The sequence below is a fragment of the Mus caroli genome, unplaced genomic scaffold (genome assembly GCF_978045245.1).
Source record: "Mus caroli unplaced genomic scaffold, Mus_caroli_1 scaffold_8, whole genome shotgun sequence".
Lineage (NCBI taxonomy): Eukaryota > Metazoa > Chordata > Mammalia > Rodentia > Muridae > Mus > Mus caroli.
The window spans coordinates 106,464,779-106,536,867 of record NW_028227263.1 but is presented as its reverse complement, the minus strand read 5'-3'; the positions used below and the strand labels follow the sequence as shown (position 1 = coordinate 106,536,867).

Below are 72,089 nucleotides of genomic sequence, written 5' to 3'. Positions count from 1 at the left end.
TCTCCAGCCAGTGGCCTAGTCCCAAGGCACACTCTCAACTTCACAGCTACTGGTCATGAAGAAAACTTCCCTTAAGGAAACCTTTCAGGCAGTGTACTGGCCATACTGTCCTATGGCCTATCAACAACCCGACCTTATGTTCTTCCAGAATGGAGGTCACAGGCCAGCTGCATAAAATCAGATCCAGCTGTGAATATGTGGTCTTCACTTTTATTTTCAACTATTTAAGTCTATAAGAACTGCCCACCTTCTGTGTTCTGAGGGCAGGGCCATGATCATTCCACAATTCCACAGACTGGTCATGCCTTGGGAAAGGCCTGCCGACAGAGGGGGTGTGCTCTTCCAAGGTCTGCAGAGGAGCAGGTTCCGCTGGGAATGCTTCTTGCCCTCCTCTACTGCCCCATGTCAGTTGTGAGTGTGAAGCTTTGCCATCTCCTGCTTCTTGACATTAGCACTTGGAAGCCAGCCAGATGCTGCTGCTGCTGCTGCTGCTGCTGAAGGCAATTGGGGTTGGGACCAACATCTAAACAAGACTTGAGACGAGTCCAGTCTTATGGCCTCCTAGACAGAACACAGTACCAGGTAGAACATGGTACCAGAGGGAGACCAGGAACCAGACTTCTTTATATATTCTAGGGCAAAAGGTGCTGGGGAGAGCCAGGCATGGCTATCTATGAATGAGAAATTCTTTGTCTTGATCCTGGGCCCTGGTACTCCAGGCCCAAATTTGTGGCTCTTTACAAAGACGATTTGTCACCCTAAGAATACTTTAAAGAAGAATGATGTCATATATGTATGTATGCATGTTTGGGCATATATTGAAGAAAACCAATGGAAGCTTGTGAATATATTCACATTAAGATTTTTTTTTAAATATTATCTATGCCCAGGGAGATGGATCATTAAGTAAAGTGCTTGCAAGCAAACCAGAGAATCTGAGTTCAAATCCTAGAATCAGCACAGAGGAAGACGCGAACTAACTCCAAAACCTTGTTCTCTGACTTCCATACATGTATGTACATGCACACATGCACACATATACACAAATAAATTTAATCAAACATCTGTTAAATCTTGAGCAAAATATATTACCTAGATCATAGAGAAACTATCCCTAATGAAAATGGATACTCAGGAGGTTTGAAGAAGGAAGGGCACTTGTTCAAGTCCAGTCTGCACTACAGAGTAAGTTCAAGGCCATCACACCCAGCTGGGTTTCAGTTCAAAAAGTGCCATCAAAGATGTCCAGCCTAGTAGCACAGATGATTGTCCCCAGGTGGTGCAAGACGATAGGGAAAGGGGATGTGTGTGGTTTCATGAGAAGTCTACTCCAGCACAGTACTATGAGGTGACGCAGCTCAGTAATGCTCTTGTAGAGTGACAAGGTGACAGTTTAAAGGCTGTTTATGTTGCCACAGCTAGACAGGTAGGCACAAATCACCAACACTTGATTTTCAATAATTTTTTTCCATTTCAGGGAATGAAAATCTATCTTGAGGCTGTTCTGTTTGAATGGCCACTAAATGAGGCATTAAGCAACATCACAACGGCTGGGAAGCAGGATGGAGGGAGTCCCCCATAGCCTCTGGATCACTTGTTTTAGAAGTTGATGGGAGCTTAAGGCTGTGCTTCATTCTGCTTCAGGGACCTTGGCCAGTCTCAAGTTCCTCAATTCTAACTTTACTCAAGTCACCACACCCCAACACCAAATAAGGCAAGGTTTAGGAGGCATGTGTCTCCTCAGCCCAGGCTGGAAGAGGCAGAGCTGAGCTGCAGTGGGAGGGAGACCAGGCATTACAGCCCCAGGGAATCCTAACTATCTCTACTTGAGGCTCATTTTTAAAGGAAATGACAGATGGTCGAAATATGACAGAGTTACCACAAATAGGTACTCATAGTTCTCGGCAGGCTCACTCTCCAGCTTGCCTGACCAGTAGCCCCTCATGGTCTCCCTCCACCTTAACCCTCCTTTGGGTGACTCAATACACCAAAACCAAGTGGGCTCAACCAACAAGCACGAATTTAATTGGGGTTAAAATGTCTTTAACAGAAACTGGTTAAGGCTCTTCTTGGTCTGTAGAGAACCAGCTTTTCTTTGAATAGAAACATGGAAGAGAGATGTCTTTCATAAGGGCACTAATCCTATCCTTGGTGTCCCTCCACTGCAACCTAATCACATCTTAAAGGCTCCACCTCCTATTACCATCACCCGGGACTGGGATCTTGGCATGCAAATTTGGAAGACACATACAACTAACAGTGTTGTTTAAGAGGGACCAAAGATGAATCAGAGATCATTTTAGAATCCTTCTGTGAGCTGTAAGCTCTTGGACCCTGGTGTTCTCAGTCTTACAAATGACTCCCAGTCTGTTGCAGGGCACCCTAAAAGTAGCAAAAGTAGATGGACTCCCTAAAATTGTCACCTGCATCCCTCATCCATGTGCTACAACACCTCATGCCAAGTGCTACCCACACAGATCAGTCTGAGCAGCTGCCCTCCTGCATTCGCAGTGTATTTACCACAGACTGCTCTCCAAGGAAAGGCCTTGGAGCTTCCGAGGCACACTCCCGCCATGAAGTATTATATCTTCATACGTGTAAAATAGCAAGTCTGTGGGATCACAGACTGAAATCATGAGGCAAAATAAACCTTGGGCCACCTGTTATGGTGTACACCTTTAACCCCAGCACTTGAGTGACAGAGGCAGGAGGATCTCTCTTACTTTAAGGTCAGACTGGCATACGTAATAAATTTTAGGCCAGCAAAGGCTATATAATGAGACTTTGTATCAAAAAAGTATAAAATAAATAAATCTTTTTTTTTTGATTTTTAATATTTTTATTACATATTTTCCTCAATTACATTTCCAATGCTATCCCAAAAGCCCCCCATAGCGCCCCCCACTTCCCTACCCACCCATTCCCATTCTTTTGGCCCTGGCATTCCCCTATATTGGGGCATATAAAGTTTGCAAGTCCAATGGGCCTCTCTTTCCATTGATGGCCGACTAGGCCATCTTTCGATACATATGCAGCTAGAGACAAGAGCTCCGGGGTTGTGGTTAGTACATCATGTTGTTCCAACAATAGGGTTGCAGATCCCTTTAGCTCCTTGGGTACTTTCTCTAGCTTCTCCATTGGGAGCCCTGTGATACATCCAATAGCTGACTGTGAACATCCACTCCTGTGTTTGCTAGGCCCCGGCATCGTCTCACAAGAGACAGCTATATTTGGGTCCTTTCAGCAAAATCTTGCTAGTGTATGCAATGGTGTCAGCGTTTGGAAGCTGATTATGGGATGGATCCCTGGATACGGCAGTCTCTAAATGGTCCATCCTTTCATCACAGCTACGAACTTTGTCTCTGTAACTCCTTCCCTGGGTGTTTTGTTCCCAATTCTAAGAAGGTGCACAGTGTCCACACTTTGGTCTTCATTCTTCTTGAATTTCATGCGTTTAGCAAATTGTATCTTATATCTTGGGTATCCTAAGTTTTGGGAAAATAAATAAATCTTGATAAATTGATTAGTATATCTGATTATTTCATCACACTGATGAAATACTGACTTGTGTCAATAGAATTTTGACAGATTGAGTCCAATTTGCCTGAGAGACAGACATTCCAAGAGATGAGGTCAGTTTAGGCCAGGGCTTCCAGATGAAAAACCCATCTGCATCCACTACTGATGTGGAGACAGGGGCTGGCCTTTGTTTGATGAAAAGCCCAATGTTTAGTTCTGCATGACATGACTAGGTCTCAGAAACTTGATTGGGACAGGCAAGGGAATGAATAAAGGACAAACACACAGACACTCGTACAGAACAGCTGGGATTGGGTGGGCTGCATTCTCTCTGATGGAAGGCTAGGAAACAACACAGAACTTCAGCACATTGTGTAATGCACAAAAGGAGGGGTTACCTAGCCCAGTAGGAAGTCTCCCTAGGGGAGCAATCTCAGGGTGCAGTAATCTCCATCCTCCCATCAGAGGGGAGGATACTGGAGCTGTTAAGGTTTGTACACACTGGTTAATCCTTCTCTAACACTTCACTTCTCACACACCTTCAATATTCACACTCAAACCATAGGAAGGTTTTGCCACCCCTCTGAATGATTCCTGTGTCAGGCATTTGCTAGTGGACTTGCATGAGGTTCTTAACATGACCCTGCCCATGTCAAATAATACACATCCACTCAGGACTTCACCCTCTCTTTACACATTCACACAGGCTTTCTTCCACTCTCAGTGGAAGCCTGTGTTGGCTTAGATTTTTCAAAACCTACTTTTATTATGGTTCTTTAATGCTTCAGTCTCCTTTCTAGCCCACCACCCACCAGAGGTAGGGGGATAAGAAACGTTAAAGGGAAACAGGGATTGTGGACCTGTTTAGAAATAGTTCTTTGGGGGAGATTCCAATCTTCACTGTCAGCAGTCCAGTCCACTAGCAAAACACCAAACACAAATCAGCAGTGGCAGTCTAGTCCACTTGGCAAACGCCAAACATGAACAAGTATCAGTGGTTAGATTAGAAGAAACCATAAGGCTCTGCTGATCAGCAAGAAGGAACCAGAATACCACCAGAAGTTCTTTGGTGAGGTTCTCTCTATAAGGTCATGGCAAGCAAAGATCAGCAAAGAAAGCAAGTCTATAGCATCATCAGTAAAACCAGTGACAGAGAAGCCCAAGGAAGACTACCAAAGAGTTGCAAGGCAAACCAATACAAGAGCATTGTCCACTGTCTGTTGGGTTATTCTTAAACTCTTTTCAAACATCATACACCTCTGAAGTGTCCACTCCAGCAAAACATCACATGTCCTTTCACCAGGCAACTTCCAGAAAAACACCAAGTGTCTGTTCTCAAGAAGACATCCTGTCACATGTCTGCTTCAGCAAAACATTCTCTTTCATAAGAGAGTTTCTAGAAAAACATCTGGCACAACTGACTTTCCAATGAAACCAGAAATTACTACTTCAGGTCTGTCCGGCAAGAACTGCCAACAGTGGGTCTATCTACAGCCCTGATGGTACCTATTCTCTCCTCTCTGGTTCACCAGTCCTCCCTGACACAGCAGTGACACTTGCTATCTTCAAGTGCTCTGTTGGGTTTCAGCTCAATCACATCTGGGCCAGCTTTCCAGAAACCTGCCCCAGCTCACAGAGCCAGAGTACAATTAGCCAGGCTGAGCATGAAAGCCAGTAACAAGCTCTCAGCATGCAAAGCAGGTGCTCTTGGAATACTTCAGAGCATCTCTTCATCCTCCCTCCTGGACTTCTCTGATGTCCCACCCCTACCCAGGTCTCCTGATACTGCATGCCCTTCTGCCAGCATGAAAGCCAGCTACTGCTTGCTCACAGGCCTCTCTCAGCTTTAATACCTCTGCCTCCAGAAAGGAGGCAAACTGATGGCCCCGTGCATCACTTTTTTTTTTTTTTTTTTTTAATTTTATTTTGTTTGTTTTTATTCTATTTTTGTCATACAGAGGATAGAACCCAGTGCTTCACTTATACTAGGTAAGTATTTGGCCATGAGATATACCCCCATTCCAAAGTACCTGATTCATTTCTTTTTTTTTTTTTTTTTTTTTTTTTCTTTATTTTATTTTATTTTTTTAATATTTTTATTACATAATTTCCTCAATTACATTTCCAATACTATCCCAAAAGTCCCCCATAGCGCCCCCCACTTCCCTACCCACCCATTCCCATTCTTTTGGCCCTGGCATTCCCCTATGTTGGGGCATATAAAGTTTGCAAGTCCAATGGGCCTCTCTTTCCATTGATGGCCGACTAGGCCATCTTTCGATACATATGCAGCTAGAGATCACTTTTATGATGTGTGTGAAAGAGCCATAATTAATTTCCCAAATGCACAGAGGACTCAGGGGATAGACTGGGTGATATTCACAGATTGCTCGATCAAGTGGCAGCTTTAGGCAAATGAAATCTGAGTAGCATTTGCTTTTGCTAAGTACTGCCTGGTGCACATTGGTTCCGATGATGGCATCTCTAAAGCAATTTCAGAAGCAGATTTGAGAGGTAACATTTTTAATCTTTAGCAAAAACCCAAGTTGTGAGGGAGATTGTAATATCAGTGTGTGTGTGTGTGTGTGTGTGTGTGTGTGTTCAGTTCCCTAGAGTTAGAGCAAAATGTGGCTAAAAATAAGACAACAGTATGGTTCACTGTGTAAACATCTTCAGTATCTTTAGTACAACTGCTCAACTGCATGTGTAGTCCCTGTCTCAAAGGGACAAAAAAGGGCAACATTCCTAAAGACCATGGCCAGCAGGACCTAAGACCAGTGTCCTATACTCCTAAGTCCTTTGCTGGAGGCAAATCTTAGAAAACAAACACTCTGAGAGTAGTGGTTATGTTCACACAAAACACAGGAATTGAGTTCAGTGTTCAGTAGAAAGGTATGAAAACAGAAATCCAGAAAACACACTGAAGATAAGAAATGGTGTTGACGGGGTAACAATACTGCTATGAATAATGACCATGTGGTACAGGTATAGTAGGTATCACAGCTAGCTTCTTCTGTTGATTTGACACAAAATAGAGCCACTTGGGAAGAGGAGATGCCAGTTGAATGTCCCAATCAGATGGCCTGTGGCTACTGCTGTGAGATATTATCTTAGTTTCTACTTAATGTGTGTAGACTTAGCCCACGGTGGGAAACACCATTCCTAAGCAAATAGGCTTGGGCTGCATAAGAAAGCTAGCTGAGCAATCCAGAGGGAGGAAAACAGTAAGCAGCACTCCACCATGGCTTCTATATCAAGTTCCTGCCCTTCTGGAGCTCCTATTCTCCCTTGAGTTCCTGCCTTGACTTCACTTGGCAATAGACACTAAGGTATAAGATGAAATAAACACTTTCCTCCCCTGTTTTTTTGGTCATGGTGCTCATCATAGAAATAGAAAGCAAGTCAGAACGAGGTGCAAGGAAGACAGATATTGAGCCAACAGAGGGCAGAATAGCAAGAGAGGGGAATGTGAGTTTTAGGGAGCCCTGACACTGGCCTGTCCATCTCTCTCACTGGGTATTTGTGCTCATCCAATAATAATACATGTCTTTCCAAAAGCAGAGTCTCATCACAGGTGCTTGATAGGCTTGTGCAGAGAGCAAAATAGCAAAAAGGAGCCTGTATTTAACATAGCCAAGGGAAGCCATCAACTGACAATGAACTGGAGCTGTTGGGTCAATACCCAGCTTTTTGAACCTCCATCCATTCTGGTATGTACTAGAGTAAGTTCCTCCTAGGGATGCCCCGACCAGGATGCCCACAGCAGTAACCTGCAATCTTATTGACTTCCTTCCCATTACTGTCTCCCTTCTCTTCCCTCTCCCTGCTTACTGACCTCAACTCTGAAGCCAATGCCCTGAAGAGAAAGTTTCTTCTCTGGGTCTTCTAACAATATAGTATTCCCTGGCCTGTCTTGAGTCATTGCTGTTGCAGGGATCAGAGCTGTAAAATATTACTTGACCAGGTCTGGACCACATGTCTACACTCTGGACCCAAACAGAAATGCCAGACACAAGCCAGCTGAAGGAAAGGAAGGGATTCCCAAAGGAATCAATGTTATTGCTAGGAGAGAAAGAGATGTTGACCAAATCAAGAAAATGGCAGCTGCAACAGGAGGGTAGGCACGGATTAGCAACACAAGGTACAGATAGCATTCATGAAAGCACAATGTTGAGGAGCCTGAACACAGCTGGAGGGCACAGGGTGTCTGAAGAAGGCATCAAGGAGTAGGGCAACCTGTACAAGTTATATGTGAGCTGAGATATAAGGTCATGGAAATTTCAGCCCAGTACCCTAAAGTACACCTGGTCCTTCCCTGGAAAGCTAAGCGTCTTCCCAATCTAACTAAAACCTCCTTCCTGGCTTAGAAGTCTGTGACAATCAGCATTCCCAAGAGTTCATGTCTTAAATGTCTGGTCCCTAGGAAAGTGTTTTTGGCTGGTAGTGAAGCCCTCTAAGTGGAAAGATCTCATGGCAGGTATTTAGGTGATTGGAGTCATGTTCTCAAAAGGGATTCACAGATCTCAGCTCACTACCTTTTAACACCCATTCATGAGATAGGCATTTAGATCCACTATATGTTCCCACTATTAATGGTAGCCCAGACATAGGCTTTTTTTTTTCTGAGATATTTTCTTCATTTACAATTCAAATGCTATCCCCTTTCCTAGTTTCCTCTCTGAAAGTCCCCTATACCCTCCCCCTACCCTGCTCCTCAACCCACCCACTCCTGCTTCCTGGCCCAGGCATTCCCTTGTACTGAGGCATATAATCTTTGCAAGACCAAAGGCCTTTCCTCCCATTGACGGCCAACTAAGCCATCCTCTGCTACATATGCAACTAGAGACACAAGCTCTGGGGGGTACTGGTTAGTTCATATTGTTGTTCCTCCTATAGGGTTGCAGACCCCTTTAGCTCCTTAGGTACTTTCTCTAACTCCTTCATTGGGGGCCCTGTGTTCCATCCAATAGATGACTGTGAGCATCCACTTCTGTATTTGCCAGGCACTGGCATAACCTCACAAGAGACAGCTATATCAGGGTCCTGTCAGCAAAATCTTGCTGGTATATGCAATAGTGTCTGGGTTTGCTGGTTGTTTATGGGATGGATCCCCGGGTGAGGCAGTCTCTGGATGGTCCTTCCTTCTGTCTCAGCTCCGAACTTTCCAGACGTGGGCTTAACGACAAAATGGCTAATCAGTAAAGGACTGAGGTCCCCAAAACTGTTAACTAAGGTACAACTTACCTTGTTCTAAGTTCAGTCTCAGATATTTGTAACAGTAATGGCAAGCAACACAAACCCAAATGTCTGGCTCTAGTGCCTAGGTATTCTAGGAATGAGGAGCTTTGTGAGGTGTGGGCTCCCTGGAACCTAATGATATAATGCAAGCCAATGTCTTTCCTTAGGTGTTCCATGGCATCAAGCATAGGACTGCATACGGGCCCTCCAAAAAGCAACTGTAACATTACTAAGACCTGCTACGTCTCAGAAGTTCCAGAGAGCCTTCTTAGAGTTAGAACCTCTATAGAATGTTCACCTCTGTGACAAACATGAGCAAGAGACAGTGGTATTGCCCTGTGAACTGCTAAGTGTGGCAATCACCTTTAGGTGGAAATTTCCACATTAATTTACTTTTGGAGTATTCTTTCCTTTATGTTTGGCTAAAACTTGATGATGCCAGCAATGTAGCTGTGCATGCTCATAGGCATTCTACCTGCCACTTTAATCTTCAGAACATGCTCTATGACCTTTAGCAAAGCTTGGCCCATACTGTGTGGGAACTAAAAGGGGCCAGGGGAAAGAGGTGAAGGGTGGATAGCCCACATAGAAGCAATCTTCCTAAAATAGGACCTTATACTGAGCATATACAGAAAGATGTTCACTCCTAATGTATTTTCTCTCACATGACTAGCCATAGGCTTCTAGAATTTAACCCACATGCACCCCTTGTTCAGAAGGACATGGTCTAGAAATACCTCCTATGTCCCCCTTGCTTGTTACAGATAATAGATGTTTCTACATGCCTTCATGTTTTGCGTGTTCATGTATATCTGCTTTTTGCATTTGGTTATAGTTTGATATAAAAAAAAAGCCCATGGGAAGGCCTAAGGAGATGAATTTGTCTTGAAGAGAATTTCTGGTTCTTCCAGGTTCCCAGTACTCACAACAGGTACTCTCCAATTGCCTGTAACTCTAATATCCAAGAGATCTCATTCCTTTTTCTGATTGACAAACACACACACACACACACACACACACACACACACATGAATTGGATACTTAAGGGTTCTTTGTAAAGTTGGTTGGATGGTGTTTTGCTGGAGCGAACATGTGAAGGAACATTTAGTTGAAGCAGACACAGGTGAAAGGATGTTCTCCTGAAGCAAGCATGTGAAAGACATGTGATGAAGGATTCTTCACCAACAACATGTATGGATTAGTTCACCTTACATTTCCTAGTTGAGCTACATTTGTCCAGACTCCATAGAGAGAAAAGCACCGAAAAACTTTTGGTGGTGTGCTGCAGTTTCTTGCCATTTTCATGGACTTGGGCTGATTTGAAGAGTGATTTGAAGCTGAGACATATGCAGGTGCTGAGCCAAGATATGATGTTTGGAGAGTATAAGCAGGACTCAATGGACAGCAACAGAGGCTGAAGTAGACTTGCTTATAGAGCTAGCAGTACAATGCTTGTGGGTCTCACATCTTCACTGATCTTTGCTTCACTGAGAAAGGCACAGCCAAGAACTCCTGGCATATTTCCTTGTCTGTCCTGCTGACTTGTGCCAAGGCTGAGGCCTGGCTGGCTTGGCTGTCTCTGCTCGGTTGTGTCACCATTGTTGCTAACCCAGCTCTACCAAACTGGACTGCTGGTCTATCTGTGAAGTGTTTGCAAGTGGATCCAGCTGTCACTGTTAACCTGTGAACAGAACTGTGGATTTCCAGACAACACAGACGGAAATTGCTCCAAAGACCCTTTGTTCAGGTCCACTTTCCTTGTATCCTTTCTTTCCCACTACCTCTGGTGAGTGGTTGGGCTAAAAGGGGGGTTAAAGCATTTAAGAACCATCATTTAAAATAAGGTTTGGAAAAAATTAAGGTTTAACACACACACACACACACACACACACACACACACACACACACACACACAAAGCAGTACATTAAAGAAGAAGATATATGGGGAAATGAGGTTAAATCCACTTGAGCTGGTTTCTCATAAAGGCATCTTTGGAACTTCCCTGAAGGATGGTTGTTACCTCTCAGGAATAAATACTCCATGGGTTGTTCCCCAAATTTCTACAATCCAGGAACCCCCTTCTTATGATAAATTTCAGAATCAGTATTTGAGGAACCCAAGCTGGAAAACATTGTGTCAAGGCCAGTTCTTATTTCCTGGGAGAACCAGCCTTAGCAAGCCCCCCAGACACTCCAGAAAAGGCCTGCTTGGGCAGGTCACCCTGTGTTTCACCTACCACCTTATGTCAACACAACAGGAATACTAAGCTAAGCTAATACAGTTTGTAGCCCAAGTTCAATGCAGCTTTAAAAAGCCACTCCATCTGCACAGACACAGCAGAGCTCTTGGTGGGTATATTGAGTGGGGTCCCTAGACTCTCCAAGATATAGTACACAGTGAAGGGTCTGCAGCAAACATTTTCTATCATTAGATAGGACATCTCATTACCAAAACTGCAGCAGAATCTTAATTGTCTCCTTTCTCTTCCCACTCTAATAAATGATTGTTTTAGGGTAATTTTGTTTGTTTGTTTGTTTGTTTGCTATTCATTCTTTTCAGTTTTTGGTGAGATACAGTACTGTCTTATAGCCCATCTCTTCTCTGAGTAGATATTTCCTTGTGTGGTCATTCCTCTAGAGGCAAGCTGGGTTTGCATTATCTACAATGCCTACATTTCTCACAGAATAAGTGGTGGTGATATATGACTACTTGCCTGGTGTCACCATAAACAACCATGAAATGTTGCCTGACACACTCTGGGGACACTGCTAAGCTAGCTGTGTCACCATGCCATGGTGCTTTAGTGGGTGTTAGTGTGAGTGGTCATGTGTTTGCACACACAGATGCCTCTTCATTGCAGCAGTGCACAGATCCTCTCAACATAGGCTGCATTTCTCACCCAGGCCTCCAGGGCTACAGTTCATGACTAGACAATACTCTGTCCTCTTGGGAACAGGCAAAAGAGCCTGTTTGGTCCCTTCTGAACTCAAAAGTAGACTTACTTTGGCTTGCAAATAAGCAGAGACCTCACCAGCCTGCAACTGTGTTCAGAGAGCATGTTACCTGTCTCTAGGAAGAGAAATACCCCACTGGTTGTTCCTCAAATTTCTACAACCCAGGAACCCCTTTCTTAGAATAAGTCTCAGAACCAGTATCCAATGAACCCCACTTTGGAAAATGTGCTCATTGCACTCACATTTACAAGACACTCATCCCCACATAGCATTTTGTTTATACCAATCATGGGTATAGTGGACAAGACAGGACTGTTATTTTTGAGATGTGCACTAGCAACCTAGACTCAGTGCTATGTAGGGGCTTTGCTCAAGGACACAAGTCTGAGCAGTAGTAAGAGAGCAGAACTTCTATTTCCACAAATACCTTTATATACTCCCAGCTCTTTGGGAGGCTAAGAAAGTTCATGGCTTCAAAACAAGCCTCAATTATGGAGTAAGTTCAAGCCCAGCATGAATAACTTTTTTTAAAAAAATCAAGTCTTAAAATAAAGTAAAAGGATGGGAGAACACGGGAAGTAACCCAGTAGTAGAGCATCTGCTTAGCACGAACAAGGCCCATGGTTCTATCTCAGCATGGAAAAAAAAAAGTCAAGCTGGAAACTGGTCAGTGGAAGATGCTTATACCAAGGAGGATCTGGGGTTTAAACTTAGACACACTATATTCCACTATCCTGGATTGTCCTCTCCCTTTCCCTAGAGGGGACAGATATCCCTGCCATGTTCAGCCAGATGCATCCTGACAAGGTGTTTGCAGAAGAAACAGAGGATAGGGTCCAAGTTCTGAAAGTATCTGGGAATTACTGATAGGGACAGAAGTAGGTTCTCTCTTTCTTTCTGTGCCTTAATAAAAGGCATTAGTGGAGTGCTGGTCTGAGAGGAGGCCAAGAGCATACCAAGTCCCAGATCACTTGGAGCTTAGGCCTATAGGCACTTGAATAGTCTCTGACTATTTCAATCCATAGCCAATGGGCATGATTTTGGACAGGCACCACTCACTGCATAGCCTTCTACTCCTGGTATGGACCTAAGGCCCAAGTTTTCCTGTGAGCCAGGAGCCCAAAACCAGCCTCAGTAGGGTTTGTAAAACATCATGGCCACATGCTGCCTTCCTATTTCATTGGCCCTCTGCCTTAGCACAGACTCAGGGCATGTGGCACAATCAGACATGCTTCATCTTCTGTGCCCACCTGATCCCACATGCCTGGGCCATTCCTCTCAACAGCCCATCTAGACTATTCCTGTGCATCTCTCAAATCCTTCTGGGCATAATATGTTGCATTTTTAAATAGTGTTGGAAATGTTAAAGGCAATGGGAATTTTTGAAGTTAGATTGAATGCATCCTGCATTATGAGATGGCTGTGAATCTTTGTAGACAGGGGATAGAAGGTTATGGCTTTAAAATTAACACAGGAAATGTTTAATGTAGAGATAGCATTTGAATAAAGAATCCACCTGAGTTATGAGGACAGAAACTCATGAGCCAGGACTTCAGGAAAGGCTCCTCAGAAGAGGTAGTAATTAAGATGAAACTAAAGGAAGACATGGAGCCCACTGAGCAAAATGCAGGGCAGCAGGCAGCAAATGGAAGTGCCCAGCAGGGATGAGAGCTAAGTAGACATGTTCAGACTCTGAAGTATTCTGGAGTGGATGGACTGACAGAACTGTAACAAGAGGTCCTTGACCCCTGGCAACAGCTTCAGATCTAAGAAGAGGCTACCCAGAACCACTTTGTGATGCTTTTCCTGTTATCTTGATAGTTGAGTTCCTGTCCATATACTTGTCATGACTTTAAACAAACCTCTCTCCTCAAGAGTGCTTACTTTGGGGTGGAACAAGAGCCCTGCTGTGCTCCATCACAGAAGTGGTTAGAGACATCTAGATCAAGGGATGGTTCTGGACAGTCCATTACCTCTGAATTACCGCAGGGGTTCTCACCAGGGCCAGACATTTAGGAGTGAGCACTGGCTCAAAAGACTCTTTGTATTAATCTTTTGTCTTAATCTTTGTTTTTTGAGACAGGGTTTCGTGTATCCAAGGCTGGCCTTAAAGTCCATATATAACTGAGAATGACCTTGAACTCCAGTTCCTCCTGTCTCTACATAGTTCATGTAATGATGAGGCTCAAACCTGTGGATTCCTACATGTTAAGCAAGCATCCTAGACAGGGTCTTACTATATTGGCACTAGCCTTGAATTTGCCACAGTCTTCCCATTTCAGCCCCCATCCCTCCCCCAACCCACTCCTGAAATTAGACTTGTAACACCCCAACAAAGCTTCATTATATTAATTTGTAAACATGAACCCAAACTGCCCACGATAACAGTCCACACCCCCATGAGAAGAAGATGAGGGTCTGAATCATTCTGGGGCCGACATCTGGGGATTAGTGGTTTCTAATGTGCACCAGGTTTATTAACTCTTTTTTCCCGTTGCTGAGACAAGTATCTGGCAGAGCAATTTAAGGGGATAAGGATTCATGTGGATTTGAGGGGTCAGTCCGTCCACTGTGGTAGGGAAGGCATGATGGCAAACACACACAGAGCTCTTCACATGGTGCAGAATCAGGAAGCCAAGAATGGTGCCTTAGTCAGTGTTCACTTGCTATGAAGAAATGCCATGACCATAATTCTTATGGTTTCAGAGGTTTAGTCCATTAACATCACGGCATGGAGCCTGGTGACATGTAGGTATACACAGTGCTGGAGAAGTAGTTGAGAGTTCTACATATTGAGCTGCAGGTACCAGGAAGAGAGAAGAGACATTGGGCCTGTCTTGAGTTTCTGGAAGCTCATTGCCCAGCCTTAGTGACATACCTCCAATAAGGCCACACCTTCTATCCCTTCTCAAGCAGCATCACTCCCTGATGGCCAAGCACTCAAATGTATGAACCTATGGGGGCTATTCTTATTCAAACCACCACAAATGGGATTGCAGGTTGAACTGGGCTATACCCCTCATAGGGCCACCCCCAATTTACTACCCATTTCTTCTAGCCAAGCCCACATTCTCCTTAAAATATCACAACTACCTGGGGAGCACATATTTAAACACACAAGCCTGTGGGGACCTTTCACCTTCAAACTTGTAGCTTGTACTCAAAAGGAAATGAGATGTAACACTTCCTGAGGTGGGCACAGCACATGGGAACAGAAGGAAATAAGGGTCCACAGCCATGCCTGTTACTAGAGCACAAAGCTTCGGGACCCAACCAAGAGAAACACCTCTGGGCTCACCCATGAGAAGATCATGCAGTCACTAATACCCCCCTAGAGGTTATGAGCATTGGCTGCTCCTCCAGAAGTCCTGAATTCAATTCCCAGCACTCACATGGTAGCTCATGACCATCTATAACGGGATCTAGTGCCCTCTTCTGGCATGCAGATTTACATGTAGTGGAGCACTCATACACTAACTAAATGAATAAATAACCAAATTAAAACTTAAGAAAAAACTATTAAAAAACAAAACAAAAACCGAAACCAAACAAACACAAAAACCTCTCTAGAAATCTTTTTCTTCATTACTCAAGATGGCCCTAGACTGGTTCCCAAGAGCCTTCGAAGCCATACTAATGGCCTGTTGGTAAGGTACCACCAAACATGAAGACAGGAAATGCATAATGAATAAACATTAGTGAAAGGCACTGTGTAATACCATGAATTTTTCAGTGCCGAAAACAGCTGAGAAGTTATTAAAAAATGCATGACTTTCATATTTGATTATAAGTCAAGAGCAGCCAAAAAGAAAAAGAGACTTGGAAGAGGGGGGTGGCAATGGGGCAAAAGGCACCAGCAGTCTTACAGGCTGGAATTAATGAGGTCTTCCTAACAGCAAAGGAGTGACACTGTGATTAGTTAATTACCATTCAGCCGCCTGTAATTAATGCACAACCGGAATTGGTGAACAATGAATTAAGCTACCATAGAACACTGCTACACAAATCGAACTAAGGATCCTGCTCGCTGATTTTGATTGTTGTTAACCAAGGCTTCACCATTGTGATTTCATTAGTGTCTACCTTAGACAATATGTTATGTGACTATTGGTTTAGTCGAGCTGAAGTACTGGTTGCCTTAACAAAGCCTGTGATTCTGGTGCTGGTATTGGAGTGTGCCCCATATGGAGTATGCTCTTGCCTGATGTCTGAGTGCCAGCATCTGACTCAGGACCTGGCCTTGTGAAGGATCTCAATTTTGTCCAGAAATCCAAGAAGGAGAGAAAGGTAGAAGGGAGACAGGAAGAGTAAGATTAAGGCTAAGAGGAAAAGTAAGATACTTTTCTCTGCTATGAGCATACCACTGTCCTCCCAGATGCCCTATTATCCTGATACCCATTAGGACCACAGGGGAGAGGCTCATGATAATCCAGGCCACTCTCCAGAACACAAAATGCTGTGGCTGGATATGAAGGGGGCTCAAGTATTTAAAGGCTGGTTCCTGCTATCTGGGAGGTTCTAGGAACTTTTGGAGAGTGGGACTTGAGGAATAGGTAGTTGTGTATGGGTTTTAGAATATTATCCTTGGCCCCTTCACATCATGCTCCTTTCTTAATAAAGTGATCTGTTCTCTTACACATGTCCCTACCAAGTGCCTAGGCTCAAATAACCATGGACTAAACCCATGAAAAAAATGTGAGCTGTATTAGTCAGGGTTCTCTTGAGTCACAGAATTTATGGATAGTCTCTACATAATAAGGGAATTTGTTGATGACTTATAGTTTGTAGTCCAACCCCCCAACAATGGTCAGCAGCAGCTGTGAATGGAAGTCCAATGATCTAGCAGTTGCTCAGTCCCACAAGGCAAGCAGGAAAAGAAGAGAGAATCTTCCTTCCTCCAATGTCCTTATGTAGGTGTCTAGCAGAAGGTGAGGCCCAGATTAAAGGTGTGTGCCACCATGCCTGGATCTGGGTCTTGCTTTGTCCCAGATGACATTGAACTCAGTCCCCTGGGATTCATAGCCACTATGCCTCAAGATCTCCATGCCAAGATCCTGGTCAGAAACTTGTATCTCCCAGCCTCAATATCAGGATCTCAGGTGAGCCTTCCAATTCTGGATTGTAGTTCATTCCAGATATTGTCAAATTGACAATCAGAAATAGCCTCTACCTGAGCCAAATAAATCCTTCTTCTAAGCTGTTTGTTATATATTTGGTTACAGCTTAAGAAAAGCAGCAAACATTATGATCTTTCAAAAACTTAAGTCATTTCTTTAAAAGTCTTTTGTTTGAAAATGCTCCCAACCATCTCCACCATAATGGGGACATTTACTCTTGGTAGCATGGCAACCAGGCCTGGGGTAAGCTTATGTATACTACCTTCCAGTCTCGTCCTTCCCTCTTCCCCTCATTTACGTAGTTCAGGCACATTCATCTTTCTGTACTACAAATTCTTTCGTTCAGTTCTTCCCCAGGACCTTTACATATGCTAGTCCTTAAGCATAGAACAATCTTCCCCAGCATTTGCTTCAGTGGCTATATCTCATCTTAAATTTCACCCCCTCAGAAACATCTGTCCTGAATTCTCTATCTAAACTAACACCTCTCTCACAGCATAACCATTATTCATCCTCATGTATCCATGATTATTAACTTCATGGTGTAGGATATATGGGTTGCATAGTCCTCCAACTTGGCCCTCTGCCCACTTTTTACCACCTCCCAGTAATGCCCACATATTATGACTCCATCAAAGGAGTACTCATTGATTAGCCCTCCTAATGTTCTCATCTCTGGAAACACTATCACAGACATATCCAAAAGATATATCTATGTCTGAGTCAAGATGACAATAAAGATCAAGTACCACAGATAGGAAACACACTGTGTGTGTGTGTGTGTGTGTGTGTGTGTGTGTGTGTGTGTGTGTGTATTCTGTCCATGAACTCAGGTCAAGAACTATCCCAGGAGTGGCTTCGAATCAATCTTTACCCACTTTTCCATAGCAAAACCCTGAGGTCTCAAGACTGATCCCCACTAGCCAAGCCTAAGTTATATGTCCATCTCTGATTCAATCATAACAGCCAAGAACATGGACTATGCTGTTTGACTATGCGTGGATTAGTCTCCTCAGAGATGGGAGGGTAAGACAGGATCCAGAATCCTCAAACCAAAGGAATAGCAAAAAAGGGGTGGTACATCCACAAAGGAGAATGGACAGGAAGGCAGATGCCCACAATCTGACCCATGGCCAACAATACAGAATGCCTGCCTGTAGAGACCCAGAAAGGACAGTGTTCAGAGTAATACAGTCCATCAGAGTGTACCAGAAACTTTTGTGTTCCAGTTTAAGAGTCATCTTCCCCCACTTGACAGCAACAACCTTGACAGATACATTTTTCTTTTGTTCTTCCTTTTTTGTTTGTTTGTTTGTTTGTTTTAGATGTTTATTGAGAGAGGGGGGCAAGGAATGTGGCAGCAGAAAGAGAAGGAGGAGAAAGAGAGAGAGAGAGAGAGAGAGAGAGAGAGAGAGAGAGAGAGAGAGAGAGAGAGAGAGAGAGAATGAATCTCTGGAGTCACTGGCAATTGTGAGTCACCTAATATGAGTGCTAGGAACTGAACTCAGGTCTTCTAGAAGAGTAGCAGGCACTTTTTGCTGCTGAATCATCTCTCCAGGTCCTAAATGTGATGGCTCTTCTTGGTTATCAACACGACTATGTCTGGTATTAACTAAAACCCAAGTGGCTGAGTGCATTGATGAGGAATTTTTCTTGACTGGGTCATTTGAAATGGCGACTTCTATAAAGGACATGGGAAAAGTAAGTTCTTGCTCTTTACCTGCTTTCTCTGACTCTGCTGGCAAGTCCATGCCTTCACTGGCATTAGAGCACACTTCTTAGAGATTCCAGCAAACACTGAAGGTCAGCTGAGACATCAGGACTTATGTATTTAACATTGGATTCCTGGGCTTTCCAGGATACTAGGTGTGCGATAGTACACTTGGAGATGGGAGAGGTATGGCAGGGTCCAGACTCCTCAAACCAATGGAATAAAAAATATGGGGAACCCAACAGTCCAACATCTGTTGTTGGAATAGTTTGATCTTTAAGCCACTGTAAGAAATTTTATATATATATATATATATATATATATATATATATATATAATGTGCATGTTATTAATTATGCATATACACTATATAATACACTATATAAATATATATTGTATAGTATAATATGCAAATCATATATATATGTGTGTGTATATATACACACACATAAAATCAGTTCTGTTTCTCTAGACAGACATGACTAAAAGAACAAGCCAGTTGAGATTGTTGGTCTTGGGCATAAATATGACTGGATAGGAGTTGTCTAAGATTGATGATATGCATCTATGTGTCTGGGGTGTGTATGGGGGTTTCAGGGAGGAGTGACAGGTGGTAACTGACTCGAGATAGAAACTCCTCCTTAGACAGGACCCTCCAAAGGATAGCCCCAATAAGAAGTCAAAGGGGGAAAAAAAGTAATCTGTATACCTGCATCCCTTCTGAGTGTGTCACTCAATGAAGTGATACCACAACACCAAATTTCTGATTTCCAACATCAATAACTCTCTATGAGTTTCCAGGGTTTCAGAACCAGAATGGTACTGCTAGGACCTTCAGCTTTCTTGAACTAAAAAGCTGGTCCATTCTCTATCCATTCCACTCTGAGTAATTTGGAAAAGACTTTGGGGCCATGATCCTGCAGAGGATGTCATAGAACCTGCCTTAATCCCATGGAGACCACTAAGTAACTCTGTAGACTTCAAATGAGTTGCTCACTTTTATGGGACTCAGTTTCATCGTCTAAAAATGGCTCTACCCCTTTCCTGACTCCCCCACCCCATGGGGAGCTCATAAGCTGGGAAAAAGAAGTGGGCAGAGAGTGAATCATCAGTATAAATCCTGGACCCAGAGGTACTAAATACTCCACCACCAAGAAGGCAATAGCCCATAGAACTGGAAGAAGGAAAGTGAGACTAAAGACTCCTAGTCATCTGGACAAATATGGCCCAATAGCCTAGCCCCCTGGTGTGAAGGAGAGGAGGAAGAAATGTTTAAAGATTAATTTATCTCTCTTCTGTAAAGCTTAGTCAAGAGCCTGGAACTCAGCAGAAGGTGCCCACAGTACCAAGCTGGAAACAGGCTTCTATGGGACTCACTTTTAGTCCTATGGATTTCTTGATGCAGTGGTTTGGGCATCTAGGACTTTATGCTGTGAGCCACATTGCTAAATCAATAGCCACAAGAAAAGCTGTAATGACAGACTCCATTTGGGGAATGAAGAACCAATTATTAGCACGTCCCTATAGAGTGTAATGAGTGGGAGGCCCAAGAACCATGTAGCTTTGAGACTTGGAATTTTGTGGTTTGTTGTTTTAGATGTAGAATATATCCAGTAAATATGCCAAGTGTCCATACTAACTAATTTAAAACTACACATCCATAATGTGGTCATCACTCACATCAAGAGAGAGAATATTTCCAGCACCTAGAAGGCTCTATCCTGGTCCTGCCAAGTTAACATGTATTGTAACTTATACCATCATTGCTACGTCTTATCTGATTTGGAATTTGATTTAAATGGTTTTGTTTTGTTAGGTGACCTTTATTGGGACATTTACTACCATTCTTCAGTACTGATGACAAACCAAATAATAATAATAATAATAATAATAATAATAATGTCCATCCACATCCTTCTTGGTAAATCAGTGAGTTACTTACAATGGTGTAGGAGAAACAGGCAGTGAGTTACTGAAAAGTCACCTGCCTTAATTAGGGTTTCTACTGCTGTGGTAAAACACCATGGCCAAAAGTAAATTAGGAAAGAAAGGTTCTATTTCATCCTGCATCATCCAGAAAAGTGAAGGTGAAGCCGGAGGATCCAGCAATACCTCTTCTGGGCATATATCCAGAAGATGTCCCAACCGGTAAGAAGGACACATGCTCCACTATGTTCATAGCAGCCCTATTTATAATAGCCAGAAGCTGGAAAGAACCCAGATGTCCCTCAACAGAGGAATGGATACAGAAATTATGGTACATTTACACAATGGAGTACTACTCAGCTATTAAAAAGAATGAATTTATGAAATTCCTAGCCAAATGGATGGACCTGGAGGGCATCATCTTGAGTGAGGTAACACAATCACAAAGGAACTCACACAATATGTATTCACTGATAAGTGGATATTAGCCCAAAACTTAGGATACCCAAGATATAAGATACAATTTGCTAAACGCATGAAACTCAAGAAGAATGAAGACCAAAATGTGGACACTGTGCCCCTTCTTAGAATTGGGAACAAAACACCCAGGGAAGGAGTTACAGAGACAAAGTTCGGAGCTGTGATGAAAGGATGGACCATCTAGAGACTGCCGTATCCAGGGATCCATCCCATAATCAGCTTCTAAACGCTGACACCATTGCATACACTAGCAAGATTTTGCTGAAAGGACCCAAAGATAGCTGTCTCTTGTGAGACTATGCAGGGGCCTAGCAAACACAGGAGTGGATGCTCACAGTCAGCTATTGGATGTATCACAGGGCTCCCAATGGAGAAGCTAGAGAAAGTACCCAAGGAGCTAAAGGGATCTGCAACCCTATAGTTGGAACAACATGATGAACTAACCAGTACCCCGGAGCTCTTGTCTCTAGCTGCATATGTATCGAAAGATGGCCTAGTCGGCCATCACTGGAAAGAGAGGCCCATTGGACTTGCAAACTTTATATGCCCCAATATAGGGGAATGCCAGGGCCAAAAGAATGGGAATGGGAGGGTAGGGAAGTGGGGGGCGGTATGGGGGACTTTTGGGATAGCATTGGAAATGTAATTGAGGAAAATATGTAATAAAAAAAACAGTGAAAAAAAAAAAAGAAGGTGAAGGTGGGAACTTAAGGTAGAAAGCTAGAAGCAGAAGCTAAAGCAGAGATCATGGAGCTATTGAGTATCCTTCCTACACTCTTAGGTGGTCCTTCCAGCAACTACTGCTTACATAACATTGAGATGAGTCTTGTGAGTCTTTTAATTTTTTTGTACCTTTTGCCAGCCTTTGGTACCTCCCCAATTCTCTAACTCAGAATATTTCAGTCTGGAAGAAATAGCTACCCCAAATCTTGTTTGCCAAGAATGATGTTTTCAAGCCCTCACCTGTGCAGATACACACAGCTGGTATATTCATGCACCTGTTGAAAGCATCCAGACGAGATTCTGAAGGTGCTGTCATGAATAAAGCTGCTAGAAACATTCCTGTTTCTGTCTTTGCACCACACAGCCATTCATATTTTGGAGCATAAGGGAGGGCTGGGGGAACTTAGACTTAAGAGGGATGCTTATGCTCCCAGAGGTGTGGGATGCTCCCACCTCCAGCCACGCACACAGAATGTTGACACCATTACAAATTCCTAATGGCCAGAAAAAAACCCTCTGGTAGAAGCCCAGGATCTTATATAATGTATGACCCCAGAACCCTGCTCTGGAAGACTCCAACTCCAGTGCCCTGCCTACCCTGATGGGAGCTGTTTGTCTGCTCTAATAAAGTAGGTTGCTCTTTTCATTCCCCTCTCCTCTTTGTGGCTGTTGTTTCTCTGTTTTAGCCTTATGTTCCCATCTGGGTCTTTTATTTTCCAAGTGGAAGCATTTCAGATTCCCCGAGTTTGGGACCTTCTCATTCTCTACATCTGTTACTTTCAGTCTTTGTCACCTGGCACTATTGCCCATTTTGAGTTTCTATCTTCTTTCTGCCTTTCATGAACATCCAATCCTTTGTTTCATAGAATAAACTTTGCAATTCCCCTAGACAACTCATACTCCAAAGCCCCTGTAACAGGTATATTCCAGAGTAACTCCAGAGTGCAACTGATAGATGATAAGGTATACAGATGCCCTGCTTTAGGAGAAAATGCCAATTTTCCAAAGTTACTGAACCATGTTGCATTTCCTACTCACAGAAAATGAGCATTCTAGTGCCTCCATATCCTCACCAACACTTGGTAGTTTTATGTTGTATATTTTCTTTTGTAAAATGCCATTTCTATTTTTTTTTTTTTTTTTTTTTTGGTTTTTCGAGACAGGGTTTCTCTGTGTAGCCCTGGCTGTCCTGGAACTCACTTTGTAGACCAGGCTGGCCTCGAACTCAGAAATCCACCTGCCTCTGCCTCCCGAGTGCTGGGATTAAAGGCATGCGCCACCACGCCCGGCTAAAATGCCATTTCTAATCTTCTTTCCACTTTTTGAATTTCTGATACTTTCTTTAATCTATAGTTTGTGTGTGTGTGTGTGTGTGTGTGTGTGTGTGTGTGACTGGGAATGAAGCAAGGGCACTGTGCATGTTAGACAAGTTTTCTGTCAGAGTTAACTGTCATAGAATTTGGCTTCTAGAGCTAGGGTCTCAGTATGTACATCAGGCTGTTGTTGAGTCCTTACATAACTGCAGGGATTGACCTGCCTCAGGTGACAAGAGAATAAAGAAATGACAAATGCATTGACACAGAAAATCTGGGATCTGATAAAGGATCCGGCTCTCAAATTTAGAAGCCACAGCACCTCAGAAGCTCAGCGTCTTTATTACATGTGAGTAGGCAGGTTATTACATAGAGATAAACAAGGAGGTAGAGGTACTGTATACAGATGAACAAGGAGACAGGTTTAACTAATCACCGTAGGAGTAACCTCTATAGAGGAGCAGTCTTCAGGCCATAAACATGGATGTGTGTGTGTGTGGGGGGGGGGGGGGTGTTCAATGGTGGACATTTTCTCCATACACTCTCAGCATTCCCATTAGGACCCAAGAAAGATTCTGTTATCCTTTGGCGACTCACTTAGGGAAGGCTTAGCCACTCCCACAGTGCTTAGGCTGTGGTCTTTGATATGGCTGTGCCCAAGCCAAACAATACACATTCATTTACTATTTCACTTGCTCCTTACAGGCTGCCTCTAAATTCCCTATGAAACCCAGACTGCTCTGGGACTTAGCATACCATCATACCTGACCTCTGGTTCTGAGGTGACATTTATACCACCATGCCCAGTCATTCTTTACATATTCCAGATATCTTTTTTTTTTTAATATTTTTATTACATATTTTCCTCAATTACATTTCCAATGCTATCCCACAAGTCCCCCATAGCGCCCCCCACTTCCCTACCCACCCATTCCCATTCTTTTGGCCCTGGCATTCCCCTATATTGGGGCATATAAAGTTTGCAAGTCCAATGGGCCTCTCTTTCCATTGATGGCTGACTAGGCCATCTTTCGATACATATGCAGCTAGAGACAAGAGCTCCGGGGTTCTAGTTAGTACATCATGTTGTTCCAACAATAGTGTTGCAGATCCCTTTAGCTCCTTGGGTACTTACTCTAGCTTCTCCATTGGGAGCCCTGTGATACATCCAATAGCTGACTGTGAACATCCACTCCTGTGTTTGCTAGGCCCCAGCATCGTCTCACAAGAGACAGCTATATTTGGGTCCTTTCAGCAAAATCTTGCTAGTGTATGCAATGGTGTCAGCGTTTAGAAGCTGATTATGGGATGGATCCCTGGGTACGGCAGTCTCTAAATGGTCCATCCTTTCATCACCGCTACGAACTTTGTCTCTGTAACTCCTTCCCTGGGTGTTTTGTTCCCAATTCTGAGAAGGTGCACAGTGTCCACACTTTGGTCTTCATTCTTCTTGAGTTTCATGCGTTTAGCAAATTGTATCTTAAATCTTGGGTATCCTAAGTTTTGGGCTAATATCCACTTATCAGTGAATACATATTGTGTGAGTTCTTTTGTGATTGTGTTACTTCACTCAAGATGATGCCCTCCAGGTCCATCCATTTGGCTAGGAATTTCATAAATTCATTCTTTTTAATAGCTGAGTAGTACTCCATTGTGTAAATGTACCATAATTTCTGTATCCATTCCTCTGTTGAGGGACATCTGGGTTCTTTCCAGCTTCTGGCTATTATAAATAGGGCTGCTATGAACATAGTGGAACATGTGTCCTTTTTACCGGTTGGGACATCTTCTGGATATATGCCCAGGAGAGGTATTGCTGGATCCTCCGGTAGTACTATGTCCAATTTTCTGAGGAACCGCCAGACTGATTTCCAGAGTGGTTGTACAAGCTTGCAATCCCACCAACAATGGAGGAGTGTTCCTCTTTCTCCACATCCTCGCCAGCATATCAATTCCTCTGTCAGACATATTCATGGTATCATGGATATTTTCTTCCAGTTAATGGCTTGCTCTTTCACATTCATTACCGTCACAGAAGATACTGTGATGGTTTGAATAGGAATGGTCCCCAAAGGGTCATATATTTGAATATTTGGTCATTAGGTGCTATTTGACAGGGACTAGGAGGCGTACCCTTGTTGGAGTACTCCTGTCACTGGGTGTCTTAATCAGGGTTTCTATTCCTGTACAAACATAATGACTAAGAAGCAAGTTGGGGAGGAAAGGATTTATTCAGCTTACACCACATTGCTGTTTATCACCAAAGGAAGTCAGGACTGGAACTCAAGCAGGTCAGGATGCAGGAGCAGGTGCAGAGGCCATGGAGGGATGCTACTTACTGGCTTGCTTTCCCTCACTTGCTCAGCCTGCTCTCTCATAGAACCCAGGATGACCAGCCCAGGGATGGCACCACACACAATGGGCCCTCCCCTTTTGATCACTAATTGAGAAAATGCCTTACAACTAGACCTCAAGGAGGCATTTCCTCAACTGAAGCTTCTGTTTTTGTGATAACTGCAGCTTGTGTCAAGTTGACACATAAAACCAGCTAGTACACTGGAAGTGGGTTTGGGGGGTTCAAATGTTCAAGCCAGGCTCATTGCTTCTTTCTTCCTGTTGCCTACAGATCTGGAGGTAGAATTCTCAGTCATCTCTTCAGCACCATGTTTGTGTATTACTATGCTTCCTACCATGACAATAATGGACGAAACCTCTGAAATTGAAAATGAGCCACAATTTCCTGTGCAAGACTTGCCGTGGTCATAGTGTTCTTCACAGCAATAGAACATTGACTAAGACAGATCCTAATTTTTTAACACAGTTCAGTTATTTATCTTTAATTTTATTGCCATTGTTCTCTGTGCTCTTCTGACTTGATAGATGACATCTAATCTGGGGATAGCTCTCAAATTTCCGTGGGCAAAGGAGCTGTTGTCCAATGGCTTCCTTTACAATTAAACCCTCCCATTTTAGACAGGAAGTCCTTAAGACACAGGATGTAAACAGGTGAAACAACAGGATGCTCGGAAGGTGATAAAACCTTCTATCCTGCATGGAAGCTTAGTAAGCTAAAAATGTCCATTCAAACGCTTCAGAAATTCCCGAAACTATCAAGATTCACCAGGCCCCTCCTTCCCCAAGCATATTCTTCTAGTCAGTGATCGATTGCTGTGAAGAGACACCAAAGCAATTTTTATAAAGAGAAAGTACTTAATTGGGACTGGTTTATGGCTGCAGAGAGTCATTTCTGTTGTAAGTAACCCCAATAAAACTCAGAGGTTCACCAAGTTGGACTGTGGTAGCGTCCTTCAGTTCCCTATCTGGGGTGAGTAGATACCTGTTCTTGTCTTCCAAGGAATAGGGCCACACAACAGGAGCCTCCTATGAGGTAGATTTCAATGTCCAGCTCCTTGGTGAGAGGGAAGAGGGCTTTCCCTTTGCCCTGTTCACCCTATGCTCTACAGTTCCAGTTCAATCCATAGTAGGAAGAACAGGTACAAAAACAAATCCATCATAAACAAGACTACATACTTGTTGAGAGCTGGCTCGGGGGATTGTGATAGCCTGCTCTATAGACATGTCCTAAAGTATATACTCTGAACTCCCAATGTTCTGAAGTCTTATATTTGCTCTGCCCCATCCCTTTCTCCTTCTACTGTGCAGGTGGTAAGATGGGAAGAGGAACTTAGACAGAAAACACCCAGATTCTACATAACCTCTTGAATCCACAGACATAGGATGAAGGCCTCTGCTCTTGCAAACTTCCACGTGCTCCAGTCTCTTCACCTATAAAGGGGGGATAGTGAAACATATGTGCATCTCAGAATTCTGGGAAAAATTAACAGATAATAATGCATGCAAAGAGCTTATCCTAACATACAACAATAGTAGACAGTTGTATTCATTAGATGACAGGTAGGACAAGCTCCCTCATTGCCTCCTATGTTTTAACGTTTCCTTGTTGTCTCTGTTGGGAGTTCAGGAGGCCTGTCTGTGTCTTTGTTTCTATGTCAATGTTTAGGATGTCCTGGACAGAAAACCCACTTATAACACCACCCAATAGGCTTCTTCCTATCCTGTTCCCTTCACAACTTATCACCAAGGTGCCCCCATGACTAGACTGTGGCTCTGGATTCTTTCACTCTAGCACTCCCTGCTACTAAGCCTCACTGCACACTCTGCCCAATCTCTGAGGCAGTGGATCTGGCTTCTTCCAAGCAGGTTCTATTTGGCTGGTAGTGCCAGCTGCGTCTGGCTAGAAGCAATGTCAACCATGAAGTTAATCCAATACAATAAAATGCCATCATCCCAAGAGTGCAGCAATTGAGAGGAAACGTGTATATTCTTCAGATTTCAGAGTTTCCTAGTTATTCTGCCAGCCTGGGATATATCTGCCTCAGGACCAGAGACCACATCAGAGAGTCATGCACTGGCCTTCCCACAACACAGGCCCTTAACCTCTCCGTCATCAGTAACATCTAATCTATGTGTATGGAGTGAATAGATCAACTAATGACAGGTTCCCAAGTGACTTGGGCTCACTCATGCATGCAAGCTTTTGATTTCTGTTCAACAAGCAGAAAAGGCTACTGTTTGCATTCAGTGTTTGTGGCCAGAACTGAGGACTCCTTTTGTAAGACAGTTGCTCCCTAGTCATTCATGTAAATGCATGGGAGGGGGAGGGTCAGAGTTCTCACCCACTCAGAAACATGTCTGTTCCTCTCTACAGCCCTCTGTGAACTCCAGGTTTCTCTTGCTTCACTGAACCCATTTTCTATAGTTGTGTTCTAAGAATCAAAACATTACAATCTGATGCATCCTTTAGTGTCCAACACCGTTGCCAACTTTTCTTTCCCCATCCCTTGGAAAGAGAGAGCTATGAGAACCCAGGCTTGGGGGTTTGATGGAGAGACTCCACCTCAATCCCTTACTGCACAGCGCCTCAAAGCCAAGCTTTCTTAAAAGTATCCTCACAGCTTACAGATCACACGCAGTCATCCCTTCACTCATAGTATCTTGCATCTCTTTCTCAGACCTCAAGTAAAGCAGCTTTTACTCTCCAATCTACACACTCAGAGTTGACCTTCAAAACTAGTTAGCCACAGATGGGACATACTTGAATCTATATCCTGGAGTCTAAAAATTCCAAGCATAAACAAATGCCTATGCTGGCTATCTCCTGGTACATGGAAGGAATTCTTGTCTAGCTCTAAGCTTAATAGCCATGGGGCTAACCTTCTCTTGTGGACACTGGACTGTTTGGGGACCCGAGTCTTCAAGATTCTTTCCTCTCCAAGTGTCTAAAGATGGATTGCCCTGGAGGATTAGTCTGGCCACTCCACAGATACAGCTGGCTATTTCTTCCCATTCTCATAAAATCCAAGCTCTTCAAACTGAAGCCTGTCAAAGTGACATCAGAGGCCAGACAAGACAACATGGGAGATGACACCCCATTCATGGTCTCTTGTCTAGAAATACAGGATGCCTCATAGCAGAAGCTGCAAATCATGTATGTTACAGTTCATAAGAGTGCCTGTTATACCTCATGGCCTGGGTTCCTACAGGCCCTGCTTTCCAAGGACAGGAGAAGAGTCTCTGTAAGCAGAGATGACCCTCAGGAATATACCAGTTCTGCATATATGTAGCTTCACAAAGAAGTTTCATTTTAAGAAACCAGATGGGACCTTGTGTGCTTCCCTTAGCCTTAACTACTGAGCACCAGTGACCTTGGCTGAGATATGACATCTCATCAAGGCATGGGTAAGCTGACCTAGTAGACAGGGTTCTCTTCTCTGGAAGATCATAGTCATAGTGTATGGCCTGGCTGCTACTGATTCTCTTATTTGCTTTCCTTCCTTCCTTCCTTCCTTCCTTCCTTCCTTCCTTCCTTCCTTCCTTCCTTCCTCTCTCTCTCTCTCTCTCTCTCTCTCTCTTTCTTTCTTTCTTTCAGTATTTTATTTATTTATATTTCAAATGTTATCCCCTTGCTTGATTCCCCCCCCTAGAAAACCCCCTATCCCATCACCCCTCCTCCTGCTTCTATGAGGGTATGCCCGCACCAACCCACTCACTCCTGCCTCCCTGCCCTTGCATTTCCTTAGCAGGTGAGTCCACAGACCAACCCTATACAAAACTGCCTGTCCCAAGAGCTTTTATGTTCTATGATGTCTATTTGCTATGTGGTCTTTGAAATGTCCAGGTGGTCACTAAACACATTCATAAGCAGACAGTAAGCAGAGCATGGAAACACAGCTATTGATTAATGATTGGCCAACGCTTCTTAGCATAGGCTTTCATTGCACATTATATAGTGGTAATTCATAAGACAAGTGGCCAGGCTTGGCACAGGTCAGCCATCCCATCTACTAGAGAAGCTGAGGAAGAATTTCAAGTTTAATGCCTAGACTATACCTTGAGCTGAAGGTCAGCCTGACCAACTTAATGAGGCCCTGTTGCAAAATAAAAAGTATACAGTAAAAGTTGTAGCTCAGTGGTAGTGTGTTTATCTAGAATATATTGAGTTTTGTCTGAGAGAGGGAGGGAGAGAGAGACTAAGAGACAGAGAGACACCCACGCACAGAGAGTAAGATATAGGCAGAGAGACAAAGACACAGAGATAGAGGCAGAGACAGTGAAAAAGAGACAGAAACAGAGAGAGAAAATAAGAAGGAGAAAAGATGGTGTCCACAAATAATGCCTGCAGCCAGCTCATAGAGGGCTAAGAGCTGATGGAGTGTCACTCCATAGTTGTGGGGGAGAAATTGACCAAACCAGTGGGGATTCCCCCAGGTCCAGTGTTACAGGCCAGTTTTCCTAGATGTTCTCAGCAAGGACATAGCAGAATCCATAGAAAGCTGATTTCACATCTCAAACAAACAAAGGGCTGTACAATAGTCCCCTGTGACATAACCACCACCACCCACCCCCAGAACTGCAATTGAAGGAAATGATATTAACCACTGAGGTTTATTGAATACTTCCTCCATGCCAGGAAGGAGGCTACATTTTTGCATTTATCACCTCAATTAGTCATTCCATCTACAACCAAGAGACATTTGTTATCATGGTGTCATTTTACAACAGAGGACATTGAAACTTGTGTTAAAATGTACTGAGTTATAGAGCTAAAGGACAGCCAACGTCCACTTACCCTCAGGCCTGTGTAATTAGAATTTAATTAGCTCAGTAATCTGCCTATGTCATGCCCCTGTGGTGTGTTCCCTTTACAGAGGTTCAAGAGAGACAGAGGTCAGCCTAGATTTTCCCAAGCAGTACTGGGAAGACCATGTCTCAGAAGACAAGCTCTTGGCAATTCCCTGTGGTTGTTTGGACGAGATGTTCTCTATAGGGCTCTGGCATTTGAATACCTGATCTCCAGGGGGTGGCACTGTTTGAAGAGGCAGAGAAGGTGTGGCCTTGCTGGGAGAAGGGTGTCACTGGGGGCCAGTTTTGAGAACTTAAAAGATCTGTGCTTTCTTTTTGCTTTCTTTTCGGCCTGGAGTTCAGGATGGGAGTTCCCGGCTTGCTGCTCCAGTCACTATACCTGCTATATCTGCTCAGCTTTTGTGGACTCCAATCCTCTGGAACCCAAATAAATACTTTCTACTAGAAGTTACCTTGGTCATGATGTTTTATCACAGCAATGGAAAAGTAACTAATGAACCTCTCAGTCTGATGAGTCTGGGGCCTACTGTGGTTCCTCTGACCTTCTTAAGCCTGGGTATGTGAGCATGAATGAAAGTCTCACCTCAGCTACTTAACCAAGGAGTCTTTTCTTTCTGCTGAAGAATCAGCTTGCCTTTCTCTATCCTATAATATAGAGCATGAGAACAGTAACCACAAAACCTGCCCTGGCCCTTTCTCTAGTTCAGAAACCAAAATTGAAATGGTTCTCAATTCTCTCCCATGTCTGGCAGCCTCCTCTCATAACTCATTGCCAACCTGGATTTGGGGGCACAAGCTTTCTAATTATGACACCACCACTGCCCTAGTCTGCCTCAAAATATGGCCAGAACTTGCCACTTTCTAAGACGACAGTCTTTCTTGGTTTATTTTGTGAGAATTGGGGATGTTTCCAGCCTTCCCTACAACCCCCAAGCCCTGAGACAATGTGCTGGGCCCATGCTCACTCACTAGTCAATTGCAGAGCATAGCCTCCCCTTCTATCGGTGAAATGTCTCACCACCATGCAGTCACTCTATAAATGATAGTTAGAGATAAACCTTCACAAGTCTCCCTTGAGCAATTAGGTGTACAAATTCCATTATTAGCAATGCGGCACCCCTCCCTAATTGAGCTCTGAGAGCTCTCTGTGGGACCTCAGTCAATATTTGCTGAAAATCAAGTACAGACCTTGTTATGATCCCGTGCAAACACTGCATGCCACTCTAACAAGGCATACTCTAGGCTCAAGCATGCTCCAGTCTCGAGGAAGGGAACTTAAATTAAGCTGTACGAGTGTCCATGGGATAAAGCATTTCCTGATACCTTTATCAATTGCCAAGGCTTGGCCTCCACCAAGTGTAAGTACTTACTGATTCATCACTCAGAACCAACACTCTTGGTAAATGCCAGGCACAGAGGCCAGCATAAACTTGGCATTCAGATGATCAAGTAAGGTAATGTATAACCAAATGTGTGGATGGGTGACTTAATAAATGAAAGGAGAATGGGAAGGAGTGAAGAACAGCAGACTTGGATTCACAAAATTGGATGTCTCGCCTTGCTGTTCTGTTCATGGACCCCTTTTCTGGCTCATCCTCTACACATCCATTTTCTCATTGATAAACTAAAATGGAGATTCATGGTCTGACTCCTGCAGCGGAACAGCAAATTAACAGATCAGAAAGCACCATCCAGGCAACATGTAGGGTGGAAGTTGCTAGCGGCAGAACTGTTGATGTCTGTGGCCTGTTGCCACTGGGGCAGTGCAGATTTCCAGGGTCTGTGCTGCTGTCTGAGGGCATTTTGATGTCTGTAGACCCTGCTGCCACTGGGAGTCATGTTGCTGTCCATGACCCATGAAGGTTAAGTAGATGTCCATGGTCTGTGCTGCCACCTGGGGCCCTGTTGGTGTCCGTGGGTCATGCTGCTCCAGGGGTCCATTCTCATCTGAATGGCCTGCACTGCCACCTGAGGACGTGGTGATGTCTGAGACCATGCTGCTTCAGAGGGTCATACCTGGGTCCATGGCCCTACTGCAGCCATGGCCTGTGTTTCCACTGAGGGCTGTGTGGATGCCTACAGCCTCTGCAGTTGGTTATGTTGGTGCCCATGGGCCATGCTGCTAATGTGCTGGGAACCATATTAGTGCCTGCACTGATGAGGCCATAATTATGTCCATGGTTCAGGCTGCCTTCAAGGGCCTTGACTGGGTTTATGGTTCTACTGCAACTGGGAGTCAAGGTCATGGTCTATGCTATCACCAAAAGCCTTGTGGAGACCCATGGTCCATGTTCTCCTTGACTGTGAAGATCAAGGAAGCCACTTTTGCTGAGATATTGATGACTGAGGATGAACAGTTGAGAGGCAGGGACATGGAAAGCTTCTGTGACAACCCCTACCTCCCACCTCTCCCCACCCCCAAAGTGGTAACCTGGGCAGGGGGCCACCAAGGAAAGCTCTTGAGTATGATGGGGATGCTGAGGTATGGATCTCCACAGTTGATGGAATCTGGTGGGGGGCCTGGGAGTGGAAGGAAGTTCTCTTTGGAGACAGTCCACTAGGAGTTTGACTATGTGTATGGATGACACAAATTGGAATTTTTATAATTCTTACTTTTATTTATTTTATGTTACCAAAGTGGGGAGGGGGATATGAAGGGACTGGGAGTGCCTGATATGGGAGTTGCATAGAACTCATAGAGATGTTATGTTAAAAATAAAATAAAATAAAGATCATATAAAGTAAAAATTAAAAGAAATTTGTTGATAGTGAAATGGCTCAGTGGTTAAAGTGCTTACTGTGTAAGAATGAGGACTCAAGTTCAGATAACTAGCATCCATGTATGAAAAAACTGGTGTGGTAATATACACCTGTAAACACAGTACTGGGAGGCAGAAACAGCATGATCTCTAGCTAACTAGCCAATCAGTGAGCCCCAAGTTCAATGGGAAATTCTATCTCAAAAAAGAAAAGAAAAAAAAAAAAGGAGAGTGATAGGATATCCCAACATATCCTCTGGCCTTTGCATATATAACCTCACATTGATGCAAACACACACACACACACACACACACACACATACACACACAAGGTGGAGAGCATTTTTAATAGAAAAAATTCAAAGATACAATAGAAAATGTTTCCCTATGTTTAAAAAAAAATGAATGGAGCAGCTAAAAATGTAACACAAATATGTTTCATAAAAATCTGATATAATGAAATCTTAATGCAAAGATACCTCCCAACCAATGAACTTATCAAACTTCATTCATTTCATGTTTTCTAATTTCTTGCTTCTTTGTGACTTTCTTTCCCACTCTATCTCTTCTTCTTTTCATTTGTTTAACCTTGCATTCCCCTCCTATTCCTTAATGTCATTCATTTGATATTTGTTACATTCATCTTACATGATTTTTAACTTCATAGCACATTTCTGTATCTTGAACAATTTAATATTATTGCTATTTTCACCTTAGTGAGGGATGCAGGAGATTTAGCCCTCAAAATTAGGCTGTTCAGTGAGCAGATTCTTAACTAAAACAGAAGAGATAACATGGTTTTTTTAATGCACAAATTATATTGCAAAAATAAAAGACACATGAAAAAGAAAAGCTATTATCAAAGATATTGTCATCTCCCAAAGACTGTAACTTTCCAATAGTGTATTGAAAGATACTGCAATAGATAAAGTTCGACACTAAATTTTCAAACATTTAACAGTAAAAAAAGTAAGTGACCTCCACGAGGTTACAAACAAGCAGATTAATTCAATCCAGAACCTGGAGAGGAAAGTCAGCAATACCAAAGAAAAGTCAACCAAATTGGTGAGAAAAAGTCAGGTGTGGTGGCACACGCATTTAATTCCAGCACTTGGGAGGCAGAGGCAGGCGGATTTCTGAGTTTGAGGCCAGCCTGGTCTACAAAGTGAGTTCCAGGTCAGCCAGGGCTACAGAGAAACCCTGTCTCGAATCCCCCCTCCTCCCTCGCCCCCCCCCCCGCAAAAATGGTGAGAAAATCAGTGGTATACTTAAAAGTTACCAAAAAGAAAGAAACTCTCAGTAGAAAAAGAAAAATAAATAGAAATGTTGGAATGAAAAGTTGAATGAGGATCAAACACATATACAGTAGAAAGCATCTCTTAATAGGATTAGCCAGGCAAAAGAGGAAGTATCAGGAATGGAGGGCAAGGCTAAAGAAACATCACACTCAAGTACGAATAAGGAAAAACAAAATAAGGACACATGACCATAAATGGCATCTAAGAACTCTGAAACAAGAGTCCACAGGATAAAGGAGCTGAGATAAAGACCAAGGGCATAAAGAATTTTCAGTGAAATTATATCTCCCCTCCCCACTTACCCCCCCACCAAAAGTCCTCAAATCCAGAAAAAGAAATGAATATTCAAACCCAAGAGACATAGAAACCCCAAATAGACATGACAGCAGTAGAATCTCTTGACTACATATTATAGTTATGATGTCAAAAAATACAACACACACACACACACAATATTAAAAGTTATAAGAAAGAATACTACCTTATCTACAAAAGCAAATACATTAGCATAACATCAGATTCCTTGTCTTCAACCCTAAAGAGCAAGAAAGCACTGATGGCCAAACTGGAGAGTCAAGAACCTCCAACCAAGATTGCTGGATCCAGCAAAGCTGTCTCTTAGGATAGACAATGGAAAATGGCCAATTCAAGATAAGCACAAACTGTGGCACTTGATGAGACCATCTAAAGCATAAGTAGAGGTATAATCAGGCTGCTCTCAATCACCACAGAAAGGAAAAAAGTGAAGTGTCCCCGCACGTTCCCACATGAGAGAGAAAAGATGTAATTATATTTCAGTTAAAATTTAAAAATTAAAATTAAAAATTTCAATATAAAACAAAATTAATTTAATGAAAGGCATAGATAAATAAGAAGTATAAAGAAATCTGTCATATCCAATCCAATAATTACCAAGTTATAACTCCTTAATAAAGGAGGAATTAAAAAAGGGAACAAACAATAACAAAGCCACACAGAAAACAACCAATCAAAATTACAGGAATCAGTAAATCTCTCTGAATAAAAACTTTAAATGTAACTGACCTCAACTCACCTTCAAAGAGATGCAGACTAGCCGACTACAGTATTGAACTCAACTGCAAAGAAAAATAAATCATGAAAACTTCAAGAAAATGAATGGAACTGGACAAAGTTATACTGAGCAAGGACACCCAGACCCAGAAAGAAAAACACCTAATGTTCTCTCTCATATGTGGATGATACTTTCCAATCTTCAGATTTGTGTCTACATTGGAATACCTGTTGAATCCAGAAAACTAGGAAGGGGCCATTGACTATGAGGAAGAACAAAGTTATATCATTTCCAGGAAAATGGCTGGAGTTTATCATGGCAACTATCAGGAAAGGCAAATAATCCAGACTCAGAAAGACAAAAGATTGAATGTGTTACTGCATAGTAGAATCTAGATTGTGTACTGCAATTGTAGGAGCAGACACTATAGAAATTAACATCCTGCTCCCCCCTGCCCCAACACACACACACACAAACATTTATAGAGATAGAGGACTCTGTGAGCAGATACGAGAGTTGGGAATTTCAGGTACCTCATATGTATATGGGACATATGGGACATGCACGTGCATATGTGTGTGCATGTGGACGCCTGATTCAAGTTCAAACACCATTCCACTCCCTCAGTGACAAAGTCTCTCACTGGCATGGCGCTCAGCCATTAGACCACAGTAGCTAGCCAAGGAGGACGGGGAACTTCCTGTCTTCACCTTCTCAGTGCTGGGATTAAGTTTCTGCTACAATGCTCAGTGGTCTACATGAGTCCTAGAGATTAAACCTGGGTCATTATGCTTGCAAGGTAAGCTCATTACCAACTGATCCATCTCTTCACCCTAGACAACATTTTAACCTTTCTTCGTTGCTTTACTTGAAGTTCGTAACAAATATATTTCATTGTTATACAAACAACAGAATTTTTTTTTCTGAAAGTAATGTCAAAATATTAAGTGATTCATTTCTGATGGTAAAATTACTGAGATTTGGGGAATTTTGGCTCTTATAATTTCTTGCAGTTTAGGTTTCCAAAACACTTAAGAATTATAAATATAATCATTTGAAAATAGAAATAAAACCTAGAGTTTCCACTTTGGCAGAGGGGAACTAAAAAAGGTTGGATCATCAAGTAGAACAGAAAGGAGAGCAGAAAGGTAAAGAAAAAAAAAACACTCAAAACTAACATCAGAATAACACCCAAAAAGTAAGTAAAATATGTCTCCTATTGATCTTTGTAATAAATTTGAACCCATTTAAGTTACAAATCAGAAGATAGGATCCAACCAATTGGACTTCTCTGCATCTAATGATTTGTTGCTCAGTACAAGACACACATGGCAATCCAGCCATGCCGAAAAGCTGCTGACGAAGCTGCAGGTTACTGTCTGCACAACAATAACAGCAGCGCCATAGCAATAGCAGGAACACAGAAGCAGAGGACAGCAATTCCCGCAGCAGATCCTATCAAACTTAGTGCAAAAAAAGCATTTACAGAGATAAAAGACTCTGTGATTATAAATGAAAGAGACTCTGTGAGCAGCTAGAAGAGCTGGGAATTTGATGTGCCTCACAGAAAAGAAGCCTCTAAAATATGCGAAACAAAACTGACAGAATTCCAAGAAAAAACTGATGAATTTATGATCGGTATGAGAAAGTCTACCTCCCTTTCCCTGAAATTGTTACTGCATTAAAAAAAAAAGTACGTATGACGGAGAAATTTGTATGAAATGGTAGCAAACTTGATCTGTCAGATAGGAGGAGAATTGTGCGCTGGGCAAGGAGAGGTATGCATTCTTTCCAACAAAATAAGGAAGCTTTACAAATAAACAGTGTTGCAGGTAGATAATACCACAGAAGCCTGATAAGTTCCAGCACTCATGACTTCCAAACAGTATGTGCAGTAGGCAGTGCAACTAGACTACAAACTGACGAACTGGAAAAAACATAACACCTTTCAATAGCCCTTCTAAATTAAATTACTCAAATAAACACAACTACAGCCGCAGATGTAGCTCAGCGCTAGAGCTTGCCCAGTATGCCCTGGGTTTCATCCTCAGAATCTACAATTAACAAACAAATGAATAGATAAATAAAATTAAAACATTAATGACAAAAAAGTTGATAGTTGGGGATAAAGGCGGCTAATTAGTTGTAAAATAAACTGATTATAGTTCCTCTTACATTTATTAACAAAACAACAGAAGAAACTCCAGTGGGACAATAGAAGCAGAAGGATTAAAACTCCAAGGTCATCTACTCTGTAGTTCAAGGTCAACATGGACTAGAAGAAACCCTTTCTGAAATACATATACATATAAAAAAATGAATCAATGAATGTAAATGTTATGCTACTCAAGAAAGCAAAGCTCAAGTCTCAGAGGAAGAATGCTGTCAGAAGGATTGGACTATAAGTGTTTTTAGAAGTGGACAAGAGCAGTGAGAACAGGATTGTCTGTCAAGAGCTGGGATGCTGGACTCTCATCTTGCCTGTTACTGACTCATACTGTAGAAAGAAAGGGTGTCAATCCCAGGCCCTTCTGCTCTCTATCCTAGCAGTTGCCCCACGGCCCAAACTCTCTGAAGACTTCACATCTGAATCTTTAAGTACGAGAATCTGGGAGGAGATACATCTGCTGACGACACAATCGGAATGCATGGAATGGCCCCTGCGGTAGTTATTCTTAATGGCCAATTTAATTGGATTGAGAGATACATAAATTGGTTTATTTGGATTGGGATTCACACACACACACACACACACACACACACACCGTTTTTTGTTTTCTTAAGATAGGACTTCTCTCTGTAGTCCTGGCTGCCTTGGAATTCACTCCTAGACTAGGTTGGCCTTGAACTCAGAGGTCTACTTGCCTCTCCTTCCCAAGTGCTGGAATTAACGGTGTGCAACACAACTGCCCAGTCTGGGATTCTTCTATTTTTATGTTAATAAATTTATCACGAACTTGATTCCACAAAAACCAAAAACCAAACCTCAAAGCTTGGTGACACACATCTTTAATCCCATTGCCTAAGAGGCAGAGGCAGGCAGATCTCTGTGAGGTTGAGGCCAGCCTGCTCTACAAAATGGATTCCAGGGCAGCCAGGGCAGTTACACAGAGAAACCCTGTCTCAGAAAACAAAACAAAACAAAACAAAACAAAACAAAACAAAACAAAACAAAACAAAGCAACAATGGACTGGACTCCAGAGATATGTGAGTCACAAGCACTCCGACCTAATAAATAGTTTAAATCCATTGATGGACTCATAATTTGATGTCTCCTAGGAGGCAACTGAACTGTAGCTGAGCCCTGCTTGGAAGAAATAGGTCATTGGTTTCATGTCCTTTGGGGCTCCTCTCTGCTTCCTGTCTGCCATGGTAGCCAAGGCTTCTGACCACCACACCCTTACTACTGTGAGGTACAGAAACCTTGGCAACAATCAACTAAAACAACCCCCTACTCCTTTTTTGTTTGTTCTTGGGGGGGTATTTTGCTTCTGCTACACAAAAATCTAACAGAAACACCAACAGAGCTTACTGTGAAGCCTTTTACACAGAAAGAAAACAAACACCACTATCAAGAGAAATATTTAATGCTTTCAAGAGTCACTTATAACAAAATACAGATAGCATCTGTGGCAGAAGCAGAAGAATTATATAACAACTCTCTTGTTTTGTTTTCTGTTGCTGTGATGAACGCAATGACCTAAAAATAACTGAGGGACGGATGGGGTTTATTTCAGCTTTCACTTCCAGGTCACAGTCTGTCACTGCGGGAGGTCAAGGAAGGAACTCCAGGTAGGAGCAGAATCAGAATCCATGGATGGACTCTGCTTACTAGTGTGTTCACTGGCTCATGCTCAGCTAGCTTCCTCAGAGTCCCAATTCACCTGCCTAAGGATGGTGTGGCTCACAGTGGGCCAAGTCCTCCTAAAGCAATTATCAATCAAGAAGAAGCCCCACTGATGCAGGCTAATTTTATGGGGGCAATTCTTCAGTTGAAATTCTCTCTTCCCAGGTGATTCTAGGTTGTATCATCTTATTAAGTTGACCAAAACAAAACAAAACTAACCAGGATAAAAGCTATTTTAAAAAGTCAGCATTTGGGCAGTCAAGACTAAGACCAGTATAGAGTTTCTACACACCATTACAACTAAAAAAAAAAAAAAAATACAGACAGAATAGACCATCTTAGTTAGGGTTGTACTACTGAGAAGAGACACCATGACCAAGGCCACTCTTATAAAAGAAAACATTTAATTGAAACTGGCTTACAGTTTCAGAGACTCTGTCTATTATCATTATGGCGGGAAGCATGACAGTGTGCAGATAGACATGGTGTTGGAGGAACCAAGATTTCCACATCTTGATCCACAGGCAACAGAGAGAGACTGTGTGTTACACTGGGTATAGCTTGAGCATATATAAGGCCTCAACGGCTGCCTCTCCAGTGATACACTTCCTTCAACAAGGCCGCACCTACTCCAATAAAACAACACCTCCTAATAGTGCTACTCCCTATGGGCCAAGCATTCAAACACACAAGTTTATGGAGGCCATACCTATTCACACCATCACCATCACGCAGATTACAAAAAAACAATGACCTAAATTTAAGTAACAACTCCAAGGAGACTTCTACAGAAAAGAACCAGTGGCCTGGTATCTCAAATCTGTAGTCCTAGTTACTTAGGAAGTAAAGGCAGGGGGATCGATCACCAGCTCAAAAATCTTCCTGTGCAGAAGGTAGGGTTAGGACCAGCTCCAAGGTGGAGGTTCTTCAGGGTTTAAGACCCTTTCTGCCTCTTGTATGTATTACAACAATATCATCATCATCAACAACAACAAACATATAATCTATTCTAGAAAAGACAAATTGAACATCAAAATCAAAAGTACATAGAGCAGATAAGGACAGACATGCAGACTGTTTCAGAGGGTGACCTGAAGGGCTTAATTGACCCACAAGATTCCTGAAGGAAAAGGAGAAAAGAAAAGGAGGAAAGAGAGAGGGGAGAGGAGAGATAAAAGGAGATACGAAATAAAGTGCTGATAAAAGCATGGGTTAGGGCTATAAGTTACCTGTATTATTTACTTTTTAATTACTTTGTAATAAAAGAAATTAAAGAAAGAATGGGTAAGAGAAGAAGGGAGATGAAGTCTAAATAGTTGTTCTCTAAATTTACAACTTAGGTCTCGGAGAGGCATTATGGAGGATTTTTTTTCTTTTATCTACTTTTTTTTTTTCAAATATCTTCTAAATTATTCGTGGTAAACATGTATGACATGTATAAGCTGAACAAAAGCAGTCAATGCTTATTTTTAGACACTGTGCTAAGCTTCATGATTTAGAAGCCTCGGCTGTGGAAAACATACTGCTATTCGGACACCCTAACTGGTTAGAAGTGCACAGCACATCCAAGACGGGTTTCTGGTGAAGCTGATAAGGGAGGGAGAGGATTTTAATTTCTCTGTCAGTACTGCCTCCCCAGGCCCTGGGAGGTGAAGACTTCAGGAGCCCCAGTCCCTCTGCCACCTCCCTGGGGCCAGGGCTGCAGCCACAGATAAAGGCCAGCCATGCTCTCACTAATGATTTATTTCCCCCATGAGAAGGCCTCCTGGGTGCCTGTGGAGATGAGCAAAGTTATTCCCTTAAAGTGCCCAAATTAAGGGCAGAGTCCAACTGAGGCAGGCAAGGAAGGCATGGTATTTGAGGGGAGCCACCTTGACCCTGACACATAATGGCTGAGAATCAAGAATGTCAACACAACTGGCAAGGTCAGAATAGCTGTGGAGACACAGTGGAGACACTGGCTGTTTCCTGAGGGAGATCTCAAACTGAGCGAAACCGGTCTCCTAATAAGCACTCTTTTCTCACCTGCAACCCTGACCAAGGCACCTCCCATACCACCCCACAGTTGCATTTACAAAAGGAAATGCCAAGCTAAGAAAAACAGCTGAACTAGCTCATATTTTTCAAACCTTGAATGTGGTTGTAAATTACAACCTTAGCACCATGTGACTTCAAAAACCAGAAAAACTATTGTTGTGTGACTATTCCTGATGAGACCTGGCGAAACGTCTATCACCCTGGATAGGGAGGCCAGGCCATACCAAAGTACAGATACCGCCAAAGTCGAACTTGGCCAGCCAGTGAGTTTTATTGAGGTTACTTACAGAATTAGAAAATATTCAAGGCTCAGTAAATCACCAAAAGCCCAGCCCTGCAGGGGTGACAGCTCACAAAAGCTGGAAACCTGGAGCACACTGCACAGCCCACTTAACCCACCATGAGTGACAGGGAGTATGGCTAAGTGGTAAGGGACTTGCCTAGACTTCCCCAGTGAGGGGAATAAAGCACAACGTCTGAAAAGAATCTGTGTCTGCAAAGACTGATTATAGTACAGAGACTGGAATGTCACTGATCTAAACTACTAGCTACCTTATCTTGGGCTAGCTCTAGCTTCCCTAGAACAACTATCTGTTCCTTGTCCATCTCTATGTCTGAACTAACATCCTGTGAGTAATAGATAAAAAGCCTTCTAGAATCTATTAATTTAGCAGACCACTAGCTTGCACTAATATTCTATAAGCAGATTGGGCTATAGAAAACTTTCTCCTATCTCACTGTACCTCTCTTTCAGCTGTGCCAACCAATGTATTTTAAACTTACCTCCTTGATTTAAGACTTTGTTTTGCAATACTATAAAGCTTCATGAGACTGCTTCCAAACTGAACATGGAATTCCATGTGACCTAAATTTATGTTCCTGCGCCATGGTCACCCAGAACCACTCTAGATTAAACTCTTGTATTTCCTTTAAGGTGGGAGCTTTGAGTTTTGCAGCAAAAGGGGCTCAGGGTATGGCTCAATGATAGAGCATTTGCTAGACTCTACTGGTTGAGGGGCTGGGATGTGGTGCACAGTGCTTGTCTAGATTCCAACAATGCAGGGTGTGTGTGCGTGCGCGCACACGCATGTTCACCTGCGGGCAGAGTGATTCTGTTTGTCTAGAAAGTGCAAGGTCCCAGTTCTATTCCCACTACAGCCAAAGAAAGGAAAATTTAACACTGATAATTGCTGTGCTAGAAAAGCCTGGGAATCTTAACAGTCTTGTGGTTATGCTAGGGCCTCAGAGTTGACTAGCTTGCAACCAGTCATCCAGCTTTTCATGCAGAAGAGTCACTGTCAGACCCCCTCAGGCAGGCTATGGAGTGAATTTGTGTTGAAATGGTGTACCTTATCTGAAATATCAAACACACAGGGAGAATCAAGGTACCCCAAATGTTGAGCCCCGGCAGAGCCTCTCTGGAAACCAAATGCTAAGCCTCCTGTCTCTTGAGACGTTCCTCCAATGCCACTCAGCAGATGGCAAGGTGGTCCTTGTAAGAAAAGCTGCAGGAATTTTTATGGGGTCCTATCCTGCCACCTCCCACTTCCAGGGCTTAACTGTGGGACACTTAAGGGTAAACACAAGTTTAAGGACCTTTGAAAGACCAAAGTGAACCAGCAGAGAAAGGGCCTGTGTTTACTTCCATCAGTCTCCCTGATTGCTCTTAACTCTGTTTCCAGATTAGGATGTGTAGCAGCCAGCTCTGCACCAGTCATCTTTTATACCATCAGGAAAAGCACACAGGCCTCTGAACAGCAGGAGCCCTCTTAAGATCTAGGCAGGAGGCAGTCCCAGGCAGCTATTCCAGCAAGTGGAAAAAGGCTCCTGGAAACTGTGAATCTCTGAACACAAACAGAACTGTGGTGCTCCCAAAGAGAAGGTGGAAAGTTTTGGCCAGTACCCAACTTTGTCCCAAGCAGCCCTAAACTGACCAATCCCATACCTTAGCCCAGCCCCCAGACCGACCATTGTCCTCTCCCGTCCCACTGGACAATTTTTTTAAAAAAAAGCTACAATTTCTTAGGTTTTTAAATACACCTGTCTAAATCCTTTCATAGCTGCAACTGTTTAAGGTTTAAATACTCCCTGGATAAGAGTAAATATGTTTGCAGATGGCACTTAGCCTCGGGGATGTCATTTGGTCTCTGAGATACCTGGGTGTCTGAGTGCTGAAATCAAGCAATCACAGCCATAGCAATAAAACAGGGTGACTCATTTGTCATATTCTTTCTGCATGGCAGACACTTGTAATAAAGCCAAAGCCATTGGTTTGCACTTCCATGCGACTACCATGAAGAAGGTCAGGCTTTGGGGCCCTCCTGGCTTAGCCTGATGCTCAACATCCACTGTAGGGTGAATGGAAATTTTCGGGAGGGGGAAGTTCAAGAGGGATGCAGAAAAGGATTACCAGAGAGTAAGGAGTTCATTATAAGATGTGTAAATGGCATAGACAGACAGAGAAGCAACAGCTAGTGGGGCCTCTGAGGAGAGTCAGAGCCCATGAGACAAAAGCTGGCTCTATTTTTATATCTTTTGAGGGTCCCAGAGAGCCTAGCTTCAGATTTGTGCTGTGAAATCTGATTCCCAGGCAGGAGGCAGAAAAGCAGGTGGGGAACTGAATCCATGACCACCTATAGCCCCCAGGATGTAAAGTCAACTCTCAGGTGAGAGATCAGAGTCCCTGGGAGCCTGTCTGCCTGGAAACTGACAGTGTCTCAGTAGGGTGCCTGTTGGGATCTGTGAGAAGAGACTACTGCAGACACTATGACCTGAGCTCTGGGTAAGGGTTGAAAGGCTATGCTGAGAAACATCCAGGCCTTCACTACAAGCCTCAACTCCAGCTCAGCTCCCCAGTATTCTCTCCCCCATTTTGCAAGGGACAATCCCAAGGAACGTAACAGTTGCCTCCATATGAGTGGGAGATAGTTTGATTTATTTCTAGGGCTAGGGATGTCTGGGAGGACTTCCCAGAGGAGACTAGGGGAAACGATTAACTATCAGGGTGTTTCATGGACTAAACTGCTGAAGCTGGATTTACTGCTCTGGGAAGGACCTGAACAAGGGCCGTGATAAACAAAGGGCTGCAGGTGACTGTGAAAAACAGTGGAGAGCTTCACAGCAGGGGAGATTTTTGGAAATGCCTCAAAAGGGGAAAACTAGTTTAAAAACACACTAACATCATTCCCAGTAGCCCACTGCTTCTCCACGGTGCCCCCTAGAACAAGACCACTGAGCATCACAAACTCATGGGAAAGACAGTTTGGGGGAGTGGGGTCCCTATCTCTGGTGAGGCTATTCATTGTGATGAAATATAATGTAGTGTCAGTGGAGGGGAGTGGAGGTGGAGGGTGGAAGGGTGTACCTGGCCCCATACCAAGGTGTTCCCCTGAGAAATCATGCCACTCAACAGACTTGAAGGAAGGGAAGGAAGTGAAGGCGTGGAGACATATGAAAGCAGAGCCATGAGGGCTGAGAAAGGGGGACAGAGAAGGACAGAAAGACAGAAAGGGGAAAGAGACCCTGGCCAGGAACACAGGGCAGGGAGAGAGAGAGAGAGAGAGAGAGAGAGAGAGAGAGAGAGAGACAGAGAGAGAGAGAGACAGAGACGGAGACAGAGACAGACAGAGAGAGACAGAGAGACAGAGACAGAGAGAGACAGAGACAGAGACACAGAGAGAGGAGAGACAGACAGAGAGCCAAAGACAGAGAGAGAAATGGTGTGGCGAGCAGTCCTTTTATATGTCAGCTGCATCTGGCTGTGCTGGCTGTGGCTGGTGATGGCAGCAGATGATGACCTAAGTAAGCCCTCACTAGGTCCCTGGGAGGAACCTAGCAGAATTACACTCACTGCTTGGGAACTGACAAAAACCAGTCACTTGACATCACAGCAGAGTCCTGTATATACCTACCAGCTACCATACCACCCTACCCTGCTATCCATCACTCACAGCCCACATCTATCCCACCCTCTAAAAGATGACCTCATTCCCAGGTGAATATCCTGAGGCTCACACAGGTAAAGGGAATCTCTAGAGGCTAGAAGTCCAGGTCCATCTGACACTAAACACAAATCCTTTAAAATACTATGTAGTTGTTGACACAGGTCTTATAGAAGACAGAGGTGGCCATGGAAGGAGCCCTGTGGAGATAATAGGAGTCTCTGTAGGTCAAAAAGAATGCATAGGTGATGTACAAAGATATCTAGCCAGTTCCATGAGGTCCAAAGGTGCTTTCTTCTGCTATTTCTCAGTCCCCTGATGTTGCCATAACTCTTTCCAGTAACCATTTTTAGCCACTATCGTACTTGATCTTGAGGAAGAAAAGAAGATATGCTCAGGCCCGTTTCACAGTTGGCAAAACTGAAGTGAGAAGAAATCACCTGACCAAAGCCTCACATCAGAACTGACACTCCACCAGGGCCCTCAAATCTGGCCACAGAAAGGCTCAGCAAAGAGATGCTGGCAAGAGTCCCATAAGGCCTGGAATAGGAGTGACTATGTGAAATTCGTATGAAAATGCATGGCTTCATCCCTTCAAAGGCAGATGTTGGGGGAAATCAATAACCTTAGTTTATGTCATTATGAGGTCAGAATAAAATGAAATAACTCAATACTTCTGAAACACAGGTGAAGGGTAGGAAAATGGGAACTGGCTTCAGTCTTTTGTCTTATTTTTGTCTGTCTAGGGGACTTGTTTGTTTCTGTTTCTTGAGAGAGGGTCTCTTTCTGTAGCTCAGGTTGGCCTCATACTCATTATGTATCTCAGGCTGACCTGGGATTCAACATTGCTCAGCTTGAGCGTTGTGAGTGCTGTGATGAGAACTCTGTGCCACTACACTGAGCCTGTGTCTTAAGCTTTAAGGTGAAACTATCAGGATCTCACTTCATTGACACGTGAAGAGTTTGCAAGGAAAAAGTACATAGCGTAACATGGCATAGCATAACATAACTTAGAGCTTTTTCACACAGTGTTACAACCTATTAACTTTTAGAACTTTACTAAAACACAAATTTTAGGAAATTCTCTTAGACAAAGATGTCTTCTTCATTTTTTTTTCCAGACAAGAGTCTTACTAAATAGTCCTGGTGATCTTGAAACTTGCTAGGTAGACCAGAGTTTTACTTAGCCTCAGCCTCCAGGATGCTGGGATGAAGGGCGTGTGTCATCATATCTGGCAAATCATTCTCATATCTTTTTCACTCTTCCTTTTGTCTTTCATAATCCACTGAATCCAATCAGTGTTGTCCTTATGCTCACAGGGGCGAGACCGTTCACGAGAGCCTGGAACCTACCAGTGGCCACACTCCCACAGAAAAATGAGCAAATGTGCTTTCTATCTAAAACATTAAATAGCTGCAGCCCATCATCAATGTGAGAAGCAGAAGGATTCTGAATATTTCTGACCTTCTTTCAGAGATTGACCCAGCAACAGGAAACGAAGGCAGTCAGAAAGACCGTAATATATGCAAGTATAGATAGCATATATTATATATGTATATATATATACTCCTTCCACTCCTTCTCCAGCTTTGCTATCAGATTGAAAAGCTACCATCCATAGCTTGTTATGGGTTAAATCAATTATCTGAGAATGTGAAGTAATTATACTACAAAGAGGAATTCACAGTAATAACTCCTGACAGTTGACTTTCTACGCTGCCCCAACTGTGTTTATAAAGCTCAGGAAACACAACTGGCAGAATTTGAGAGCTCCATCTGAGGAGCTGAGTCCCCAGGACGAAATGGGCCTTCAGTGTGGGCAGGCACCACCCAATGGTGGAGAGCCTGAATTGAAAACAGGAGAGTGAACTGGGGTCTCTCCTTAAGCAGGACCACATTCTTTTCCTGACACCAAACTTCAGAACTGCAAGCTTTACAGCCTTTGGACTCTTTAAATTACACTCCCCTGGGGTTCCCAACCTCCAGCCTCCTAATGAGAGTTACACTTCTGGCTTCCTGAGTTGTGAAGACACCTCAGACTGAACCATGCAACCTACCCCACAGGGTGTCACACAGTCTGTTAGGGACTTAGCATCTAGGATCACATCAGCCAATTGCTCTTTCATAAGTCCATATTTTATTCTATTACTTCTGCTTCTCTGAGATGCCTAATGCATAATTAATAATTAAATATTAATTTTATTTTACAAAAGCACCAATAAACCAAAGATGGTGATTAAGGCAGAATAATCTGAATTGGAGATCTCAGATCAGGGCCTTTGGAGACACAGTGTAGTGAAACTTCAGCTGGTAAAGGCTCAGAGGTTCCTGTGCGTCCCAGCCGAGAGCAGACCCATGACTTGGTGTTCTCTTCTCTTGCACACCCCTGACTGTGGGCAGCATCATTGAAGCTGAGATTCACCTTTCATAATTTTAGAGGAGCTCATATACTCTCAATGCTCAAATGCCAGAAAGTGAGGCTCACAGGGCACTCCAGGGAGCCTGATATTATGTTAAGCCTTATTTATTTATTTATTTATTTATTTATTTATTTATTTATTAGATATTTTCTTTATATACATTTCAAATGCTATATTATGTTAGGCCTCTTTGATTTATTTATTTATTTATTTATTTATTAGATATTTTCTTTATATACATTTCAAATGCTATCCCGAAAGCTCCCTATACCCTCCCTCTTCCCTGCTCCCCTACCCACCCACTCCTGCTTCTTGGCCCTGGCATTCCCCTGTACTGGGGCATATAAAGTTTGAAATACCAAGGGGCCCCTCCTCACACTGATGGCCAACTAGGCCATCTTCTGCTACATTTGCAGCTAGAGATATGAGCTCTGGGGGTACTGGTTAGTTCATATTGTTGTTCTACCTATAGGGTTGCAGACCCCTCTAGCTCCTCCATTGGGGGCCCTGTGTTCCATCTTATAGATGACAGTGAGCATCCACTTCTGTATTTTCCAGGCACTGGCATAGCCTCACACGAGACAGCTATAACAAGGTCCCTTCAGCAAAATCTTTCTGGTATATGCAATAGTGTCTGGGTTTGGTGGCTGATTATGGGATGCATCCCTGGGTGGGGTAGTCTCTGGATAGTCCATTCTTTCGTCTTAGCTACAGACTTTGTCTCTGTAACTCCTTTCATGGGTATTTTGTTCCCTGTTCTAAGGAGGAATGAAGTATCCACCCATTGGTCTTCCCTCTTCTTGATTTTCTTGTGTTTTGCAAATTGTATGCTGCCCACCAAATAATGATCGATCGCCAAAAACTACACCTGGGAGAAGACTAGAAAGATTCTGCACACATCAAGAAGTAAATCCAAGATAATAAGAGATGCTGAGGAAGGAGGAGAGGAGGAAAAGGAAGAAGGGGAAGAAAGATGGAGAGGGAAGGAGGGAAGAATTAAGAGAGGGGAGAATAAATATATGGAGAAAGCAAAAGAAACAGTTTAATTGATCATATAAAATCCCACCACCTTTTAAATGGGACATACCTACTAATTACATCTCAGATTCACTCACCACCAACTTCAAGGCTCTCTGAATCATGGTCATTTCACATGCACTCCATTGGCCCACAAAAATAGCCTTCCTATATAAGACATCTCCATTTCTGTTTTTGATGATAATTAGCTTAGGAACTATTTTGTTTTTAAACAGTTTTATTGAAGTGTAATTTACACAATACAAAATCCACTTAAAACTTCTGTTACTGGGTGCAGAATGAGCAATCTGTTGTTAAATAAAGGTTTTAGGAGCAAAGGACTCTATAGTGTTTGAGAATTGTCCCTGGGGAGTGGCTCTTGGGATTGACTCTTGGATCTCTTCCTAAGAAAGAATGAAGGCCTAGGAATCCAAGAGGCAGAGCTGTCTGTGTGCCCAGGTTTTAGACACTGCGGCAGCTGGAGGAGCCCCATTTCATTGCACAAATTATTTCTCTGAATGTGGCTGAAAGGGATTGTGGGCTATAATTAGAATAATGCCCTGCAGGATTACATTCACAAATGTAATTACATAATCGTTTAGAACTAAATGGCACTGTGAAAAACATTGTTTCCTGAAGAGTGGGTGAGGGGAGGTACCAGGCCCTCCTGTAGAGCGAAGAATGCTGAAGAATGCCAAGACCTCTTTCTGATGCCACATTAGCCCAGAAACAGTTAAGGCTAAATGGGAAAGTCTTTAATTCTTCCATGGGCTTGTTACCACATTTCACCATATTGTGGAAGCTGAAAGATGATCTGTACTGGAATGTTAACAAGTGTCCACAAACACTCTAGAAGAATGACGGCTTTGGGGATCCCATCGGCTACTCCTGCCTGTTGTACAGAAATCTTGCTGGTCGCACAAACGTGATGGAAAGCTCTGTGAGCCAGTCACACCAGAAACACGCAGATAGCCTGTCTTATTCTTTCAAAACTCGAAGGACATGCAATTTTCGAAGGATTCCCAAGTACCATCTACTAAAAGCACTGAAATGCTTGAGTTTTGCTCAAGCATTTAACATCCAAAATCAACGTGGCAACAATCCCCTACCTGGAGCTTTCACTCTGACAGAAAACTGTTTTCTGTTCTTTCCAGAAATGTGTATAGTGTTCCTTATGTTTTCAGGCACAACAGAGAAGGCATCTTTTCTTACTTCATGTGTTCTAAATTTGGGCCCTGAAAAATAAAATAAAATAAAAGTAGCCGAATAAGTAGAGCACAGCTTGTGAAAACCATGCCGATAAATCACATTAATTTAGACCCTATTAATCTGAATATTGTGCTAATCTCACAGGCTGAGGAGAAAGCTTAGCTTTGAAGAGAGTTTGCTTCCTAAGCAAAGGAGGGTGCTGTGACAAGCCATAGGAAGTGTGACATCCTCTGAAGCAGAGGTAGGTTTTTTTTTTTTTGTTTTTGTTTTTTTTTTAAAGAAAACCTGCTCAATAAGATATCTCTGCTGGAGAGGCCTAATCCCCTGCTCACCCTATGTCTCAGCCATCAACCAAACTGTTAACAAAGTGTGTATCTTGAGGCCCTCCCTAAGTCTAACAACTGATCCACTGGAACTGTAGGAGTCAGTAGCCAGGCCTGGTGATTCAATCACCTATTTACCATCCATCCCTGATCCCCAGAGGTCTCAGGTTTGCCTCTTACAGGGAGACTTTAGAAAAGATGATTGATGGAGGGAGGCGGGAGTCTGTAGTCTCTCTCTCACTCCCATTTAAGACAGGCTTGAAGAATTCCCACTCTGTTCTCTGGGTGTGTCTGGCGCCCTTCTTTGAAAATCTTTGTTAGCATCCTCCTACCTAATCCTCACTGCATGGGCTAAGATGAGACAACAACCCTTCTCACCGTGCACACTTACCTCTGGGAGGCTTTGCAGAAAGTCAGTTCTCAGGAATGTGGCCAGTCCTCATTGGCAGCCTGGAGATGCTCTCCTGGGAACTCATTCAGGATTACCCTGGCTGTTAAGACACACAGAGACCTTCCGAATGAATCAAAGCTGGAATTTATTAAGACAAAGTTGGGGTGGACCTGGCAGCTCAGGCCTGTAATGCCATATATTCAGGAGGAGAGTAAGGCAGAAGGACCCCAAACTCGAATCCAGCTGAGGCAAGTGAGTGATATTCCATGTTAAAAATTTTAAAAAAAGTGTGTGTGTGCGTGTATGTGTGCATGCGTGTCTAGATACATACAGAGTACTTGCTAGCGTGCATGAGATCCTATATTCAGTGTCAAATAATTCAGAAGAGAAAGTGAGGTGTCTGCGGCTGGTTGTACATATATATACTGAAGGGCAGGAGCAAGCTTCAAGAGAGAATCTCAGTTAAGTGTGAGTATCTTTATAGAACTATAAGCCTTTGGGTCGTGTTTGAAGCTATTGTTTCAAAGGATATAAAAGACTTCATAAAATATTTTGACATACTTTTATCTAAGAAACTTTTCTTTAGTAAATGAGAGGTATGTTGTACAGGTTTATGAGCTGACAAGATAAGTAAGAAACAGGTCAGGGCCGGAGAGATGGCTCAGTGGTGAAGAGTACTCACAGCTCTTCCAGAGGAACACGAAGTTCAATTCCCAGTACCCATGTCAGCTGGCTTACAACTGCTGAAACTCCAGTCTAGGTTGGAGGGTCCTTTTGACCTCGGTCGGCACCTGCTCTATAACACTACAGTCACAGGCATGTAAATAAAAATTAAAAAGTAAATATTAAAAATAAAAAACCCAAGGGTCAAAGGAATTCTTACTATCCATAGGTCAGTAGGAAGAAAAGACAAGTTTATAGGCAAAAATGGCCCAAGGTCAAACTCAAAAGGTCATCATGTGTTTTGACTTTAAACATAGTTCATTGATATTTTAACATTTCTTTTCTTGAAGTGGCTCTCAAACAGAATTAAAAAAAAAATCTCCACAATGGCTTTTGTTGTTTTTGTTAATTGTGCTGAAGTTCTTATGTGTTTTGTGTTTTCTGACCTGGAGCTTGAACCTAGGGCCCAGCAGAAGCTATACAAAGGCACCACCACTAAGCCTGTGTCCCTGTTCCCCCCCACCCCCTTTGTCTTTTTTTTTCCCCTTCAGGTTTTTGAGACAAGATCTGGCTAAGCTCAGCTTGACCTTGTGATGCTCTTGCCTTGGCTTCCACATGCGATCACAGGCCTGTGTCACAAAGGCAGGCTGAAAGTTCCAGACTGTCTAGCAGCCAGGATGAGTAGCTCTCTTCTCTTCCTGAGTTTCCTAAACTTGCCTTGACTTTTGATCCTGTCTTGAGTCAGTCTTGGGGTGTGGAAAATAGGAGATGAAATTAGCTTCAGGCAATGCCCCAGGAAAGGGGTTGCAGCAAATACTCTGGGTAACACTGGGTAACAGTCTTGCCGCATAGGGTCTGGCCAAGACACTCCATAGGGAAGGAATGTTCCAAAGTTTCCATGGAAACTCAGCCTCAGCATTCTGCACCCTTGTTTCTCAGAGGTCCTTGGCCAGCACCTAACAGTGCCCTCTCCCTCCTTAGCCCCATCTTGACTTCTTGCCTCTTCTCTCTTTATATTCTCTGCCCCTTACCTCAGTCTTCCCTCTGTCTCTGGGAAAGCCACAGCAACAGAAACTCATTCCCTCTGAAGAATCTCTCCCTTCTTCCATTCTTTTCCTTGGTTGGCCATCCCTCTGCCTATACATGTGACCTCCAGCCTGTAGGAAAATCACTTTATACACTCATAGAGAAAAGCAGGGAGGACTCCTAACCTACCCGGACACAGATTTCTCCTCAGCCTGCTTCAGTTCAGGGGATCACTGAGACATTAAGGGCACCGAAAACGGAAAGCTGAGCTTTGGAACCACCCACTTCTACATTTGAGCAATACAACTGGCAGACAGTCTGAGACTGTGAATGAATTCAGGGAACACAAGAGAAACACCCCAAGTCCTGTGTGTTTTTAAGACAATCTGATGGCTAGTGTCCCTCAGAAGTATAGGAAACAAAGAAAGAAACTGAGAGAAGTTTAGGGGTGGGGTGCAGAGAAAAAGACACTGGTGGGTGGGCACGTGATGAAGGAAGGATGGGCGATGGAGGTATGGAAGGAGAGAGGAGGAAGGGAGGTGATGAGATATGAGAGGGGAAAGGGAATATAAAGTTCAAAGTAGGATAAAGGGGAAGTCTGGGAGGGGGAGGGAAGAGCATGGGAAAGAGGGGGGAGGAGTGGGAGAGAATGAGGGAAGGGGAAAGGAAGAGGCAAGAGAGAGGTCAGGGGAAGGGTCAAGAAGAAGGGACAAATCACGTTTCATGTTAAAACCCATGGAAAACAGCTCAAAGAGAAAGCCACGTATAGTTCAAGTAGTCCCAAAAATAGAAAAACTGAGAAGCGAGCATTTTTCATTGCAAAAAAAACTCAAGCCAAGTACCCCTGATTCTTAAAAAGAAAATGATTACATAATAAAGTAGAACAACAAAGTAGGAAAGTTTGGAAAGGAAAAGCCTTGGAGGTTGGGGGAGGTAAACATTGAATAGAACAAAATACAGAAGTAAAGAAGGCCCTGTCAAAGAGAACCCAGTCTCCTGAATGAACACAAAGTGCAAGGAGACCTGCTTATCCAGTAAATAAAGCCTGGTGTGGACCCTTCAGCAAGAACCAATCGCTGCCCAGTATGCTGAAACTACACCCCAGAAATGGGCTCAAGTCAAATGGTGCATGATGCATTTCAACTTCTTTTCACTCCTTTCTCTTAATCTAATGCATCTTTTAAGAATAATGAGTGTTTGGAGCTGGGGAGAGTCCTAGTGTGGGAAGCATTTGCTGTGCATGTGTGGGGACCAGAGTTTGCATTCTCAGCACCCACACAAATGCCTAAAGGTCCCCTCTCCTCTCCAAACAGCTTCACCAACTGGAGACTAAGTGTTCAAGCACATGAGCCTATAGAGAGCATTTCTTATTCAGACCACCACATTACCTGTGTGAGGCTCAGGCACAGAAACATGACTTCATTTAACTTATGGTTTTCATACCTAAGATGTTTTTTAACAAATGCTGGTGAAGGGAACTCTCCACATTATGCAACTGACCTGACTAATAGTCTGTAGAGAAAGATGGCATCTATATAGTAAAGATTACAGGGAAATTATGCCCAGAGAATGACACACGAAAAGCTCTCCGGGAGCAGAAACCTTTTGGTTACTGAGTCTGGCCCTATTGCTTGATCTTACTTCTCTACCCACTCCAACATCCCAGCCAAAGCAGCCTCTGTACTGGCTAGTTTTGTGTCAATTTGACACAGCTGCAGTTATCACAGAGAAAGGAGCTTCAGTTGAGGAAATGCCTCCATGAGATACAACTGTAAGGGATTTTCTCAATTAGTGATCAAGGGGGAAAGGCCCCTTGTGGGTGGGACCATCTCTGGGCTAGTAGTCTTCGTTCTATAAGAGAGCGGGCTGAGCAAGCCAGGGGAAGCAAGCCAGTAAAGAACATCCCTCCATGGCCTCTGCATCAGCTCCTGCTTCCTGACCTGCTTGAGTTCCAGTCCTAACTTCCTTGGTGATGAACAGCAGTATGGAAGTGTAAGCCGAATAAACCCTTTCCTTCTCAACTTGCTTCTTGGTCATGATGTTTGTGCAGGAATAGAAACCCTGAAAAAGACAGCCTCCATGGCCTTTAGTTGGGGCTTTGGGGTACTTTCAGCCTAAAGATTTTTTAAAGCTAAGTTCATATTCTTATTCTGACAGGTGACATGTCAGAATAAGATACAGCAGCTCACATGCAGAGGAGACTGCTAAGCTGGAATATAGGGTCGTTCTGGGACAGTGAAGAGCAGGTCCTACATACCCATTTCTAGCTTCATCTTTTGGAGAAGTTACCCTTGCCTTGAAGACCAAAGCAATTCCTGGAACTTCAGAAGACTTATGCTTGCCCCTAATTTCTTGGTAGGACACCTTTTAGTGGAAAACAGGAGAGGTTTGGTTCAAGCATCAATTAACAGAACTGGTTCTGTGCGGAGCTATGAGCACAGTCCGAAGGCCACCCTTGGTGAAGACACATGACAGACTAGAAGGCATTAGAGGTTCCCAAGGGCCCCAGGAAGCAAGATGACTAAGAGGGTAAGAGTTGCTTTGAGCCTAGCAAAGCCCTGTTGGAATTATTAGTCCATTATCAGCATCCTCTGCAAGTTCAGGGAGATGAGCTCTATGTGGTCCAGCAAGCCCAGTGGTGTGTACCAAAGAGCAGATGCCTGAGTGGATGAATGAAGCCCCCATTGTGTGCCTTGTATGGGTCCTCTGAGCCTAGGACAGGAGAGGTTCCCACGTTGGTGCTGCTCATTATTCCAAACCAGTTTTTAGTCAAGGGAAAGGAGATGCCATTGTAGTGGGAGCTGTGCAGTCAGCAGCATCCTGCATCTAAGGCAAGCCTGCCAGCTAGAACTGTATGACCTTCTAAGCAGGACTAAGTATCTGCTGTCTGCGCTCATTTCCTCCGAAGTCTGCCTGGCATGGCATTTGCAGATTTCTCTGAGCAGAACTGACAGAAGAGACAGCATGAGGCCACCCAGATTAGGAGCCCAGGACAAGGGACACTCTTCTCCTGAGTTTATGCAGTGACCAGATTCAGCCCGGCCCCCAGTTACAGTGGGCATTCCCAGTTGTCCTTGTGCAGCTTAGTGGTATGAATGACTCTATGGGAACCTGACCCTATTATTATGGATAGATTTGGGTGTGACATCTCAGGGCCTGTGGAGAGAGCATGGGGTTGGGGTGGGGGGAGTTATGGAAATAAGTTCCTTCCTACCCTGCTGTCAACTCTGAGTCTGTGTATACCTGACCAGGATGTCCTGAAGGACCTTTCACTAGCCTTGGATCACCTTGATTTCTGTAACTTTGACTATTAATGTCCTCAAGGTCACATGGCTCCATACAACTTTTCATTCTGGTTGAATAAGAATTCTGGCTGGTGCTCACTTCAGCAGCACATATACCAAAAAAAAAAAAAAAAAAAAAAAGGAACGATAGAAGATTAGCATGGCCCCTGTGCAAGAATGACACGCAAATTTGTGAAGTGTTTCATATTTTAAAAAAAAAAAAGAATTCTGGCTGACTTCAGAGAAGTTACAGGAGCTCGGCATGGCAAGATACTAGAGAAACTACAACAGGAGGAGAACAACTTCTAGGTCAGCATTGACTGTAGTGAATTCAATGCCAGCCTGGGAGCTATAGTGAGACTCTGAGCCAGGGATATAGCTCAGCAGCAGAGCATTTGCTTTGCATACACAAGGCCCAGGGACCCATTTCCGATCCTGGAGAAAAAAAAGAAAGAGTCAAGTAGGGTTCATAAGGCTAGGGGTGTGACTTAGCAGTAGAGTGCATTATGCTTACAGGAGATTTAATGCCTACCACTTCTTACAGAAAAGCCTGATTCATGTCCACCTGAGTGCCAGATACTCTTCTACCCTCTTGTGGAACAGGAAAAAGAGTAAAGATGGCTATCTTTGTTTTACCAATGGAGAAACTGAGGCTCAAAGAGGAGCGGTGACTTATACAAGATTATAGGGACGTGTAGCAATCACCCTGTGAATTCCCATCACACCAAGACATGACAGCCACTCAATATCTCCCCCTTGTCCTGAAGCTAGTAACACAACTGTCAGAAACATTAGGGACAAGAGAAAAGATCATGTGTAGGAAGGAACAGAGATGGGCCCTCTAAAGTCCATGAAGATCCACTTCCCCTAACTCCTCATGCAGAGGATGCATCTAGGGTAGAACTCAGGGCTGTGTGTTTCAGGAAAGACATCCACCACTCTTTTTTTGCCTATTATTTTGACACAGGGTCTCACTGCATTACCCAGGCTGATCATAAACTCTATAGCCCAGCCAGACCTTAAACTTATAATCCTCCTGCTTCAGCCTCTAAAGTAGCTGGGATTACATGCCTGGACCACTAGGTCTGGCACAATTTTTTTTTGTAAGTGACAGATCAAACTGTTTCTGATGTCTTCTAGAGTTGCATGTCAGGAGCTGATGCTAATACATTGTGAGAGGCAGCCACAGTGGAACAAATGCAAAATCAATGGCATCTGTCTTCAGAAAACTACTCTGGATTCCAAACATCACTGAGTCCTGATGCAAGCAGATTTGGGAGTGACAACCCTCACAGAGGTAGAGAGAGAGGGAGGAAATGCAAAAATCCATTTCTGGTCTGAAGAAATCCATTTTTGATTGTCAAAACCCAAATCAGTGATTGAGTCACTTCTAAATGATTATTCCCCCTTTGAAATCCTCAGTCAAACGTGTTTATAATTCTGTCATATATACTTGGCAGGAGATAGTCTGAGGTGGGATAATATTAGGAACTTCCTCCATAAGAGATGCAGAGCTCAGGAGGAGACTGACCTTGGTTTACATGAATGTCCATTAAGACCACCCAACTGTCCCAATGTAAGGCTGGATAATAAGACAGCCCCCAAAGTCTCTCACAGGCCAGGGGGGCCTTGACAGATGAACTGGGCCGGTTTCCTCGTTAGAAGCTAGATTGGAAGCTAGAGAACAGCATTCATTTCTTTTGAGAAGCCATGACCAAAATAGCTGGCATACACAGCTGAAGGGAAGATGGGTTGGTTTTGGTAGCCTTTGTGTCTGTCTGTCTCTATCTTTCATCCCTCTGCCTGTGTGTCTCTATTAGTACCTGTTTCTGTATTTCTGTCTCTGCCTTCCCTTCCCTCTTCTGGTTGTTGTAGGTTCTTTGGTTATTTTTGAGACAGAATCTTGTTCTGTAGCCCAGGCTAACCTAGAACTAGCAATCGTGCCACAGCCTTCCAAGTACTGGGATTACAGGCATGTGTCACCACACCTGGTCTAAAGCTTTTCTAGGTAATAGGAAATGACATAGGGAAAGAACAGCATAGAATGTGGCCATGCACCATTGCTGTTGGGAAAAATAGGGCACCAGTCCATGGAACTGAGACACTGTAAAACAGGCCTGGGAACAGCCTACCCCCAAGAAAGAAAGAAACCAGGTATTTACTCTCAGTTTAACTAGTCCAGCTCGGGGCTGCTCTTGGGCAGAAGGATGCCCACACATCTCCAGGTCAATGTGCCCCAACTAGAGAACCCACAGAAAATCATGGTGCAGACACTGGGGCTAAGAGGTGACCCTGGGTGAAGGAGCTTGTCTTCAGTGATGAGTTTCAGGCTTCAGGATGCAACTAAGACTTATGGATGGGAACATAAGCTCTCAGTTGAAAGGGGGAAGTTCTAGTCCCCATAGAGAAGACTAAGACCCAACTCCAAAATGACCAAAAGTCACCAGGAACCTCTTGCCAGGCTCTTGCCAGTAAGCAGTAAGTGTGAGAAGCTTACACTCTAAGTTGGCTGTTCCAAGTAACTAGCCCAGAATAGAAGTCTCCTTCCACCATCTATTCACAGGCACTGGTGTGGGGCATACCAAGCATAATCCACCATGTTAAAACAAGTCAGATAATTGTCTTTCCTGCGTTGTAAATTACTTTCTTTTAAGAAACACATTAAGGCAAAATGTGTGTGTGTGTGTGTGTGGTTTAAAACGAAAAGCCATTTTCCTCACTAGTATTATTTTAGATGAGCTAAATGGTGTTAGTTCTTAAATTGAAATGAAGGGAGAAAGTACGCACAAGCTATGGACAATTTTAATTTTCAACACTTGCAGGGTGAATAATGCTGCCGATGTCGTGAAGAGTTTCTATGGTGGTTTATACTCATTTGCCTAAACACTCAGCTCCAGACTGCAGTATTGAAGAATTAAAAGGTGACTTGAGCCTGTTAGTATGTTCTATACACTTCTCAGAAAAAAAAGACCCTGGCTGCAGCTATTGTCAGAGTCATAGGGACTCAGAGTCATAGGGCTGTGGCCCTCATAGGAAACAGCCATTGAAGAAGGTTCATTTGGTGAGCTTGATTGCAGCCTGCCAAAACCAAAAGAGAGCCATGTCACTCCTGCAAATGATTCTAATGGCCAGCCAGAATCAGCACCTCTCATTACAGGACATCCAAAGGGACAGTGTAGCCAGCAGGATGCAAGTACCTTAAACTCAAAGCCCATTATTCCACAATGTCTGCTGATAGCTTGAAAAGAACACACAGTCTTCAAATCAAGAAAGTTTCTCGTCCCTTCACTCAGAGCCAGGATGAAATTAATCAAGCCACAAGATGTATCCAGGCTCAGCACATTTCTACCCCAAGGTCAGAGCCTATTCTGGAGTCCATCCCAAGCTCAAAAGAGCCAGGCCAAAGGAAGTGTGTCCGGCTTCTCAGGACAAACCTCCTTCTACATTATAGAGACCAGAGACCATGGAGAGATCCAAACATCAGCGTGGGTCGACCACCTGTGGTCTATCCCCAGCTCTGGCTCCAAGCACGGCTCATTTATACCCCACTCTGGTTTCAATGTTAACTATTCTCAAAGGTTCCTGAATTGAGGGTTTGGTCCCCAATGGCAGTGCTCCGCCCCAATTAGTTTTCTGCTGCTGTGATAAACACTGACCAGGACTTACTTGGAGAAGGATCTTACAATTCCCAGGTCACACCTAATAACTGAGGAACGTCAATGCAATGACTCTGGACTCGTGGAGACAGGAACAGACACAGAGCCCATAGGCTTGCTCAGCTTGCTTTTTCATATAACCCAGGACTACCTGCCCAGGGGTGGGTGGCATCATCCACAGTGAGCCCTCCCATATCAATCATTAATCAATACTGCATTCTACAGGCTTCCCTATTGGCAATATGATGGAGGCAACCCCTCAACTCATATGCCGTCTTCCCAGATAACTCTAACTTATATCAAGCTGACAAAACAAAACCAGCCAACCAAATAAACAAAACCTCTCACAGGATTGTTTGTGTAGGTAGAAGTTCTAGGGAAGGGAACCCCCCGAAGGAAGTAAATCACTGTGTATATCCTTAGGGGTCTTTTTCTGGCCTCCTTTTCTTTTCCTCCATTCTCTGGACTCCCTCCCACCCTTTCTCTCTTACCCTCTAAAATTCCCAGTTCTCTCCCAGCTCTCTACCACAACCTCCCATCTCCAAGATGTCTTGCCCAACAGCATGCAGCCAAGCTAGCATGGACTGAAACTAACATCTTTATTCTTTCTGTAGTATCTAGTCATAGAGTCTTGAAAGCTGTCTACTGCTCTGAGCAACTTTGCATCCTGAATATCTGTGACTTCTCAGCCCTTCCAACAGTCCTCCCACACCTCATCCTATGGGCCACATGCTGGCCAACTTTTACCTGTGAGAGTTCTTCACATACTTGCCTCCCCCATAGCTCCTCTTCAAGCCTTGGTTCCTGAATAGTAGGGGGCTATGGTGGAACATGATGCAGCTATATTTGTTGCGGCCCGCCAGCTACATTGGAGGCTCACGAGTGGCAGCAGCCCTTCACAACCATGTGCTCCATACCTCCCAACTCTGTGCCCATGCCTGCAGTCCCAAGACCCATTGTTCACCATTCTCTGAATGCTGTACTCATCTGAGCCCTAGGACCTTCTCACAACCCTCCTCTCTGCCTGGGATGCTTTTCTCTGTTTTCTATATAGCTGTACCTCCACTTTGTCATCCAGATGTAAGGTTCTCAGGGTAGCATTCTCTGGTATTGTTGGTAAAGTATCCTAGATTCCACAGCACACTCAAAAGTTCTGTATAGACTTTAGCACTGGTTTCCTTTCAATCTGCTTATTCATGAACTATTTCTCCTTCAGCAATGTAAGGCCAAGACTAAACTCATGATAGGGACCCAATAAAGTTTTGCTATCTTAATAAAGAAAAAAATATATATATATATGGGCAGAGGAAATGGCAGCAGAAATCAAGATGCCCTGAGAAGGCATGGAGGCTGCTGGCTTTGAGGACAGGTCATGAAGTTCCAGATTCTGATGGCCAGCTGTACAGCCATGGGTCAGTTACTTGACTACCCTGAGGCTCAGGTACAAAGCTAGCACAATCAGAACTCATGCTGCCAGCTGGTCTTGATATCAATGCGATTTGCCGGAATGATCTCAGGTTAAGGACAAACCTGAACCTTCCTGTGAGAAACAGGGCTTACTAATGAGGAGATACAGGGTCTCACTACTGAGGTCAGTGATGCCTCTGTCTTAGCCTCTGGAGTTCTGGGACTACAGGCCTATGCAAACTTGCCCCATTGTAGCTGCTTGTATTTATTTGTCCTTTGGCCTCTCAGAGCCTGGAAACCAGTGAGAAAAAAGACAGGCCTGGAACTCTAGACTCACTGACAGACAGCCTCTGGTAGGCTGTGAGAGAAACTCAGAAGCCCTGGAGGATAGGCATCTTGCAAGCCCAAGCTTCAAAGCCTACCACCCCCTGCAGTTCCTGGGTCCTAGCCAAGGCGCTTCCGTCAGCCTCTGGGCATTCAGGACATAGCCGGGATTGTCTGGGCCACAGAGTCACAGCTGAGCAAACAAGGCCTAGCTGTTCCTGGAGACAAGTGCTCAGCTTTCCTCCCACATGAAAAGGAAACCTGTGTGGCCTAGAAGAGTGGGAGGAAGTGGGAAAGGCCAGGGAAGCTGCAAGCAGGGCTGTAAGCATCCCTCCCTGTCATTCACCTCAAAAGACAATGCCCTGGGTATCCAGGTGGGGCTGAGGGCAGCAGGCAGATCTGGCCACTGAGCAAAGCACTCAGCCTCAGCTAGACAATAACACACCAGGGGCTCAGCCCATTGGAAGTCTGAAACCAGACTTCCAATGCCTTTTGACCCCTATGTGACCTTGGTGGTGTGGCACGAGGCTTTTCCAGTGCAAAAATGACAGGTGGGGAATTTTCCTCTTATTCTCACAGAAGGTCAGCTTCAAAAAAAGAGATTGGTCACTTCCTAGGAAGACCAGACCAATACTAAAACCTGAAAACAGGAAATAATAGGCCTAGCCACTAGCCCTTGTAGGCATCACTATGCCTGACTGTCTGACCCAGGGAGACCCCCAGTTCTACTCTATAAAGGCTAAATGGATTACAGTGGGAAGTGAGGCCTTGGGACCACTCCTCTGAAGGCTACAGGGACCACAAATTAACTAAAAGGGCCTGCTCATTCATGTGACTTCTTCATCACAGTTATCTTTATAAAGAAGGCATCTGATTATTCACCTGTTTGTATAGAACTCTTTAGCATGGTGTGTGTGTGTGTGTGTGTGTGTGTGTGTGTGTGTGTGTGTGTGTATGACAGAAAGAGAGAGAGAGAGAGAGAGAATCTCATAGCACCCTCTCAGCCTACTTCACCTTAGGCTCTGCAACAGGGTCAAGCAAGACCCTCTTGGACATCAGATCCCTGGAAACCCAGCCTCAGAACATGTAGGATCTGCTTCCTAAGATGACTGATTTCATGGCTGCAGAGGGACAGACCACAAGCCAGGTAAAAACTATCTGTAGGGGAGCCAGGGCTTCTAGAATGGGGTAGGACCCATTTAAGCTATAACATATTCAAAGTATCAATTCTAGGTTGGACTAGGATGTAGATCAGTGTGAGAGTGCTTGCCTAGGATACACAAGTCCCTGGGTTTCCTCTAGCATCCAGTGTGCAGAACTCATCTGAGTATGGTAGCACAGATGAGCAAAAGGATAATAAGGTCAACACTTGCCTGAACTATCCAACATATTCAAACCCAGCCTGTGTTACTGTACTGAGTCCCTACCTCAAACGAAAACAAAACAGACAGACAATATAGACATGAGCAAGATGAGGCCCCAGGTTTCATCCCTACTACCAGGTGGCAACAACAATGGTAATAACAATGGCTGCTATTTAATGGGCATTTAAAAATGAAGGCTTAAAATTTGGACAGATTGTAATTGATGAGAAATCACAGCCTAATTAGGGTGTAGAAGCGGGAAGGATGGCCAGGGATCACAAAACAAAGATGGCTCCAGCCATCTGCACATTTGCCTTGTTTTCCTGGTCTCAAGGTCTGCTTTCTTGGAAAGGCAGGCCAGACTCTTCAATGCTATGTTTGTACAGGACAGACATGATAGGTCCTGGTTGTTGAAGACCAGGCCACCTTTCTGTGTCAGAAGCTGGGGCATGGAAATCAAACACACTTGCCCTGTAAGAACAAGTGGAAGCAAGGTTTATCAAATCCATATAGTACCTTGTCATCTCTGGGACTCCGATGAGTCCCCTACTCCCCAGGAGAATGAAAGCCAAGGATTTTATCTCCAGCCTTCCTCAAGGACAGCTATTTGTTGCATTTTGATTGAGATGTTTCTGAGAGTCCCATTCGTGTGACTACAGAGCCACCTTTAGGACAGGTGATAACTGTGCCTGATTGGATCTCTCTCTCTCTCTCTCTCTCTCTCTCTCTCTCTCTCTCTCTCTCTCTCTCTCTCTCTCAATCTCTCTCCTCTTCCCAGTTGTCGAGGCACAGAAACTCCCAAAGACATGAGTCAGGACCTCTGCAAAGCCGGGCAAGCAGAACCCAGGCCATGTTTTACCAGGGAAATGGAAGTCGTTAGCTCCCATTTTAATTTAACAAGCCCAATTTTATAAATAAGAGTGAATTTTCCCAGGCTATTATTTCTAATTATGCATTTACATCAATTCACATTATGTGGTTGATGAAATGTTAATACCAGAGGCAATTTTCTGCTGACGGGTGGCCTGGAGAAGAGCTTTCTTCACATTACAAGTCAATATTTTTGGAAATAATTACCCAGTTGCTCACCAGAGATGGTACTGACTAACCCAATGGCTGTGTCTACATAGTTGTCAACTGGAGATGCTGTGAAAGAAAATGTTTCATTGGAAGAAAGGAAAGAAGAGACAGCAAGCACACTGAGGCAGGTCTGGGGCATCCTCTGCTGCTGAGTGGGACAGGCATAGTCTTTGCTCTACACCATTCCTGTGTCCTCCAAAGACCTCACTACATGGCTTTGGAGCTCATGTGTTCTATCTGTGAGGAAGGACTTGTTGTTGTGACTCTCTCACAAGCAAGGAGTATGTTTTAAAAAGAAAATGTGCCCTAAAGGGTTCAAGTGTTTGAACACATGGTCTCTAGCCTATTGGACTCTCTGGGGAGAATGTGAAACCTTTGGGACTGTGGCCCAACTTGACAAGTGAATCACCGAGGGCAGACCTGGAAGGCAATGTCTCTTCTCTGTTTGCCTACCAAGACGTGAACAAACCATACCAAAAGCTACTGCCACTATGGGCTGTAAAGCTGCAGCCAACATGCTTCCCTGTAGTGAAACTGTGAACCCCAAATAAACCCCTCCCCCCTCAAGCTGCTTCTGTTAGCTACTCTGTCCCAGTCATAAGAAAAGTAACTGGTGCACAAGAATACCTGTTTATCTGCACTTTGTTATTGATTTACGAAATGTTTGTTGTGGTTCAACTCTGTCAGGAACACTGTGGATGTTCCATACCTGATTATTTTGAAGGAAAAGGAGGAGAAAAATGCAAGAGAATTCTAATGCATCTGGTCAGTGAGTCACCGTGGCCCCAAGTGACAATGTATCTAGGAACTGAATGACACACTAGCAACAACAGAGGCGGGAAAATCAGAGATGTCCATCTGTAGTCACAGCTCAATCTCAGAGGGAAAATGATACAAAGCTCCATCCTTTAGTGCAGATCTCATTACTCCAACAGATGACTGGATCTCCTTTCAAATGGTAGGTACGGCACTCAGTGCCAGGTCAGTGGAATCCCTGGGTATCATCCAACAGATGATGGAGGCTGGCGATAGGGTGGTGGTGGTTGTGCAGTAAAGAGGAAAGGGCAGAGCTGTGGACATCACAAAGGTTAAGCATAGCTTATGGCAATGGGCCCAAGGGAGGGACAGAAAGGGGTTATACATTCCTCCTGCTGGCCTCATGGGTATCAAGCAACCTAGTGAGACAGAAAATAGTCAGGTTGGCAGTGGACCAGATTTGGAAGGGGGCCAGGCTTGCCAGGTGTGATGGCACATGCCTGCAAGCCCAGCATTTAGGATTCATGAGATAGAGTTCAGCCTGGACTACAGAGCAAGACTCTGTCTCAAAAGTAAGTAAGTAATGAAATTCTTCCTCCTACCTCCAAAGAAAATAGTGGTTCTAACATAATTCCGTGTTCTGAAGGGGAGATTCTTCTGGTGTTTTCTCTCAGAGGCCAGGAGTTATCTGCAGACAAACACTTCTGATTTCTCTGCACTCCCAGTATTTCTGCAATGAGCCTCACCCCTTTACATAGCTATCTGGTCTTCACTGGTCTTGGAATCCAGTGTGCCATAAGCTTCTAGGATATCTCAGAGAGCTTTCCAAGCATCTGAAGGGGATAGAGCCTTCAAAGAGCATGGGGAGGTTGAGCCTTCTTCTATGGCTAGGGAAAGGCCCTACAACAGATCATTAAGCCACTTGAGCCTAGTGTTACCATTCATTCTTCCCCAGAGGTATCCCAGCATGGCTCTGAGGAAAGGAGGCCAAGAGGGAAGCATGCCCTAAAGAAGTGAAGGGGACCAATGACAGGAGAAGGAGGGACAGATGGAGGAATCAAGAGAAGGGGATGATGAAGAAGATAGGGAAAGAGCCTTTTCTAAGAACAGTTTTTAACTTCCTCTTCTCCTTGAGCCCCTGCAAAGGCTCAGGGGAGTCAGCTACCTGGCTGGGAACTGCTTCCCTGTTCCTGTATGTGCACATACCCATCCCAATATGAACACACCCCATCTACACACATGCTGTCTGGGTATTCATACACCTTTTATATATACCATGTTTTCTGTTCCCAGAACTGTCACTCTTTGTTAGCAAATGCTGCCTGTACACATACCTGCACATAAAGAGTACCCTGTCTGAACATATTCTGCCCACACTCACTAGACATGCCATCTGTCTACATATGTCCACACATACTTTCTTACTGCTCTGTGCATGTGCCCACTGCATACATCCCAAGACAACCTCTAAGACCCTGATCCTCTGAGGATGAGTTAATGGCATAAGGCAGGGGATCCATTTTGAGATCCTCCTTGTATCTGATTGCCGTTGAGAGGAGAGGGGACAAATAAGAGAATGCAGAGTGAAGGGCTGGCAATGCTGGTGATTGGAACCCAAGTGCAACCATTGATTAGGCCTACCCAGGCAGTATCTGTGATCCCAGTTAAACCTCCAGGTTGAGTCCATATGCATTCTTCTCACTCCTATTCCAGCTCTGACTCCCTTCATCCTGTCAGAGGTGAGCAAACAGACATGCATCTCCATGCTGTTAACTTCAGCAGCATGAGAGGTCCATCTAATCTTTTGGGGGCTTCTACTCAGACCAAGTCTCAGGATTTGTGGCTTTAGCAAATTTCAGGACAAGCCAGTATGAAGCAGAGGTGAGTATTTTTATTAAAGATATTTTAGTATAGACGTTAAGCATGAGAGTTAACATAGAGAGGTGCTTAGAAAGAAAGACATTCCCAAGTGTAGAGGGAGAGTGGAAATTAACTGTCTAAGCAATTGCCATATATACCACTTTGGTGGCTCGCAAGTTATATCTTCTTAAAGGTTAAAAAACATCACCCAGCCCTTTCCCTCTCTTTTGATAAATTAAATTATAATGTAAGTCTGAAGGTGCCTTGGGCAGAATTAAAATCTGATGAGACCAGGGGCCACTAAGGGTTTAGTACATGTTCCTTCTCAGAAAGCAGGGGCTTTTGGTAAAATTCCCACTAAACTGTAGATTTATATTTGGAAAAAGAGAAAGGCCTTAAGCAGAATTGTTAATTGAGCTGGAATTCTTCCTACAATACGAGCGAGAACAGCCAGATTCCTTGGCTAAGGGCCCTCCATCATTTCTGTGTCCTATAATGTTCCTTGCCTTTCTGTCATGCTTAGGTCACCCTTCTTTCCTCTGTCTGATCATAGCCAGCCCAGGTATATGCTGAATGTCATGCCATATACGTTACCTGCTGCCACTAGGCAGGCCAGGAGAAGCCACTATAGTCATGTGGGCTAGGAACAGTAAATTCTGAGCCCACTGACCCATTTGATCAAGATCTGAATGTTGTTCCTGCTGCCGCAATGCTGAGTCAGAGAGAAAACAGAGACACAAGCCAGCATGGCTAAGGGCTGGGCTTTCCTCACAAAGAGAATCTTATTTGATACCTTGTTTTTTATTTGTTTTTCCCAGAAAGAGGAAAATTATATTTTAAAACACAGTTGGAAAAAAATTAAGTCAGATCTGAAGTATCAAGATATACTGCAGCATAAGCCAGGGTCCTTTGTTGCTCGAAACTACAGATCTTAAACCCCTAGGTGCCTTGGCTCTGGCAATGGCTACACATGGTCAGGCACTGAGTTCACCTGACCATGCTGCAGGGAAGAGCCTAGAGGAAGAGCAAAGACAGGAGCACTGGGTCAAAGCAGCTTCTCTCTCCAGGCAGGGTGACCTTTTGTCAACTTCAGATGGGAACACAAATCTACCCTCATCTGGATCAGCCTTGATTGGATCAAATCCTATTGGAAAATGAGGGCGGGGGAAAGGCAATAAAACCTCCAGAATTGATATTAAACCACTGACATTTCACAAACCACACAGCATTGGCAGTTGCCAGTCTACCAGCAGGACAAAGTCTGAGGGGGTGATATAGGCGTGAAGGTCACAGCAGTGCCACAGAGCTCCTCCAAGACCTGGGTATAACCACCGATAGAGCAGTCAAGATGGCCAGTGTCAGGCCACTCAGACCAGGGCACCTGCCCTTATGCAATTCTCCTGTCCCTCTTGGACTCTATGCCTTTGCCTTCGACTAGTCCAATATGGAAGTAAACTGACACAGCCAGCTCTAGCAAGGCCCTGAATGAAGCTAGAGATGATGTCAAATCAGAGCCCGAGACTTATCTCCCACTCCCCATTCTATAGTCTCATACTATAGATAGGCTGGCTCCCAAGATGAGACTGTGAAAGCCCATGCTCCTTTGAGCAGCCTGGGAACTCAGCAGGGGCCACACAATGGATCTGGCTTTCTGCCACCCATCACCCATTGAGCACCTGCCACATGGCGAACAATGTGTCTGGGTAGGTATAAGGATGGACTGGGCATAGCTCCCACTCTGAAAAGGTTCAGGCCAGCTGCATGTCTTTCAATAACAGCTGTTGCCTACTAGATAGGTGGGCGGTAAGTTTCCTCAGGTCTGCCAGCTCTAGGCACAGACCCACACAGACAGGTGGAGTTGGTCTGTCCCTGTGCTGGCTTGAGGAATGCATGAAAACACAGCACAGCATTAGTTAGAATGGCCCAGGAATTCACCCCAGATGTGGAAAATCCTGCCATGTCATATTCCAGGACAACAGCAGACCATTAACCATCATGTTTTCCTGTCCAGGTGAGGCCTCAGAGTACTCAAGGCAGAGCCTCAGAAATCACCAGCCTCTTGAGAGATGAGCTGGGCCATACAGGAAGACCCTTCTGGGCATGGCAACAAACAAGAATAGACAGACATAAAGGGAGAAGAAATAACCTGGAAGACCTTCTGGTAAAAGATTCCAACCAGCTGAACAGACTCTGAACAGAAGGGCTGTGAGGACTGTAGTAGGCAGTCCATATGAAGGACTACAGTTGGCTTCCAGGCCCAGTCTTGGAGTTCCTAGATAAGGCTAGGTCTAAGCCTTCTGCAGAGACCACACAGCCAAGGACAGTATTGATGGGATAGAGGGATCCTCTTCTTTATCTCACTATTCAGAGCTACCACTGGGGTATGGAGGTAAGTCACTGAGTATCCTATACTCTCCTGTATAGGCTTTAAGTATGAGGGTCAAAAGAAAAGATGTACTCAGAGAGGCAGTAAGATATACCCAAGTGTGGACATGGGCTCTTCAAGGGAAAGTTGTAATTAACTGTCTAGAATAGACAGAATTAACTATATCTTACTGGGCCAGGACCCTATGGAGATGCTCTTGTCAGAGACTTCTAGGTGGAGATTTAGACAGTTCTAGAAGGAAGCTACATGTTTGGTACCTAGATCTGGGGCTGTCCTTTAATGGGACTGGCACATCCAGAGATGCTCCTGAGGTCCACATGCTGAGGATACAAACCCACAATCTTGTACTGTGCATCTACCCTGGCCGTTCACACAGCTACTCCCCAGATGTCAGTTCATCCATCCCACAGCAGTTGAAGAAAGATTCATGTATCTTCTAAAAAGAGGAGCGATTCAGCTATTGCCCCTGAGAAAAGACTTTTTGACTTTTATGCTCTCAGGCTTGGACTTGCCTATTCCTGGATCCCTAGTTCTATGACTTGATCCCTGCACTTACTCTGGTTCCAATATGAGGTCAACTCTTCAGAAGGCTGTTACTCACATGTAGACCACAGCTGCCAGGAATGGACACTGGCAAATGCTACAGGTAACTCTCATCTCCCAAAACATCTCCACTGCCATGTTCCAACAATGTCTTCCCAAGAAGGAAAACGTATGGGAGTGAGAGCTCTGACTCTCTGGCCTGATCCTGATCAGACAGTACTGTGTTTTCCCATCACTGTCTTCAGCATTAAGGTGAAGAAAGCTCATGGGGAAATAATAGAGTTTATCTCAAGCAGATCGATCAGCTCCATCTATCTGGCCCGAGCCTCTTAATTCTCCATAATGTCAAAGCAATTTTTGGTTAAGTACACAGTCTGTCCCCTACTAAATTAAACTAATAGATCTAGTGGGAAATAAAATCCCAAGTGCATTGAGAATATTAAAAATAAAAAAATTAACTCTCCATAGGTCTAAAGATTTATTTTAGCAAAAGCTTAAATAACACACACACACACACACACACACACACACACACACACACACATGAGGTGGGGTGGCTAAAATCCATCAGTGGGTGCTCAGTTCTCCTGACCACTTCTTGTTCTAATTCTGTATCTCCCCAGCACCTTGGTCCAAGATCCACCAATGACTGCAATGCTCCACCCTACATCCCTACAGCACCAGAAGCTATCAGGTGCAGCTTTACAATGCGGATTGTGCTGTCATTTCTACCCAGCAGTTGAATCATCAGCTGTCACAGTTGCTCCCTGCCCGCTCCTCAGCTTGGACCCTGTGAGGCTTTTACCTCTAAGTATGTTGGCTGTGGGTACTGCTGCTTGCTGGGACCTGTTCTCAAAAGTAAGAGGAGTTTGATGCTGAGAAGGATGGCAAGCTGAGGACTCTCCAAGAAGAGCTGTCTATAGCAACGACCTTGCCTCTGCCCCTGACTGTGAAGAGTTCTGCTAATACTCCTGCTCCTATCTCATCCTACTCTGTAAGCCACCAGGGCCCCTGCTACCTCCTTGTCACAAGTCCAAAGCCTACCCTGTCTCTCAAATCTACTCATGGTTTTCTTACTTTGGACTCCTTTCTGTTTCATGTTGCCAGGTCTCTTGGCCCAACATGTTCTCTTGGGCAGCCACTCAGTCAAGATGGTAACATACCCTAACCAGGCCCACAAGAGCCTATTTCACTCACACTCAGCATGCAGGCTCAGTTCTGTCAGGAAGCCCACCTAAGGACCTTCAACTTTCCTCTCCTGACTATCTCCAGGCAGGGGTGTCACTCCATCACATGCTGACCTGTTTCCTGCCAGACTCTCACCCTTACCACCATGACCTAGCCTATGCAGCTCTTGACCTCTCTCTTCTAGGCACAAAAATCCTCACCAGGCCTCGAGGTATAAAGCCTGTGATTCCAGAACTCAGGAGGGTGAGGCAGAAGGATGGTAAGTTTGAGGCCAGCCTTAGCTATGAGACTGACTTTTTAAAACTTGGACCAAATGCCTCTGCCCAGTCCTATACCACCAGCACCACCCATCACTTAAGTGCAGAGGCCTTGTGCAAGGCACCTCTATGCCTTGTTTTCTGAAATGTTCCCAATGCTGGAAAGTAATAAAGCAGATTCTACCTGGGGCTTCATCCTTTTCATACCCTTTCTTTATAGATAGTTGCTAAACCCAGTAAGTTGTGGCTCTGATAGACTCACAGAGAGGCCCAGTTCTATAGACCCTTCGAGGGCCACTGTTACCGAAATAAGCTATAGCAGGCCAGACCCTGGGACATGACAGGTGTGGATCCCTTCTGTAAACCAGTTAAGCCCAGACTGAAAGCTATACCTGATTTGCAGAAGGTACAGGGACAGGACCAGGCAGCCTCTGTGATAGCCCAAGGTCTGATGAGCATATGAGAACCTCTCTTGTCCCCATGCAATGCAGGGGCTGTCCTCCTCTTGGAATCTGACCCTCCAAGGTGGTGATGAGGCTGGACAGAAGAGAGCAAAATGAACACAAAACAAGAGCTTTTCACTTGCCTTCCTCCTGGCTCAGAAGCAATGTCCACCCACCCACTCATCCATGCTTTCACTCTTCAGCATTTCTTGTGGATACTGACCTGATGTGTGTCCTTGCACTGTGGTTCCCTTTAGGCCAGACTCCAAGCCTTTATCCCCTGACACTGATAGCAAATAAATGACTGCATTGCCCCAAAATAAAATTCCCCATAAATCTGATATTTTTGCTTTAATCTGTCTGATACCCAGAGTGTGCCGGGGTTATTGATAGGAAAGTTTATGGATGGGCTGCATCTTAAAATCAAAACACATTACCCAAAATCAATGTTGCTGCACGTGGCAGTAAAAGGACAGGAAAGGTCAGCCAGGACAAGAATATCTAAGCCTCAACTCCAAGACGGAACATAAAAATAAATAAAATTTGCAAGCAACTCTAGGAGGCACAGTTGCCAAAGCCGTGTTATAGATGTTTTCACAAGCGACTGGAACAGATCACTGTCCCTAGGACAGCACTGGCAAGGGCTTCGTGCCCAATTCACAGCTTAGCTATAGCAGAGATAATCGAGGCAGAAGGAAAAGGGCACCCAAGGCACAGTAGATAGATCTGACAGGAACGAGCCCAAGGACACAGCCAGTTCAAAGGTCACCAAGAACAGGAGACCCTGAATACTGTGACCCCACAGGCACTTCAGATCTGAGGAGGGTGGGGGAGGAGTCTGCAGTTCTCCACCCCACCAGTGAACAATCATGGTGGGGAACTGAACACTCATAAAATGCTCTCACAGATCCATCATCCATAACAGGAAACCATGTCCCTCATACAAACAGTGTGCATGCTAGCAAGGCATCTCTGCAGGTGCTGGAGGTATATTTGCAGTGGGTAGGGCTAAAGTGCTGTGTCCCTAGAGAGAAGCACCCCCTTAGAGAACACACAGGGGCCTGCATTAGCACTCTGGCCCACCAAGGACAGGTAAGGAAGAATCTGGCTCTCTTCTCAGAGGTAGTAGCCAGGCCAGAACAAGGTAGGAATCCCAGAGCTCCTGCCTATCACTAGGAAACTCCAGCAAAGGCAGCCAAGAGCCACCCTTGGCTACTGAAGGTGTTCATTCTCGACTCTAGCACACCTGTATGTTAAAGGTAGTGAGGAAGGTCATCTTCTGCCCTCCATCTACCTGGGCAGGCAAGCAGCTTATTTTAACACAGAGCTGAATAGGTCAGCTCGGCTCTTTTTCAGGAGCTCCAGGTTTTCTTGATGTGGAAGATGGTTGTATATATTGGGAAGAAAAAAAAAAAGGGAGAAGAAAAAA

At 44.0% G+C, this 72,089-nt stretch overlaps 1 long non-coding RNA gene and 1 pseudogene across 1 annotated transcript; one reads left to right on the top strand and one right to left on the bottom strand.

Annotated features, from left to right (window-relative positions):
• Window positions 1–25,803: 25,803 nt before the first annotated feature.
• Window positions 25,804–51,220, bottom strand: LOC110297195 (uncharacterized). Its single transcript, XR_015047753.1, has 4 exons — window positions 51,106–51,220; window positions 50,424–50,523; window positions 49,610–49,735; window positions 25,804–26,768 (listed from the first exon to the last, which is right to left on the bottom strand). It is a non-coding gene; the product is annotated as an uncharacterized LOC110297195 (long non-coding RNA).
• A 4,304-nt stretch (window positions 51,221–55,524) lies between these two features.
• LOC115031712 (U6 spliceosomal RNA) lies at window positions 55,525–55,608 on the top strand (annotated as a pseudogene).
• The last annotated feature ends 16,481 nt before the right edge of the window (window positions 55,609–72,089 follow it).